Raw genomic sequence first — 72,089 nt, forward strand, 5'->3', positions numbered from 1 at the left:
CAAACCGTTGAATAGTAAGTTCTGAGGGTGTTTGCGCTTTCTGCTGTAAAAATAGTGGGATTTAGGCTTGTTTTTGGAGCCAATGACCTGTGCTCAATGAAACTGTATGTATATGTCTTGTTAATGATTGACCAGCATACATATTGACCAGCTGCTTCAATGCGTTGTTTCAATAAGTTTTTGAATGCGTTGCTTGAATAAGTTATTGAATGAGTTTTTGGTATGGTAACTGACAAATAACATCTGGCACCGTATAGTAACAAAACTGTGTTTGGTAGTTCAAATGGTATCAAAGCATTTGCAGTATTACATGATATTGATATATTGAAGTGATATATTAATACATTGAAGTATTGAAGTGATCCCTTGCAAAACATAGTAGTATTGCAGTGATATGTACAATGAAATACTAATGTTTTTTAGCAAATATCAGAAGGATTTGAAGGCTGTAACGTAAGGATTTTTTTTATCAGCAGAAGTAATTTTTACAGAATGCATTCAATCATCTCTATGGTTGGAATAGTTCTCACTGGCAAGGAGAACTATTCTGAATGGTCTCGGATGGTAAAACACACCCTCATCTACAATGAGTTGTGGAAAGGAGTGTGTGTCGGAGAAGAAGACAAAGACCCTGTGCAGCCTACATCAGATAAAGAACTTGTTATTTGGGAAAACAAGAACAGCAAAGCCTATGCATTGATCGCAGCATCTGTAAATGAAGAAGTAAGTCGTCATATTTCATCCTATTCCACTGCCTTTGAAGCTTTACAAAAGCTGAAAGAACTCTATGATTCACATTCTGCACTTGAAGTTGTTCAACTGATGATTAAACTCTTCACTCTTGAACTGAAAAATAATGATCCTCTTGCTCTTGCATCTAAAATAAAGTCTATAATGCATGATATTAAATCCACTAAGGTTGAGCTGGATATCTCTCTTATTGCCTTTCTCAAAGCACTCTATCCTACCTACTCCAACTATCTTGAGTCTTTACAAGCAAATGGAAATCTTAAAGACATAACCTTTGAGTCTCTTGTGAAAAAGTTTGCTGAAAGAGAGAAAGCCTTTGGAAAGAAGACAGTCCCTGAATCTTCTGAAGAGATTGTTTTCCTTGCTCATAAAGAAAAGCATCCTGCTCAAGATTCTACAAGAGGAAGAGGAGGACGAAGAGGAAGAGGAAGATACTTCAGAGGCAGGGGGGGTAGACATTCTCAAGCAGAAAAGGCAGATCTGCATTGCATTCGCTGCAAACGAAATGGATCACATGATGCCTCTACATGCAAGCTACCATGGGACAAAATTGAGCAGAGAAGAAACCAGCAGAAAGGTAAAATTGATGACACAGACAAAGGTAAAGCACCTGAATCCGCTCACTATATTGAGGCACAATGTAACATTGGAGTAAATGAAGATTTGTTTAATGCTTCACTTGCTTCTTCGAAAAATGACTGGTTGCTTGATTCAGGAGCAACCTGTCATATGACTCATAGGAAAGATTTTTTTGAAGATTTCACTGACAATGTTGATGGCGCAGTATACTTTGCAGATCAGTCAAAAATCAAGCCATCAGGGCTTGGCACAATCAGGCTTAAACTGCCTGGTCTTCGAGACTTTCTTCTGGACCATGTTCTATATCTCCCACAGCTCAAGAGAAACTTGTTGTCCCTGGTCCACATCCGCCAGCAAGGTCACTCCATTCATATGTTTGATGGCAAGCTTGAGGTAAGAAAGGCATCTGACCACTCACTTGTCATGAGGGGTATAGAAGAAGAAAGACTCCTTAAACTGCAAGGAACCTCTGCTCATGCACAACATTTCTCATATATTTCTCATCATGAAGAAGGTACACTTCCATCAAGTTTATTATGGCATGCTAGATTTGGACATTTAAACTATGACAGTCTCCGCTTATTAAAGAAAAATGGTGTTGCTGGTTTGCCTACAATTCCTAGAAAACATAAGCAATGTGATGCTTGCATTCTAGGAAAGCATAGCAAACAGTCTTTTCATGATTCACATTCAAGAGCACATAGGAAGCTTGAACTCATTCATTCAGATTTATGTGGTCCAATGTCTGTTCCTTCTGCAAATGGAAATAAATATATCATGACATTTATTGATGATTACACCAGAATGTGTTGGGTTTATTTATTGAAGAACAAATCTGATGCTTTTCAAACATTCAAGAATTTTCATAAATGGATTGAAAATGATGCACAATCTCATATTGGGTCTATTCGCACTGATAATGGAAAAGAATATACATCAAATGAATTTGAACACTATCTTCGCCAACATGGGATCAAACATCAAACAACTGTGCCTTATAATCCTCAATAGAATGGTGTAGCTGAAAGAATGAACAGAACAATTTTGAATATGGTCCGATCCATGCTTTTCTTCAAAAATGTAAAGATAATGTTTTGGGCTGATGCTGTTCTATGTGCTGCATATATAAAGAATAGATGTCCATCTAGTACTATAAGAAACAAGACTCCTTATGAATTGTGGTATGGACATGTTCCTTCGGTAAAACATCTCAGGATTTTTGGTTCCACCTGTTATGCTTTAATACCAAAGGTACATAGAAACAAACTTGGTGCTAGAAGTTGTAAGTGTATCTTCCTGGGGTATTCAAACACATCTAAAGCATACCGCCTCTATGATTAAGTAAATAAAAAGTTTGTTTTATCTAGAGATGTCATTTTTCTCGAATCATCCAAATCTGACAATGTTGTTGAGCGGCAACTTGATCGCTTGGATAGATTCACAAAACCGAAATCATTTCAAGAGTTTGATAATCAGATTCCACATCTTGAAGGGGGGATTCCTATACTAGATCAACATGTGGAATCTTCTTCTGAAGAACAATCTCCCCTGCATGACACTCCAACAACGGATGATGCTTTAAGTGATGTAATTGATAGAATTGGGAGACTCAATCTTGATTCAGACCCAACTCAATCAACAGAGAAGCCTGGACCATCTCAGAAAGGTCCCCCAAAGTGGCTGACAAAGACACTTGAAAGTGTTCATCCTGATGAAATCGGAAAAACAGGAACCAGAAATACAAACCGACAAGATGGAGGTGATGTAGATAACTCTAATTCACCTGTTGATATGGATGTTACTTATGATTGTGAATTGAACTTGTCTACAGATTTTGAACCAACTTCCTTCAAAGAAGCTGCTTCTCATGATGAATGGAAAGAAGCGATGCAGAAGGAGTATGATGCCCTCATAAAGAATGGCACTTGGAAGCTGGTTGATCCTCCATTTGGAACCAAACCAATTGGCTGCAAGTGGGTCTACAAGAACAAATACAAAGCTGATGGCTCACTTGACAAGCACAAAGCTAGGCTTGTGGCAAAAGGTTTTGCACAGAAGGAAGGGGTCGATTATGAGGAAACTTTTGCCCCCACAGCAAAATGGGCCACCATCCGGACACTCTTTGCACTAGCTGCTCAGAACGGTTGGAAAGTCCATCAAATGGATGTAAAAACTGCATTCTTGAATGGAGATCTAAAAGAGAATGTTTTTATGTCCCAGCCTAAAGGATTTGTTGTGAAAGGACATGAACATAAAGTATGCAAACTTGTAAAGTCCATGTATGGCCTCAAACAAGCACCACGAGCCTGGTATGAAAAACTAACTGAGCATCTTCTGAAACTCAACTTCAATCATTTTGATCTTGATGATGCAACTTTATTTGTCAAGAAAGTTGGCAAAAAAGTTGTATATCTTGTGGTATATGTAGATGATCTTTTAATGACAGGGAACAATGAAAGCTATATTGCATCCATAAATAAAGAATTAGGAAAAAATTTTGAAATGACTGATTTGGGCTATGTTCATTACTATCTTGGCATTGAAGTAACCCAACATCCAAAGTCCATATTTCTACTCCAATGGAACAAAACTTGAAGCTCACATCTATTGAAGGAAAGGAATTTGAGGATGCAACAAAGTATAGACAGCTTGTAGGAAGTCTCATCTACCTCACTACTACCAGACCAGACATTTCATTTGTTGTTGGAATCCTCTCCAGGTTTATGCAAAAGCCTTGTGAGGGACATTGGTCTGCTACAAAAAGAGTTCTAAGTTACTTGAAGGGAACTCAAGACCTTGGAATCAAGTATACACAGGTGGACGACTTCAGCTTGATTGGATACTCTGATTCAGACTTCGATGGAGACAAAGAAACTGGGGTATCTACTTCAGGATATGCTATGAGTCTTGGATCAGGAGCTGTCTCCTGGAGATCACGCAAACAATCAGTACCAGCAAATTCCACAATAGAAGCAGAATACATGGCAGCAGCTGAAGCAACGAAAGAAATTGTGTGGCTCAGGAAAATTCTTGAAGATTTGCAGGTAAAACAAATACAATCAACTCCACTCATGATTAATAACACCTCTGCAATAAAGTTGGCCAAGAACCCAAAGTTCCATGATCGTACTAAGCACATCAATACTAAATATCATCTTATCCGACATCATGTTGAGGCCAAAACAATCCATCTCCGTCATTGTTCCACAAACGAGCAAATTGCAGACATCTTCACCAAAGCGCTTGGAAGAGAAAAGCTTGAAAGATTCAGAACGATGCTTGGACTCACCAACATCCCTTCAGATTAAGGGGGGGAATGTTGACACCTAATCCTCAACGGATGGGTGAACTGGAACGTGAACAGTCATCAAGAAGATGAACTGTTCCGTCTCCTTCTTGTATATAATCAATAGCTCTCTAATGAAATTAGATATCAGTTTTTCTTCCGCTCATTCTGGAGTTACCCTGGCCTGACATAATCCATACTAAGATGTGCCTCTGAGGTATCTCAATACATGCTTTGCCACCTTCCAAAACATCTTGGTAGGCTGAACCATTGCTTAACTCAGCTGGTTCACCGCATAGCACAAATTTGGTCATGTGTTCACTAAGTACATCAGTGAACCCACAAGATTCCTGTACACAATAGCCTCTACCACTTCTTTGAAGTAGCAACCTCCGTCCTCTAGTTACCTGCTATGGGAGTCTGCATGGGCTTGCATTTCTCCATGTGGAATCTCCCGAGTATCTCGTTGGCATACTTTCCCTGAGACACAAACAACTCCCCTTCCTTCTATCACACTTCCATGCCAAGGAAGTAATGCATGAGACCCATGTCTTTCATCTCGAATTATCTTGCAAGATCCTCCTTGAAAGACATGATCAACTGATCATCACCAGTCAATATGATATCATCAACATAAAGTACGATGATCAACATCTTACCTTTCACCACGATGTGGTACAAGTTCACATCTGCTTCACTCTTTGTGAAGCCCAACCCGGTGAAGTAGTTGTATATCCTGGTGTACCAAACACGAGGTGCTTGCTTTAACCCATACAATGCTCTCTTGAGTCGGAACACATGCAACTCACAATCGAAGGTCTCAAAATCTTCTGGCTGCTCTATGTACACCTCTTCCTCAATCTGGCCATTGAGGAAGGCAGTCTTCACATCCATCTAATGGATCTTCCAACCCATATGTGCTAATAGTGCCAACATAAATATGATAGATGAGTACCTTGCGACAAGAGCAAAAGTCTCATCATATTCAATCCCCTCGACCTGTAAAAAGCCATGGGCAACCAATCTTGCATTATGCTTCTCCACACTACCATCAACATCTTGCTTTACCTAGTAAAGCCAACTGGAACTCACAACTGACGTGTTCTCTGGTCTCGGAACCACGTCCCAAACACTATTACGAACTATGCAGTCATACTTCTCCACCATAGCATCAGCCCAAATCGGCTGCTGCATTTCTTCCTCAAAGGAAGATGGCTCAGTCTCAACACATTCCCCAGTAAGGACCATGTATCCAGTGTACCTCTCAAGTGACCTCCTCTGTCTGTGCTAAGAAGATGGTGCTCCCACATTCTCTCTCCCATCCACCAACAATCTGTCAGTTTCTCTTGTGTGCTTCCGTCCATCTTTGGAAGACTCTGCTTGAGTGGATGTCTCCACTCCTGGAACCTCTGCATGCAACTGCTCCGCATCAATCTAAGGCTCCTCCTCCTTATGAACCAACAATTCTTCCACAGCCTGTAGTTGGAGCTCCCTCTCAAGGGAAACTCGCATGGCCTTCTGCTCATCAAACTTTAGATCTCTGAGAACCACTGTCCTCTGAGGAGTAAGCAAGTACACCCGATAGTTGTGAAGTGTATCAGTGTACCCCACAAATATCCCCAACTGTGTTTTCGACTCAAGCTTCTTCAGTGCATCCTTTGTCACATGGCAATATGCCAATGAGCCAAAGATCCCGAAGTGACCCACATCTAGTCTCTTACCGGAGAAAGCTTCCTCTAGTGTATTCATCCCAAGTATGCGATGTGGGCTTCTATTCTGCAAATAGATCGTTGTGTTGCATGCCTCAGCCCACAAGTGAAGAGGTAGGTCTTGGTCATGCAGCATTGCCCGTGCTGCCCCTACAATAGTTATATTCTTCCTCTCAGCCACCCCATTCTGTTGTGGGTTATGAGGTGTCGTCAACTCTCGTTTAATTCCTTCCGCTACACAGAAGTCCTTAAACTCTTGAGATACATATTCTCCACCGTTGTTGCTTGTCAAGGCCTTGATCTTCTTCCCTGACTCTTTCTTGACCAAAGCTTTGAGCTCACAAAACTTTGTGAAAGTTTGGTCCTTCGTCTACATGAAATAAATCCAACATTTATGAGAATAGTCATCAATGAAAATCACATAATACCTTTGCTTAATTGTGGATTTCGTCGAGAATGGTCCACACAAATCAGTATAAACTCGCTCTAAGATAGCCTCTGCTCGACTGTCTCGATCATGAAAGGAAGACTTCGTGTACTTTCCCAAGGTACAACCTTTGCATGTGTCAACTTGCTCAAGTTTACCTTTGGGAAGTCCTCTAGATATCTGTTGCATTATCTTCAAATCCCCATGATTCAAATGGCCCAACCACCTGTGCCACAACTCGCCAATGTCTTGGCTTTGAACCAATTATGCTTTCATACTCAATGTTGCACAATCATCTACCTCTAGTTTATAGAGATTCTTCACTCGAATCCCTATCCTCTTGGTCTGACCTGTGGCTATGTGTCTTAGGAATGCATTTCCCTTACTGAATACAAAAGCATAGCCTTTGTCCTCCAACATCATGACCGATACCAAGTTCTTCTGCAGTCCAGGCACATACATCACATTTGTCAAGGTGAGAGGAGATCCATGCTCCCTCTGAAAGGCAACCGTGCCCACTCTTGAAACATTATACCTTCCGTTGTCACCCATCTCTATGCACATCTTGAGGTCTTTCTCCTCCAAAGCACTGAATAAATTTTTATCACCGGTCATGTGGAATGAGGCTCCACTGTCAAGATACCAGACACAACCCACCATCGATGACACCATGCATGCGATGAGGGTAACTTCCATTTTGAACTCAGAGGCTAATGCCTCACCTTCCGATCCTTCTGAGGATCCCTTCTTGGACTTCTTCGATGGGAAATTAGTTGCATAATGTCCCATCTTGTGACAATTAAAGCATCTTACTTTAGACATGTCACCCTTCTTCCCTCCATGAGAAGAATTCGATTTGAAATGGGAAGCCTTCCCCTTCCCTTTCCTTGGCTTAATTGCTAAGGCCTTATTTTCTTCATCATCATTCTTGGATAAAGAACCATCTCTTGTGCTCCTAATAATCTCCCCCTACATAAGATCCAACCACAGTCGTTCCCAATCTGGCAATTTCTCCCTTCCATTCATAGAGTCCTGGTAGCTATTCCAACTCTTTGGAAGGCCAAGGAGAGCGAGGCTCCCCATATCATCATCAACAGTAGTTATTCCCACAGTGCCAAGCTCATCTCTGCAGGTGGTGAGCTTGTTCAGATATGTGGAAATAGTATCGCCCTTCTCCATCTTGATTCTTCGAAGCTTATCCTTGAGCGCCAATTTCCTCTGGTCGCTACTGTTTTGGTAGAGGTCCTTCAATGTCTTCCACATTGAAAATGGAGTATCCTTCCCATGGAGACTCGAGACAATATGGTCTCGAACTCCCTCAAGGATGATCCATCTCGCCTTCGCCGCACACTTCTTCCACTCAGCCAACTCTTGTGCATTAGTTGACGCTGGCTTTGGGATTTCTCGATCAATGAATTTCTTCAAGCCATTGTCTTCCAATACAGCCTCCATTCTATCTTTCCATGCTATGTAATTTGAGCTGCCTTCCAAGGCATACTCAAGTCTCAATCCATAGAACGTCATTGGCCAACCTTGAAGTATGATATGAATTCGATTTGCATCTGCAACCCCGAACTTCAAACTTCGAATTATCTTCTCAGTATACTATTCATAGCTCTGATACCATGTAGAAAATCTCTACAATTCCAGCTCTATACCATGTAGAATAATTTCTACAAATCCAGCTCTGATACCATGTAGAAAATCTGTGTAGGTTAACCCGATAATGCAATATAAATCAAAGCAGAATACTATAACCTACTTCTACTATCAATTTTCGGAAGCTTAAAGATTGAGCTGAACAATATAACCAGAAGAAGAAGAATCAATGCACAATACACATGAAAATACTTTGGGGAAAGCCTCACCTAAAAACCCCACACTATTGAATTATCATACATGGTGGAAATACATAGGAATTATACAAAACCTTAGCTCTCACAGCTAGCCAGCTCTTAGTACAATCCTCACAGATGCTCACAGGAAATCTTGGCTTCTCTCGAGCCTTCCTCTCTGCCCTCCAAGCTCCTATTTCCTTGTGTTGTTCCTTGTGGACGATTCCCTTTTACCAAGTGGAAAACCCATCCTCCAAAACTGCGCAATCCTCAAGGATAGGTCCTTGACTACATGCATGAGTTTTCTCCATGAGAAAACACATGCAACTGATAGTACATTGTCCTTGAACTTTAATCTCAAATGGGTCTTTCTCAAAATAGACATGCATGAGTTTCTGATGAGGGAATATTCAGTTAACTGGAGTAGCACTAGTTGAGTGCATTAATGCATCAACTGATTCTTAACTCACTATTAGTTCCTCAAATAGTTTGGAACTAATTTAACTGGACTTAACTCAATAAACTGAGTTAACTAATTACAACTCAAATATAACTCAATCTTATCTCCTTAATTTGAGGGATAACTCTTGCATGACTTCAGAAAGACTTCTAACTTGAATTTCTCCAACTAATTAATTTAAAATAAATTAATTAATTATTTCCAAGTAGTTGTTAAGACTAAATTCGATTTTAATTCACAATTTAATTCAAGAAAAAATTAAATTGGAATATTCTTGTTGCCATATTTCAACATTAAAACTATAATGTCAATACATTGACTAAAGTCAAAGGACTATTATAATTTCAGGGGAAATTACTCAAACCCAACATTACTCTCGAAATTCAAAATAATAACAGAGTTTGATGTATAATTTATCACATGGATGAGAATATATATGTTTAGAAAGGCTTGAAATATTTAATAGATGAATCATTAAACCTAAAATATGATTATGCAATGGAATCCCATAACTGATTTTCACAAGAATAAAAGGGGTTGTTGAAGATGAAACAAGGAATTCTTGGAGTCTGATATGGAAACAAAATACTCAAATCTTAGGGCCAAGAGGTCATTGTAACACAACAGAGTAGCATGTTGTGAAGAGCACTCCATTATCTCTTTTATTTATTGACATTTCTTCTTCTTTTTTATTGTAAGCCTATGTAATGGAGTTTATTTCTGTAATAATAAAACTGCGAACTTGATCTCATTTTACTATTATTGTTTGAATTGTTAGCCGAGTAATTATTTAGTGAGGCATTTGTTATCTATTGGGTTTTCTTGATTGGATGTTCATAATTTTGAGTGATAATTTATTTTATAGATCTTAAATAGTTCTAACATTTATTTCTGCATGTTTGTATGAATGTTTAATTTTCCCAAACTATTTTAAATTCGAGCATGTTTTATTTGTCATTGTAGTTATTGGGATGTAGACAAGGTTTAATAGTTTCTTACATATGTTGAAATTTGTTTACATATTTTTAATATTCTTTCGTCTATCATAGAAAGGTTAAAGACTACCACCCTTTTTAACCCTCTTGGCAACTCCTCCTCATTATTGAAGAATACTTATGATATTCTTCCAATACTTGAGACTTTGTTCTCATAATCACTTCTATGGGATGGGAAAACGGTTCCCATCAAAGGGTGTTTGGTCTACTAATATAGTTTGAGTTTAATAGTATCTCTAACCATCATATTGCCCCAACATTTATTTATCATAATCTTTTTAAAATTGAAAATAGAAGGTGAAACAAGTTTATTCCAAGGATAGATAGAGCAGATATCAATTTGGTAGTTTGGGGGATTACCCCTGTTGGAAAATGTAACTAGTTTCAGTCTTCATAATTGTCATTGTAATCGTGTCAATATGTATATCTTATGTAACAATAAAAAGAAAAATATGAGTTTTAAAGCATGGGTTTCATGTTTATTTTGATTGATCTTCTAGGGAAATCATGTTCTTCATGCTTCAAGAGTTTTTCATGTCATAATATTTATTGTTGTGAGTCAAGAGAGTCAATGTCATGTATATAAGACCCATCTGGGCAAGATGCATCATGAAAAATAATTTATTTTGAGGCAAGAAAGTCAAAATAAGCATCCTAGCACAAGTCAGCCCTATTAAAGACAAGTCATCCTAGAGAAGCCTATTCGACCTCCACAGATGATTATAAATAGAATTTTCTCGACCTCATTTGGAAACCAATTCGATCTGTAATTAAGAAGTTCAATCTGAAGTGTGAAATTCAAGGAAGAAATCGAGAAAATCAAGGAGAAAAGAATATGGAGCTAGACGGAAGAAAAATCAAGTCTTTGGTTAAGGTTTTTCCATAATTTCTCTCACACGTGCGAAGATATTGAGTTGTTGCAGGGGGAAAGTTGCAGATTGACTATAGGCCGTAGGAAGAGTTTGGTGCAGCGCTCGAAGGGTTTGACTCTTATTGACTTGGTTTGATGTCGACATAATTGGAAGGGTTTCTCGGAGGGCTGACTTGATCCTTGAAGGAGGTCTTGGTCTTGAGGTTTTGGTCTTGGTTTTCTCATTTGAAGTAGATTATATAAGAAGAGGGTATTTTCTCGGTTTTCCCCTTGGATGGGTTTTGCACTAGCTTGGAGCCTAATTTCTATGTCCATTGTCTTTACTGTTTTTTTTCTTGATAATTGTTTGATGATAACATCTAATAAAGAAACATAAGAAAATAAAGTAAAGTTCACAAGCAATTATTAAGGTTAATGTTATCGAGAAAACTAGTGTCCATTCAGAGCTGCTAGTCCCACTAAGTCGGGTAGCTATCTTAGAAACAAACAAACCAAAGTTACTTGTGTTTTCCTTTATGAGAGATAGATGAGAGAGAAGCAGAGAGTACCAACCTCAGTCTTTCGCTTGGCTCCTTGCTTGTTTCCTCTCTCCTTTGATAGAGCTTTCGCCACTCCTTTCTCACTTGTCCCACTTCAAAGAACACCTGTAGAGTCAAAGCAGTAGAATACCATCAAAGCATAGAGATCTATAACCATAAACAATATAAGATCAGATGTATACTAACCATACAAATGCATACACAAATACAAGATTCAGAAATATATACAAATGCATACACAAATACAAGATTCAGAAATATACAAGTATATGGAGGAAAAATCAAATAGCTTTATTGATAGAAGTAGTAGAAGAGAGGATTACAACCCAGCTGCCTGATCCAGCTCCATCCTCCCAGGATGAAAGCCCTCTTCACTTCATGAAAATCTAGATCACCCAACAATACAATGCTTCACCGAGAAACCAACAGCACTTCCTTACAAAATACAAAATTCCAGCCTCTGGATCTCTAGGATGAGGGATCCATATATAGATATTTGCAGGTGGGTGAGTTAGCTTCTGGGATTTTGATTAGTGTCATTTCACTAATATTTCTTGGTTCCACTTGGAGATTTCATGATCTCTTACTCATCCCTGGGCGAATTCAGAGAGGCAAGTGCCAAATGAGCAGTTTCTAGAAGATTCTCTGCGTTTCCACCTACCAAACTGCCTCTACCATTTGTCTGCTCTCACTCATCGCACCCTACAAAAGGGTTTTTCAGTATGCATCGCACCCTTTGCATGTGACAGGTGAGATTCATCGCACCCTCAGTATGGAGCAGTCTCTATGGTCCAATTTTGACCAGTTCTGAGCAGTTTTTCAGGGAGAACTTTTGGGATAATCAGTTGACCTTGTTCCTTTAGGGTATGAAACAACACTTTTAGGGGTTTAGAAGCCTTTGGTTTATGGACATATGTGATTGGGGTTGCAGTGCCCAAATATGTCTATAACAGTTGCCCCCTAAAGCATGAGGTCGTAAATCTTCTGATGTCGAGTGAAATGCTTTATCATGAGGATCCGAGGTTTTTCGAACTGGAAGGTGACCTGTAATAAGATACAATACAATACATTATCTTCATAATATTTTCATGATCTAGTTGAGGCGGGCATTCCCATGCTCAGCTTTATAAATTCATTTTCATGTACATAGGACAGACAACTGTCTGTGTGGCAGACTGATGATTCTAGTAGAGCCATCATCCCTTGGCTTGGATGATTATTTGTGCAGCTATGATGTACATTTGATGTCTTTATTTTCTTGAATATATCATATCCTAGATGGATGAAACTAGATCCAGGGTCTTCAAACTCGTTCAATCTTCGCTCGGAGTACAAGTCCATCCATGTGAAAAGATGTTCTGGTGTCGAACATGGAAAGACATCGCCTAATTACCAACCAATGATGTAAGTTGTTAACAGGCGTGAGAGGAATCACTGATAATGATAATGACCCTCAAGGTACTGTAGTACAATTCACGTGGTGTGAATACATGAGTCAATGTCAAACACCACGCAAAATCTTTCAGTTGAAGGCCATTGATGTAAACCTGTCGCCGGAAGTGAGAAACTTGCCATGAGGCATGCAAGCTTCAAAGTACTGAAAGGGTTGTTCCTAAGTCGACTTCTTGGATAATGAGCTGATGTCGACATGAAGTGACCTGTCGTAGGAGGCCCTTAATGAATCCCACATCTACGACACAGAACAGAGCAAATGATTTTGTGGAGGTGAAAACGATCTGATGATAAAAGGTTCAGGGTGGCGGCCATGAAAGAATGGAGCGTGAAGGTATTGTAGCGGATGAGGTGTTAGCTGGGTCAGTGAATTCTCTGAGCGACTTCTCTTGAACATATAGGCAACACTAAAATGGATTGGTAGCGTTAACCCCATGCGCATTATAATAAGGATGTCTCTCATTAGTAGGTTCATTTTTTAGGGAGCTTGCCCCATGCGCAACTTTTCTCCGGATCCTTTTGTATGCAAGCTAGGAACGACCAACTACTGTCCTAGGGGTTAAATAACTACTGAGGTTAGGTAGGATAGCTTCTCGACGGGAAAACTTTCCTTTACTTTGTCGGTGCCATTTGGCCCCTGCAAAGGTGAATGGTTGACCAGACCAATCACCTAACTTAAGCAGTTGAAGTTAGTAAAAACTACGGGGTTAGAGTTACGCTGGTCACTTTTCACTTGCGTACAAAAGGTTTGCATGCCCCTAGGTAGAAAGAGAAGTAGAGTTTCCAGGTTACCATATGGAAGTTCTTGCATTAAAGCAAGGTTGCTTCGTCCGCATTTGTAAACAAAACACTTCCTTGGCTCTGTCCATCGAAATAGACAAAGGTGAATGGTGGGAGCTTCCACTCACATAACGTTTGACAAGGGAATCCTTTTCCAGTCTAATCCCATTTTCCTAAATGGACGGGTGTGTCAGACTAGTCATATATCTTATGCGAAAACTCCTACCTTATACCTGGGGTTTTCCTACCGAAGCAGACCAAGGCGCATGCCCCCTGGGTTTAGTCACATTCACCAAATCACTCGCGCTCATCAGGTGGACGGACTAGAGGTTGATGAGACATTCCTTGTGCAAAAAGACCAGTTAGGGATGGCATTTGACTAGTAGCCGTGTTTGAACCGGGAAATGAAAGTTGGTCAACGAGTTGGACCATTCTACCTTCATATAGGAAACACATCACTCAAAAGAGTGAGGAAACAATAGCTCCCATGCTGTAAATGTAGTCACGCCCAAGGAGTAGATTGTAATCTAGAGGCCCTTGGACTACCATCACGTTTAGATGAACGATTTTCCTTCTCAAAGTTATAGGAAAATTTGGAAGTATCCCTAACAGTCGACTGGTTCCTTTGTTGAAGCCTAACATATTTCGAATCTCAAGCAGAAGCGATGGCGAACCAAGCGCTTTCCAAGCAGTTGAGGAAAGGATACTCACGGAAGCCCCTTCATCTATGATAGTACCAGCCATGATCATTCTGTAAGCTTGTACTATGATTCGGAATGGTACATTAGATGGTAGGTGGGGTCTCCCTAGTAGATTCCAATCGAAGGAAACGACTAGATTGCTTGGAGGAGGGACCGAATAAACGACCGGATGAATCTCTGACGAACTTCCTTCCTGCGGTAAAGGAACGGGTAGATTGCCCCCATGTTCATTGGATTCTGTGTTAACAAAAAGAATTTGAACAGTGTCGTTCTCATTCTCTTTGGTGACTGTATCATCTGAAGGTGGACCTTCTGAAGACAAGACTGGGTCGACTGCCATCTCGACCTGTTGACTTTGGTCCAGTGTGGACTCAAAGGGTTTATCTTCAATGATAGGTGCTTCGACTGACAACAAAGGTGTGTCAGTCGGATTTTCAACTAGCGATGGACTCGGCAAGAGTTTCTTATATCCAGGAGGAAGTCGTTGCGGTGAAGTAGGACGGTTATCCAATACTCTTTTAGCTTCATCCAGGAAAGGACAACGGTGGAGGGCATGATCGCCTTCACACAATCTACAAGGAAATTTATATCTTCCCTTCTGTCCACTGACTTCATTTTCACTAGTTGATGGTGTGCTCTCAACATGATCGTTAGAGGTTGAAGACATGGATTGTGCAAGCGGGGAGACCAATCCCTTAAGATCTGCGGGATGCAAGGACAATCTCAATGATAGTGGTCTCCTTTAAAAATGACACATGGAGATTTAGGTTTGGATGGTGCAGTGTGTGGATTTTCACCAGACGATGCATGGTTGCCCCCTTTCACCGTTGGCTTCTTCTTCTTCTTTTCCTTTCCTTTCTTCTTCTTCTAAGTTACTTGATTTTTAGCGTTACTAGCTTCACCAAGCGAAGAGGAAGAAGGAGAGGGAGAAACAAACAAAGTAGAAGGTGGGGGAGTGACTTTAGTATCATCTGGTTGCTGATTTGATTGCTAAGGAATTACGGTGTTTTGAATGACAGAGGTCGAGAAAAGCCATACTGGCAGGCCAATTGTGAGTCCTGGAAGGGACAATGTAGCCATGTGTGGAGCACCAACATCTCCCCAAGAAGAGAAAGGACTAGGATTCCCCCCAAGGGGAAATCCTTGATTGGTGGACTCCATTTTCTCAACCTAAGACCAATGAGGGAACAGTGATGTTATTCCAATTAAAATAAATTTTATGATGCTTTGACACAACTTGCTTTTTCAATTTTTAAGAGTCGAGAAAAAGCTAAAGATGACTCTAGTCGCCTTGAAATTTTAATAAGCCTGAAGTGACAAGTGCTCAGATGGACCTTTTCTTTTAAGGAGTCTGAAAAGGAACGAAAGTGACTACTCTGGAAATCTAGACAGAGGGATTACCAAACCAATCGCAAAATTGCAGAATACTTTTTACGTACGGCAGTCAATCTTCGTGAATGTTGTGTTCAGTGCATTGCGATCGATAGGGCAGCAGACACGGCTTCCTAAGGATAAAGGATATAGCCTATTGTGGTCTCCCAATATATACTCGACGATACATGGGAGCACAAGTCCGTACTGGCACTTGTCATATCAAAGAGGAGGAATCACCCAACCTATGATGAAAATGATAGTTACCAGGCTTTACGACGCCGGAATATGTCTCTAGCCTAGACTTCTAGATGTTGTGCGTTAGGTTCCAAAGCGTTTTTATGTTCATTAAGGTTTATTTTACAGTTGATCTTTCTTAAGAAGTTTTCCTTTAAGGTTCATCGCGTGATGTAGATATAAAATTCCTAAATATGCAATCTAAGATGATAAACAGTTGTTTACTTTCTTTTAGCAATGAAAATCCTAGCTACTAAGGAAAGAGAAGTAAAATTATTTCAACATAGAGCAGAGAGTACACACTAAGATGCACTGTCCTAAATCAATTTCCACATGCAGTCTAAATGAAAATGCACATGCATGTATTTGTTTTTCAGTTTCCTTAATGTGAGAATGACAAAAAGAAAACTAAGTACAGATCTGAACTATATTTCCTCAAAGCGACACTTTAGCAATTTCTTTTCAAAAAATGAAAGGAAGATTTAGACGACACTTTCAATTTCGACTTTAAAACTACTTTCGATACTTCAAAGAATTGATGATTCAAATCAAATACAATGGCAAAAGTGTAATCGACTATCTAAAAGAGGAAAACTTTATGACACTCTTTTCTTTGACTGAAAACGACACTTGCGACACTTTCAAATCAAAAGACGAAAATTTGATTAAGCTACTATTTGCAAAGGAGAACTGTAAATGATGAATAATACATTAAAAAAAAAAATTCACAATTCTTTATCAATGGAGGCTGAATAATGCAAAGGAAGAAGGTTTCAACAATGATATACTGATCATAGACAGCAAAACTACTGAATAGAGCTGAAAACAATGAAGAAAAAACCAAAATCTGGAGGCAGAAACAGTCTCATTCAATCATCGCACCTGTAACACAAGGAAACAGGGATGCATCTCACCTGCAACACACGGGAGGTGCGATGCATCCAGGTTGCCAATGAGAGACAGTGCGATGGTCCAGGGACGAGATTGAGCTTGGTTTTCACTCACAGTTTGCAGCTAATTTCAAGGATTTAGGTTGAGCTAATGATAGACAGTAAACACAAAGTATAGGGGCTGATCTAATGAGGTTATTTGAGCTACCACCAAGGCACTTAGGATGTTTGCAAGTCAGATGTTTAGTTCATAAACTAACCCGGAGATTGACTGAAGCAGCGTTGATCTACTTTGCAGTTGCATAGCAAAATCAGTTCGAAGGCTAGCTGGCTTAACTTCAAGCTCTGTCTGTAGTTTATAAAGCAAACAATAGTAACTAACAATCAAACTATTCGCTCCCCAGTGGAGTCACCATTTTGTTATCGGGAAAACTAGTGTCCATTCAAAGCTGCTAGTCCCACTAAGACGGGTAGCTATCTTAGAAACAAACAAACCAAAGTTACTTGTGTTTTCCTTTATGAGAGATAGATGAGAGAGAAGCAGAGAGTACCAACCTCAGTCTTTCACTTGGCTCCTTGCTTGTTTCCTCTCTCCTTTGATAGAGCTTTCGCCACTCCTTTCTCACTTGTCCCGCTTCAAAGAACACTTGTAGAGTCAAAGCAGCAAAATACCATCAAAGCATAATGATCTATAACCATAAACAATATAGGATCAGATGTATACTAACCATACAAATGCATACACAAATACAAGATTCAGAAATATACAAGTATATGGAGGAAAACTCAAATAGCTTTATTGATAGAAGTAGTAGAAGAGAGGATTACAACCCATTTGTCTGATCCAGCGCCATCCTCCTAGCATGAAAGCCCTCTTCACCTCATGAAAAGCTAGATCACCCAACAATACAATGCTTCACCGAGAAACCAACAGCACTTCCTTACAAAATACAAAATTCCAGCCTCTGGATCTCTAGGATGAGGGATCCATATATAGGTATTTGCAGGTGGGTTGAGTCAGCTTCTGGGATTTTGATTAGTGTCATTTCACTAATAGTTCTTGGTTCCACTTGGAGATTTCATGATCTCTCACTCATCCCTGGGCGAATTCAAAGAGGCAAGTGTCAAATGTGCAGTTTCTAGAAGATTCTATGGGTTTCCACCTAGCAAACTACCTCTGCCATTTGTTTGCTCTCGCTCATCACACCCTACAGAAGGGATTTTCAGTATGCATCACACCCTTTGCATGTGACAGGTGAGATGCATCGCACCCTCAGCATGGAGCAGTCTATATGGTCTAGTTTTGACCAGTTCTGAGCAGTTTTTCAGGGAGAACTTCTGGGAAATTATGTAATTAGTTGACCTTGTTCCTTTAGGGTATGAAACAACACTTTTAGGGGTTTAGAAGCCCTTGGTTTATGGACATATGTGATTGGGGTTGCAGTGCCCAAATATGTCTATAACAGTTAAGGAGAAAACAAATTAATAGTTACCCTATTGTATTCTCCAACATGGTATGAGAGCAAAGGTGAACAAGAAAAGGCAACTGAAGGATCATCTTGAAGGGTTTTTTTGTCAAAAGGAATCATTTGCAGAAGGACACAAGGAAAGAAGAAAAATACCCATTGATCTAGAAGGAGGGTTACTATATCAAGCTTTCAGTGAAGAAGACCTCATCATCAAAATCTCATTGTAGGAAGGAAGGATGCGTATTTATTGAAGACTCTCTAGTGCATCATCTTGAAGAATAAGGAAGCAGCAAGGAGTCTTGGGATTATCATTATCAAAGGCATCATAGAAGTCATCATTCTAGGGCATCTCTTGAAGTCTCCTTATAGGTCTTGAAAACATCAAGATAGTTCGATACGTCATCAAAAAGGCGGAATATTGGTTAGAAAAGTAAGAATTATATTGTCTTTTATGTCTCAATCTACATATCATATGGCTAAATTATGTAAGGAAATCAACAATATTGTTGGATTAGCAAACTTCCTAACATGGAAAAAGAGGATTGACTTAGCACGCACTGAAAATGAAGTCATGGAGTACAAGAAGGGAGAAGTAAGGGCATAATGGATCCTTGTAGAATCCAATAAAGTTCATATTGTTCCCTTTATTTTTTATTTGAATACATCTAAGGCTATGTATGATAAGCTGGTAAAGTTGTAATATATAAGTACATCACGTCAAAAAATTTCCTTGAGGAATCAACTATATAGAAAAAGGAAATCAAAAGATGAGGACATGGCCACCTATATGATGAAGGTCTCACAAACAAGAGACTAACTACAAGGGCTTGGAGAGACTATTTCTAACTATGTAATGACTATTTGTGTGCTAAATGTTTTTCCACCTGATTGGAGTAGTTTTACAACCAGCATCTACTCAAAGAAAGATACAACACATTTTGATGAGTTATGGGCTCAATGTATCTTGGAAGAATCTAGTATCAAGGTAAAGGATGACACTGAATCAAATGAAAGGTCTCAAGCCTTTATTGCTAGGACCAAGAAGCTGAAGAAAGGGAAGTTTGGAAAGTCCAAGAAGAAGCCATATATGTCCAAGATTCAATGCTATGGATGCAATGAGTATGGACACTTTAAGAGGGATTGTCCAAACAAGAAAGATAACAAAAGAAAGGAAAGAAGTGAAGCTCACATAGTTGAAGAAAAGGGAGAACCTGAGAAGAAGCCGAAAGGAGAAGATCCTAAGGATATTTACTATTGAAGGAAGCTTCATCACTATCAGGTTCCTTATGAAATTTGTCTTTCTTTTATTAAGTAGAAAGTAGAATAGCATGCATAGTTGCATTCTCTAGTAAAAGTCTTGATTTTTGTAAAAGCATGGCATCATAGATAGAAGCACATGATAGTAGAAAAATTAGAATCTACTTGTTTAATTTGATTTGGGAAAGATCATCTAGTTTAAAAAGAATGAGAAGATTGGAACCATATTGCATATTATTGTTCATCCAAGCATTTTCTAACATCATGTTAGAGGAAGTCATTTTGCAAAGAGGGATCATCAAGATCCTATAAGAATCATCATTTTGTAAGATTCTTGGAAGCAGCATTATGATTGGTATATATACCATCTAGTGTAGAAACAATACTCTTAAAGGATGAAGGAATGCAAATGGACAAAATTATAGTATGAAAGGCATAATGAAAGTATTTCTTGGAGAAGAAACTTATCTTCATCAAGTAAAAGAAGAAAGCTCATTCAAGAAGGGATGGCTAGATGATTATATGAAAAGAAAAGGTATGCATATTTTTAAAGTAACTCTCTTCTAGGGTAAGGTTCATATCTACAAGAATCTTGTAGAAAGAGTTGAATATAAAAGTGTGCTTGATAAGTCTACCATATGATTGTATGATGATCGAAAGAAGAATTTTACATGCTTTGGAATGGATGGTATAAATACAACAATATTGATCAACATCAAGCATAGTCTCCGGAAGAAAGAAAAGGGAGTTAACAATGACAACTCCAAGGAAGATATTGTAGCTTGGTAATCAAGCTCAGTCCATGGGCACTCTGATTCTTGTACAATATGGAGAAGGATCATGTGAAAGGATGTTGATCTCAAAGAATAAAATACCTTGATGAAAGGGGCCATCATGATAAGGTAAGTCTAATATTAATATTTTGATATTGGTTATCTGATTAACATATTGTTTTGCTACCTGAAAGGATATTGCAGGAATGCATGATAACAGTTGAGGCAAGTTCAACTGTTGGTAGTAAACTCAATTCAAAGAACATATGGATTGAGTGTTTGGTTTTGGTAATCCTTAAAAGATTATGAAATCAAGATGTCTATATCATCATCTTGAGATTGAAAGGTAGCAGTATAAGAAGATAACCTGATAATCATCAACAAAGATAAATCTCATATTTAGAGGGAGCAATGATAAGCTCAATAAAATTCCTTAATTGATGATGACTAAAGGAAAGTGATGTGAAAGGTTGATGGCATTATGTTCTTGTATAAGAAATAGCTTGTCAAGTTAATGTCTTACTATGTTGACAACGTTGATCATGATTTTGATGCTTTAAGATGGCTTACCAATATGACTCTTCTTATGAGAACTCTTTGTTTTGAGAATAACCTTATACTGGTTGTACAATTATGAATACCTCCCTAGTTAAGAGGGAACATTGGAAAATGTAACTAGTTTTAGTCTTCATAATTTCAGTGTACTCATGTCAATATTTATATCTTATGTAACAAGAAAAAGAAGAAAGAAAAATATTATTTTTAAAGCATGGGTTCCATGCTTCTTTTGATTTGGCTTCTAGGTAAAGCATGTTATTCATGCTCCTAGGGATTTTCATATCATAATAATTATTTTCATGAGTTAAGAGAGTCAATGCCATGTATATAAGACCCATTTGGGCAAGATGTATCAAGAAAAAAAATTATTTTGAGTCAAGAAAGTCAAAATAAGCCTCCTAACACAAGTTGGCCCTACCAGAGATAAGTAAGCCCAGAGAGGGTTATTCAACCTCCAAAGATGAGTATAAATAGAATTTTCTTAACCTCATTTAGAAACCAATTCGATCTGCAATCAAGAATTTTGATCTGAAGTGCAAAATTCAAGGAAGAAGTCGAGAAAGGCAAGGAGAAAAGAAGTTGGAGCTAGAAGTAAGAACAATTGAGTTTTTGGTCAAGGTTTTGCCCTAATTTATCTCACATGTGCGAAGATACTGAGTTGTTGCAGGGGTTAAAGTTGCAGACCTATTGTGGGTCCGGAATATAGTAGTTGGGGCCGAAATTCTAAGTTTGGTGTAGCTCTAGAAGGGTTTGACTCTTATTGACTTAGTTTTCGACCTAATTGGAAGGGTTTCTTAGAGGGATGACTTGGTGCTAGGAGGAGGTCTTGGTCTTGGAGTTTAGGTCTTGGTTTTCTCATTTGAAGCAGATTATATAAGGAGAGAAGATATTTTTTTGGGTTTTCCCATTGGAGAGGTTTTTCCTTGGCTTGGAGCCTAATTTGTGTCCATTATCTTTATTGTTTTTGTTCTTGATAATTGTTTGGTGAGAAGATCTAATAAAGAAACATAAGAAGATAAAGTAAAGTTCACAATAAATTATTAATATTAAGGAGAAATTGAATTAATAGTTTCCCTATTGTATTCTCCAACACCCCCCTGGCCCAAGAGCTAGCTTACGGCCTAAGGTGATAAGGATATTTTTTCCTCTAGAGATGCCTCAGCATCATTCTCTTCCATAGAATGGTTTCAAGGCTCATAATGGAACCTAGTTATGATTTTATTCAATAGATCAGTATTTATCTACTAGGAAATAATGTTAAGTGCTAGGTTCAAGAGTTAACAAATTGTTTCTGAATGGTCTACTTGATGTTCACCAATATGTTCAATTCTTTTGATCTACTATTCTAGTTTTCATCCTTTTTTATCTCACCATTTACATCTATATTTATAGAAGAAAATTCATGTATGGTTTCCAGGAATCTTCTAATTTGTTGATGATCTTCAAAAACTTTCTAATGTTAATAAGGAAAAAATGATTAGATCAAACCTTGTTGATATAGCTAAAGCATAAACTTTTTTATTACAAGTTCTTGGAATTGCTATAAAATTCATTTTACTTACCACATCAAGCCCTAATATTAAAACTTCATATTAAAAAAATGTCTTTGTAGTTTCAAATTCAAGTTTCAATGATAACACATAATTTTCACTTAAAGAGAAAATAAGACAACGCCTGATCCTGAGCCAATCCTTCACAAAGAACTTTTTGGATCTCTTGAGACAATTCCCAAGATGTAGAGGAATCAGTGCCAAGGACATAAAATTTTATGAACCATTTTAAAATATTTGTGATTGGGAAAATTGTGTTCATTCCCTCTTGCTATGAACATCTCTCCTTCAACCATTCACCAAGGCCAAGTCATCAACATTGGCAGGTTCAAAAATTAATAAGAATGACAACAAATAAAGGAAGACAAAGTTCAGCTATCTAAGCACTTTAATAAATGAATTCACCGTCATAACTTTGAGATGAAGATGCCCTTAGCAATTAATAATCCATGGGTCACCAATATAAATCCCTCTCAATGTTCAAACTTATACTACATCAATTTCAGTAAAAAGAAGTGTGTTCAAAACAAGTTGTTTTTACACAATTTTTTTCATCTTAAATTAACCGAGATTATTCCTTTATTAGGGATGGATTGTACATTTTCCTGATTGTGCTAATTTAATTCAAACAATAGATAGATATAAGATTAAAATATTTTGGAATGTAGAAAAATCACACCAGAAAGAACATACTACAATTTATTGAAAATTATAATCTTTAGATAAAGGTCTCAAGAGCTTTATTATTTTCACCTTCTAGACTGATTAAAAAAATATTTCCAATCTCTCACCTTTTAAGATCCTCCTTCATTCCTTTTTATTTCTACATGAATAACTTCCAGTGTTATGTTGAATAATTGGAGCGCTTTAGGTTAAATTAATTAACATTTTTTTAAGAAAAATTAATATTATATAGTTAGTACAATCACATTAAAAATATTAATGTGGTTGATATAGCTGAAGGCTTCATAAATATAGCAAAAAAAAAACTATTGCAACACAAAGAATGCCTTACTAATGCACACATTTACCTGATTAACCATGTATAAAAAGGTTATGGGTCAACTTTAACTTGAGAAAAAAAAGAATTACACATCTTATTGTAAAATGGACCATTTTTCTAAATAAAATTTTCTTATATATAAATGAATGTTATAAATAATAATGAGGAACTTATCATGGAGGAACTTATTAGAATTGGAATAATCTCAAATCCCTAGGAAATTGGTGGGCGGGGAGCCACTTGGCACAAATCTAATTTTTTAAATTTATTAAAAGTCAATGAAACCTAACAAACTCTGTAACACACTACAGTCCTTGATAAGCATTCAGACTAAACATATGTTGATCATATTCCCTTCTCTAATAAATATAGGTCGTCAATTGAAAAAATAAAATAAAAAGTCAACAGATCCTCATCCACCTTAAGTTGAAATAAGAAGCCTTCAGCAACAATATAGAATAGAACTTTAATTTTATATTACACTTTATAATAATACAATGCAAATAGGAGTATGCCCTAAAAGTTCTTATGCTTGGTTAAGATCTCGTCTTTCTCAGAAGGAAGGAAATAGGTTAACGGCCTAAGACACAAAGGCATCTAGCAAGAGTGAAAGCCTTCCCCTTGTAAACCACTAGCCGGTAATTACATGTGGTGTGGTTTTCCCTAAATAACAGTTATGAGTCGACCTCCATTAGCAAATTGCAACCAGTGATGGTTTCCCCACTATTGATTTGACAATTAAATTATGATAGGTTTTCCCATTAATTGAAAAAAAAAAAAGCAAAAATGCAATATACTTTTTAAACCTAAAAATTAAATCAATTTTAAAACTTGTTTGAAACAGCGTAATGTAGGACGCCCTTCTTAGCGATTTTGAAAGGAGAAAGATGGCGGTGTAATGCGATACCCCCTCTCAACGATTTGGAAAGGAGAAAGGTGGCGGGTGGGCGGAGTTGCGCATTTCATCCCCACCATCAATCTTGAAGGGGCGGTTTCATAGCGGATCTCAGACCGACCTCCTCCCCTCTCTCCCCATTAAACGTCGAACAACTGGGGGGTCCGCATTTTATATGGACCATCATATTATTTGACAGTTTGTTCACACTGTTAGAAAACTGCTATTAGAAACAGCAAAAGGCTCATTGCTTTTTAACGTTAAAGCAGTTTCTAATCTTAATGTGACCCAATCTAAAGCATTAAAGCATTAAAGCATCAGATCTTAAGCGTTGAATTGGTATATGATGGACGTACCAGATTAAGAGTAAAATATATATAAAGGATTGGGTCCTCTCTCTCCCACACACAAGAGTTGCATTCTTCTCCATCAAGAAGCACATAAAGGAAGTGTGGGCAAGAGGAGAGAAACCGAATTCTGAAGAAGAGGAACAGTCAGGAGTCAGATCAGAGAGATGGCAGCCATTACATCTTCCGCTGTTAATCAAGGTATGTCATCTATCATATTAAGTTCTGAATGTGAAATATTCGATATTGATGATCTTTGGGCTGTTAGTAGCTATATTTTTACATTTGGTATCAGAGCCACAATCAGTAACTGAATATTTCCTATGATTGCAATTGATCTGTTCTGTGCTTTACTCATGTGAGCCTTCGGGAAACTGTGGGGGTGAGGATGCTTTCTCTATGTTCTTCACATACTTGAACACTTAAAAATTAATCTAACCCCGAGTTTAGCTCGAAACAATTCTCTGCATTTTAACTTGCTTCGCTCAAGGTAATCGTGGGGGTTTCGGTAACCTGTAAGGAGATCATAAACTGAATACGTCATCCAATTTTGTTTCATAACCTGCGCTGCCATAATTTGATCTGAACCGATCATTTTAGAAGATTATTCTATTGTGGAGAAGCCCTGTGATCTTTAAAAGTTACAGGGCTCTTGGTGCGCAAAGATCTACCAATTTTTATAATTTATAAAGTCGTGTGTGTGTGAAGACTCGCCTTTCGGGAAACCTGAATTTATAGTGGGCATTACGCCATAATACCTTTGAATGGATGCTTTGTTAATAGATTTAATTGAATTGGAGACTGAAAGTGGTTACAGCCCCATTAAGTTGACCTCGTCCTCGCCCCTGTTCATCAAATATTTTGGGTTGCATCCGCAAACGACAAATAGATGTCAAAGTGTACACGGGTTTGCTGGGTGGCTGGACTTTGTCCGATACACGCTCTTGACATTTCTTGCAGAGCTTTTAAATTTATGGAGTCCATCAAATTATATATAAAGTCTACGCAGGCTCGATTCCGTTCTATTTACGCGTTTGACATTTTGTGCACCCATGAATCTGTACCGGAAAGTTACAGTTTCGATTGATGTTTGAAATTTCTGGCTCAAACATTTTAGCAGATGATTTGGTTAGCCTACTCTATGCTTCCACGTTTTCCATATGTAAACCCGGCTTCGTGATTTCTTGTTGCATTTATATGAAAAGCTTCAAAGCCTCCGTGTAACATTAAACCAAGCAATTCTCTTAGGCATTTTGTCAAACAATTTGCTAAGTTGTTAATGATTTCACCTCTGTGCTCTGAATGTGGTCCATGCAAATCGTATTTCATGACCTTTGAAGCAATCAGCGTAGTCCATGACACTACATTTCGTTGCGGAACTTTGTCAAACACATTGCATGCATCATCTATGCTTCCGCTTTGCAATACATGTTTAAAAGGATGTTTAGGACAGAAATGTTTAGGACAGAGATATCTGGTTTGAATTCCTTGTTACTATTCATATGGGCGTCTTCCCTTCAATCCAGATTGAAATTATTGACACATTTATTTTGATCATGAAGGATTAAATATTTGAAGAGTTTTGATGATGAAACGTTGACTTTACACGAAAGTGTATGCTTGCATTATAGTTTTGCAGTGTTTACAAATTAATGAAGGGAAAAATAATGTGACGCGTAGCAGGGACAAATATCTGAAAGTGTGCATTCTTTAATTGTCTGTGCATGAATGGTTTCAATGCCAAAAAGAATTAATGGTAAGCGTAAGTTTTTAGAAATGCATGATCTGAATATTTGAAGTATGAAATAAAGGGGTTTCAATTGGGTTAAGTTTCGTGCATCATTTACTGTTTTGGCTTTGCACGGTTAAAGTTTATTGGTACAAAATAATCGTTTGAAATTTGGGCATAAAAGTAATTGCTCTATGACTGATTGTTTTGCATAAGGTATGTGTTATAAATTATTTATGCACATGAGATTTATGATTTTGTTAATCACCAAAGTGGTCAAAATCAGAATGTTGTTTTGCTTTATGCACATAAGATTTATGATTTTGTTAATCACCAAAGTGGTCAAAATCAGAATGTTGTTTTGCTTTATGCACATAAGATTTATGATTTTGTTAATCACCAAAGTGGTCAAAATCAGAATAATCATTTAGTGCATAAGTGACATAATGATTATTGATAGAAATTGCCAGTTATAATAATACCAATTAAGAACTGGCGTCACTAATGATAGAACCTGAGAACTTACCCAAAGGAAAGTCTTGTTCTATAACTAGTTGACATGATGAGGTTTGATAGATATTTTGATTAAATAAATTGATCATCCAAAGATGTCAATTCTATTTAATTGAATATATTTATTACCTACTTATGGTTTGGTATTTAATTATGTTAAGTATAAGATAGTATCTACCCAAAGGAGTGCTATATTATACTATTATGTCTACATCTGAATCGCGTTAGTTATGAGCTTATAGATATTTCAATTTTTATTTTGCAGAAGTTACCATGAATACACATGCTTCATCTGTTACATTGTTCACTGGTGTTAATTTTTCTGAATGGAAAGAACAAGTCAATTTCCATTTAGGTATACAGGATCTTGACTTGGCACTCCTTGTGGAGATAAGCCTGCTGCTCTTACAAGAGATAGTACTGAGGCAGAAAAATCACACCATAAAGCATGGGAACGCAGTAACAGATTGAGCCTTATGTTTATTAAGATGACTATTGCTAACAACATCAAGTCAACAATTCCACAAACAGAAAGTGCTAAGGAATATATGCAGTCTGTGGAAGAGCGTTTTCGTTCAGCTGATAAGTCACTCGCTGATACTCTTATGGCAGAACTCACGACCATGAAGTTTGATGGGTCGCGAGCTATGCAAGAGCACATTATAGAGATGACTAATCTTGCAGCAAGGTTAAACTCCCTGGGACTTACAGTAGAGGATTCTTTTCTTGTCCAGTTCATCCTGAACTCGCTACCTTCTGAATATGGACCTTTTCAGATTAACTATAACACGATAAAGGATAAGTGGAATGTTAATGAATTGGCCAGTAGACTTGTTCAGGAAGAAGGACGTTTGAAAAATCAAGTGAATCACTCAGTAAGTGTTGTGAGTAATAAAGCTGGTAAACAAACCAAACATAATAACCAAACATACCAAAGGTAAACAAACCAAACATTAAAGGATTGTATTAAAGGTAAACAAACCAAACATAATAACATAATAAGAAAGGAGCCACTAGAAGCAGCCAGCTTCTTGAACTAATACACACTGATATTTGCGGACCTATGGACACTCCAGCCTTTAATGGAGAAAAGCATTTCATCACTTTTATTGACGATTTTCCCGTTATGGTTATGTCTATTTGCTTCATGAAAAATCTCAATCTGTGAATGTCCTTGAGACGTTTGTAAATGAAGATGTAGAAACTGGTAATGCAAGATTCATTGAGAATGGTGAAGTCAGTGGGAGTACTAGAAGAGAAATAGTAGAAATAAAGAAACAAGGGTAAATGTTACATTACCTAGAATAGTTCCTCCATCTACTATTACTCCAAATGTTGTTCCAGCTATTGTATAACAGCATGATGATAATGAACAACATATAAAATGAAGCAGTACTTCCTGAAGGAAATGACTTACATAATGCTGATATGCATGAACCACAACAAGTAGCATTAAGAAGACCTCAAAGAAATCGTAGGTCAGCTATTTCTAATGATTATGTGGTTTATATGCAAGAATCAGATTATGATATTGGAATCAATAAGGATCCAGTTTCGTTTTCACATGCTGTAGAAAGTAAAGAACAATTGGTGTGTAAACTTAAGAAGTCAATATATGGGCTTAAACAAGCATCCCGGCAGTGGTATATTAAGTTCAATACCATTATTACATCTTTTGGTTTTAAGGAAAATACGGTTGATCACTGTATATACCGAAAGATCAGTGGGAGCAAGTTTATTTATCTGGTCCTTTATGTTGATGACGTCTTGCTTGCTGCAAATAATTTAAGTATATTGCATGAGACTAAGGAATTTCTCTCAACGAAAGATTACATGCTCATCCAATGAATCGGAAGTGATTGGATATAGCGATTCAGATTTTGCTGGATGCATCGATACTAGAAAATCGACTTTTGGCTACCTGTTTATGTTTGCTCAAGGTGCCATATCATGAAAAAGTGCGAAACAGACTATCGTTGCTTCATCATCCACTATGGAGGCAGAATTTGTGGCATGTTTTGAAGCCACAATTCATGCATTATGGTTGCGGAACTTTATTTCAGGACTTGCGGTTGTCGACACCATTAGCAAGCCGCTGAAAATTTATTGTGATAACTCTGCAGCAGTATCAGAAACAAAGAATGTCAATCATGCACATCAGGACAGAACTTATGATTACAGACCCTTTGACGAAAGGGTTACAACCAAGACAATTTAAGGAACATGTTCAAAGAATGGGTCTTGGCTGTATTAATGATAATTGATGTGTGACATTCTGAGCTCTTTTATGTGTTTCTGATATACAATTATGTGTCTCTTGTTTTAATGAAGTAGTACGTATTTTATGTAATTTTAAAACAAGAAAGAGTCTTATAAAGATATTATGTTTAATCATTATGATATAAGACATTATGTGGACCATTATGTTGTTTTATATAAATTATGAGTATGAATTGATGGATTGCTGGTATTGTAGTATATGGAAGGGAATGCATTGAATTAATAGTGCACAACCGCCATAACTCTCAGCAATTTATCATAGTATGATGTTCAACACTTAATATTATGAATAGTCGGGTCAAGTGGGAGAATGTTAGAAAACTGCTATTAGAAACAGCAAAAGGCTCATTGCTTTTTAACGTTAAAGCAGTTTCTAATCTTAATGTGACCCGATCTAAAGCATTAAAGCATTAAAGCATCAGATCTTAAGCGTTGAATTGGTATATGATGGACGTACCAGATTAAGAGTAAAATATATATAAAGGATTGGGTCCTCTCTCTCCCACACACAAGAGTTGCATTCTTCTCCATCAAGAAGCACATAAAGGAAGTGTGGGCAAGAGGAGAGAAACCGAATTCTGAAGAAGAGGAACAGTCAGGAGTCAGATCAGAGAGATGGCAGCCATTACATCTTCCGCTGTTAATCAAGGTATGTCATCTATCATATTAAGTTCTGAATGTGAAATATTCGGTATTGATGATCTTTGGGCTGTTAGTAGCTATATTTTTACACACACTTCCTCTTAAACTATTTCAGTGGAGCGCGTGGGCACCAATTTTCGCAGCGAGTTTTCATTTTTACACATTTGTCTCTGTCATCCATGGTTGAACAAATTTTCAATCCTCTAAGCCTGCCTAAAGCAATGCACTCCCTCTCCAATTCACTCTGTAAGTTACTTTAATTGTTGCAGGAGACGGTCTATTGTCAACAAGAATTATGTTGTAGAGTTTGCTAAATATTTTATTGAATTCTAAAGTAGACTCACTACCCCATTTTCAATAACTAAATTATCTTAACAATCTTGGAAAAAAAACAATGATCTTGATTTTCTAGTTTACTCTCCTTGTTAAATTTTGGAAGTACTTTTAGATAATTCTGAAGTATATCATGTATGTTTTGTAGGAATACAATCGATCCAAACCTAGCATTTATCTAAGGATTTCCTATATAAAGTGGAATCGATGGATGCTAAGCTCCTCCCCCTCGTCTTCTCCTTGCTACTCCAACCATAATATATTTTAGAACTAAATTTTTGGCGGAAGGGGAATTGGTTTTTGAGTATGAAATTTTGAAATAAAGAATGGAGATGCTTTAGTATCACTAGACAAATTATTTTCTTCTTTTACAAGAATTTCAAAGGGGTTTTTTACAAGCATTTCAACTTTAGGAAATTTTTCATAATATTTAGTTTTAGGAATTGAAATATTTTCATTTTTAGAAATATTTAATGATGAACAACCAACTCAATCACATATATTTTCTTCAAGAAATAACATTTCAAAATTGAATTATACTAGACTTTTAGTTGGACCAAGATCAAACCTAGTATGTCTTCTTTTTACTCTAACTTACCCTGCATAGTCATCTACTGAATAGCGCAGGGTTTCCAAGGGCTTTTGGTTCTGCATATAGTCAAATAGTGTACCCCCCTTTTTGTTAACTTTCAAGCACCCAAGTCTTGTGTTTTAATCACAGACACCCATTCATATAATGAACATCACATCCACGCAAACTTTGGCGCAGTTCGAAGAAGGAATGAGGTTTAAATTCCACTGCACCACAAATAGCAGACCCGCCCCTAACTTGTTAACCTTCAAGCACCCAGGGGGGGTCCGCATTTTAATCTACGTCATCCATTCATCCTTTGAACAAACGATCAACAGCCACATGTATGTCGCCCCAACCTCTTCCCATCATCGCATTATGCCACGGTTACCAAGAGATACAGTTTTTCAGATCAAAGGCATTTAAAATACAAATCTAGTCGTGGGCATTTTCAATTTAACAAATGGAATGGGTGAAAAACACAAGTCCCAGGACCCTTTTCTTCCGTATTGATGACAGGGCATAGCTACAAGTGAATGACACATGGTGAAAGATCATTGGCTGACAAAAATGATGTGGCACATAGGTGACCAAAAGCTAAAGGAAGAGATCCATGTAGATGACTCAGAAGCATAAACCATTGATGAAGCACGTTTCACTATATCCAGTTGGTTCATATCCTCCCAGACCAATGGAATTTACAAAGAAAGCTAGTTCATTCCTTCCTTCTGTAACCAAATTCTTTTCCTTCAAAAGAGGAAAAAGGGAATAATTGTGTTTTACTTTCTTTTGATTCAAGAATCTCGAGCGGCTGATCTTGCCAAGCAACCCAAAATATGGGGAAGTATGTTATCTAGCATTTTCTTGTTCATACAGCAATATCCACAACTCGTTTACGAGACCCATAACAAGAAATAACATATTTCATTAAAGAGAGCCCTTCGCCGCAAATTCCTTCGAATGGGTAGATCGATGATTTGTCTTTGGATCTGACATCAATCCTCTCATACCTACTAATTGATGAAGTTGAGATGTACTTCCCCCAACTTATGAGAAGGACATCACATGTACTGGATTTAAGGGATTAATCATGCTTTTTTTTTACAAATAACAAATGACTTAGATACACTTCTTGCTAATAAATTTGTAAGAGAGTTATTTGGATTGATAACTCTTCAATAAAGTTCACTTAGATATGAAAAGGTAATAATTCCATCTTTTGTGTGTAAATTTCACCTAACCTATCATATATCTATATAATTATGATATAATAATAGCTACAGGATTTAAGAAAGAAAGAAAAAGGAGGGACGTGGCATGATGAAGTCCGCATGACACGTGATAATCCATAACAATGACACATGGCATGCAGATTCAACATTATCAGGTGGCCAAGTGGGTCAAATATGGAAAACACATGGACCACTCACAAAGTGACACGTGGTAGCCAAGTGACGTAGGGATGACATCATCTCACTCAGAAATCTTGGAAGTGGAAAACGATAAAAGGGTCGAGACCGAGAGATGAAGGTTGAGACAAAAACTTCTTTGTCAGCAAACCTAAAGTTTCATGTGTCACTTCAAAGGTCCAATGGAAGGTGTATATGTAAAGGGTCGAGGTTTGTAGCAGGCCAAGACTGAGGTTGACAGGAGAGAGAAACAAAGATATCATTATCAACCAACGATCCATCAAGACATCAAGAAGAGCGTCAGGACCATGTTTGGTAACATTTTTATGTGTTATTGATAAAGGGCTTATGACTAGGACTTTGGGCCTTTGAACCATTTAAACAACGCTTCGGGATGATTACAGTGTTGAAGCATATCTTAAAGGGCATGAACACTAAGCACTGATCTATTGTCTTGATTATAATAATACTCATCTGTGATAGAAAATCCCCTAGTGACGCATGACTAAGCTTATAGACACGCTGCTCTGCAATCTTAATTTTGGCACCATGCTAAAATGTGGTTGATTCTGATTCTAATTAGCAACACTATTCAATTGGCTACAGTTATTGGGCCTTGGAGAGAATTCGAAACGAACAAGCGGACTACGAGAAGCATGAAAGACAAACCATACCGATTTAATCATGTTGCATGGGAATACAATCATACTGAGCAAAAATTATATAAAATGAATCTGAAAGTCGTTTCAGTGGATTTTCTATAAGGCGTGTTGAATTGATTTTTGAGAGGCCTTCTCTGATTATTTAAAATTGCCTGGTTAGAGAGACACAAAAAGAAAGAGGAAGAGCTATTGAACTGTTAAACTAAATCCACCAAATTCAAAAAGCTTGAATTGGAGTTGATTAAGAAAGAAGAGAAGAAAAGATAAACAACTAAAGATTAAATAGGAGCGGTGAGATTAAAGAGGAGCAGTGTTAAAGACAAGAAAAAGTAATCATTTAAAAACCTAGAAATCCAATGAAACAAACATTTGCTTTTTCAAATTATCAAGGGATTTGTGTCTCATTCAAGCAGAGACTTAAAAAAGGACAAGAAGTTGGACCCTGTGTGAAGAGGTAGTTGGTGCTTCCAATGAGTTGTAGCTTGCGAAAAAGAGAGGTTGGAGCCTCTTGTAGGTTGATGCCTACAAATGTTAATGTAAAGATGAATGGGTGCTTGTATTTATATCAAAACAAAAACATGTGGTTCTCCCTTTAGGGGTTTCCACTTATATATGATGTCTACATGCATTGCTTTTGTGCTTGCTTTTGATTTCATGATAAATTGTTGAACACCTATATAGCTTTGGTCATTGTTAAAGAAGAAATTATAATATTGTTAAATTTGTTAAATATTGATTCACCCCCTAGTATTTGGGTAGTTTCCAACAATTGTTATCAAAATAGGTTCCTTTTGCATCAGCCTAATAGCTGGAAGGAAGATAATCCATAGATATGGCTAGTGACAAAGGGTGTTCTATGAACAAATCTCCTTTGTTTAATGGAACTAAATATACCTTTTGGAAAGTCAAAATGGGGACATATTTAATGTCCCTTAGAGTAGATGTTTGGGGTGCAATAGAGCATGGTTATGAAAAAACATTTGTCGTTGTTGGTAAAGATGATAAACTTGAATTTTCCTTCAATGTGAAAGCTATGAATGATATCCTTAGTGGGTTAGAATCAAAATTTGTAAAAGTAATGCATTGTAAGACTGCAAAGGAAATGTGGGATAAATTAAGAAACATTCATGAAGGTGATGGTAAAGTGAAATTTGTTAAATTACAAGTTTACATAATGTAGTTTGAGTCTTTGAGAATGAGTGATGATGAAGATATAGCAAAATTCTTTCTTCGAGCTATGTAAATGTTATGAAGGGTCTTGATGAAACCATTAAGGAATCCACCACAATCCAAAAAGTGTTGAGGTCTCTTCCTGTCAAGTTTAATCCTAAAGTATCAGCGATTGAAGAAATGTCTAATATTGTAACTCTAGCAATGGATAAATTGCTTGGATCACCAACATCATATGAAATGAAAACCACAGAGGGAAAGTCTACATCAAGAGAAGCAGATTTTAAGGTAGATAGGAAATCTACAGAATACCAAGAATGTTCAAGTTCATGCTCAAATGAAGAAGAGGATAAATTTTTAAGAAGACTAGAGAAAGGAACTAGTAAGTACAAAGGAAAACTTCCTTTTAATGCTTTAATTTTGGAAGAGTAGGCCATTATGCTTCAAAATGTCCATTCAAAAAGGAAGAGAAAAAGTAAAAAGGTAAAAAAAAAAAAGAATTATAACAAACTAAAAAATGAGAGAAGGTTTAAAAAGAAAATCTTTTATACCCAAGAAGATAGTAGCTCCTCTAAATACACAAATGAATCTTCTAATGAAGAAGGAATTAGTGAATTTATGCTTATGGCCCTAGAATCTCAAAATGAAGATCATAATGAGTGTGAACTAAGTGAAGAAGAATAGGGTGAAGTTGATCTAGAAGGAGAACTAATCAGTGCTCTAGAATAAATTGACAGGCTTAAGCAAAAGAACAAGAAACAAAAGGAAATATTGATTAAGTATGTTAAAGAAGAACCTAAGTTAGAAGAACTTCTCATATTAAAGGTTGAATTGGAAGAGGCTAAAAAGGTTGAAGATATCCTATTACAACAATTAAAAGAGAAAAACAAATAATGTGAAAAATTGGAATAAGAGGTAGTTTCTCTTAGAAAGAAGTTAGAAAAAACGTTGGTTGAATTAAATATGAATCTTAAGAACATTAAAGGATCTGAGAAGTTGGATGAAATTATGAATGCTCAAAGATATCCTCTCATGAAAATTGGCCTGGGTTATGAAGGAGAAACTAGTAAGAATAAATTTGAAGATAAAAAACCCATCAATTTCATCAAAGCACTTACAGAAGGTAATGACTACATAATTCAATGTAATTACAGCAATCAACATTTGAGGACAAGCAAAGTGACAGCAACACTAAGCAACAACAAGGTAAAAATACATCTCAATAACCACATAGTAACAACACAGAGCAATAGACAAAAAAGTTTGATAATAAGGCAATAAATTATCAAAGGTCCTATTTTTTCAAAAGACAAAATTATCAAATGTCCAAGAGATGATACTCACAAGCACCAACTCTTCCCAAGTATAGAGATTTATTCTATGGATTTTTAAGCATATGTTGGAAGAAACCAAATAAGAAATCAAAGAAGAAATGAAAGCAACAACAAACTTGTAAATGCAAATAGAAACACAAGCAGGAATAGCAATCCATTTGCCCCCCTTTTTGATGTCATTGAATGTGTCTATTGTCATAACTATGGACATAAAGCATATGAATGTAAACTCATAAATTTTATACCACTAGCTCAGGAAAAGCAAGGGAAAAAGTAACCCAAATCGTGGAAAATGAAAAACATGGAAGAGGAGGACAAATGTGACCTTGTCCTATATGCTCAAAACTAAAACAACCAATGGTGTGTAGACAATGATTGCTCCATATATATTACCGGTGATAAGACTAAGTTCTTGTCTCTAAACAAAAACAAATCTGGAAACCTTTGGCAATGATGCACCAGGGAAGATAATGGGCAAAGGCATAATAAGCTTGAATAATGGTAGAGGCAAAGCACAAGACATTATGTTTTTAGATGCACTGAAACATAACTTGTTGAGCATGAGCCAAATATGAGATAAAGGGTACGATGTCATTTTTAGGGCTCAAGATTGTGAAATGAAATTAGCTGCAATAGGAAAGGTAATGGCTAAGGGAGTTTGAAACTAAGGGAGTCTGAAACTCAAACAGTGTATATGTTCTTAAAGAAGAAAATGAGGAATGTCATTTAGGCAAACAAGACAAGTGATTGTTGTGGCATATAAGGCTTGGGCACCTGAACTTTGACCATATCACCAGCATAGATCCATCTTAAATACGGATCTAACATGAGCCAAGAGGGATCCAATTTCTTCACATGCAAAATTTTTTATGAGCCCACATTATTTAAATGTTTTGTATCCCTATTTAATTTTTTTTCATTTTTAGATTTTTTGGAGATCCAATTTCTTCACGTGTGAGATTTTTTATGAGCCCACATTATTTAAATGTTTTGTATAGTTATTTAATTTTTTTTATTATTTTTATATTTTTTTTAAAATTTATTTTGGCCCACATGAGCAAAATTTCAACTTTAATGACAGACGAACAGCGTGACACATCATACTGGGTTGTAGAATGAGCCTCTCGAATCAATAAAACTCAACAAAAAAGGAGGCATAAGAGAATTTCCCAAAATCACAAAGCCATAAAATCCTATCTACAAGTCGTGTCAAATGGGGAAACAAGCTCAAATTTCTTTCAAGACTAAAGACCAATTATCAACCAGCAAGTCCCTTCAAATAGTACATATGGATTTGTGCAGACCTTCTAGAACAGAGGCACCTGGAGGTGAGCATTATTTCATGCTAATTATTGATGATTTTTCTAGGCCAACGTGGGTAGCCTTCTTGAGAGAGAAATCAAATACATTTGAGAAATTCGAAGTCTTCAAAGCACTAGTAGAGAATTAGAGAAGTTATGAAATAAAATGTGTTCACTCATACTAAGGTGGAGAATTTACCTAAAACAAGTTCAAGGAATTTTATGATTAAAATGGAATAAAGAGATAGTATACCATTGCAAAATCCCCACAACATAATGAAGTAATTGAAAGGCAGAACATATCAGTGCAACAAATGGCTAGGGCTATCATGCATGAGAGAAATATACTATAGATCTATTGGGCAGAAGCTATACACACAACCATCCACATTCTGAACAAAGCACACCTTAGGCCTACTATGACAAAACAGCCTATGAATTATGGCATGGAAAACCTACATGAATAAAACATTTTGAAGTGTTTAGCAGCAAATGTTACATTAAAAATAATGATGAAAATTTGGGTAAGTTTGATGCTAGGGAAGATGAAGGAATTTTATTAGAATATTCAATGAAAAGCAAAGGGTACATATGCTATAATAAAACACGGCATAGAATAATTGATTGTATAGATGTCAAAGTTGACGAATAATTACCTTCCAAGAGCAAGAAGATAGGGTTTATCAATCCATCTCATCAAACAATCAACGAAGAAGAGGAAGAGCATCTTGAAAACTTTGTAACTGGAGAAGATTTGGAGACAACAAACACTCATTCAAAGCCACCTTCAAGGTATGTACAAAAGAACCATCTTGAAAGTTAATTCATTGGTAACAAGGATGTAGGGGTCCAAACAAGAAGAAAACTTGTTGACACTTCAAGTCAAGGACAAATATCCATGTTGTCCATGATTGCACACATGAATTTTTCTGAAGCAAACAAAGATGAGCATTGGATAGATGCCAAGAATGAAGAATTAGACCAAATAGAAAAGAATGAGACTTGAGAATTGACCCAAAGACCATCAAATAAAATTATCATAGGTGCAAAGTGGGTTTTCAAGAACAAATTAAATGAACAAGGAAAAATTATCATAAATAAACCAAGGTTGGTATGCAAAGGTTTTGTGCAGGTAGAGGGATTAGACTTTGAAGAAACTTTTGCTCCATTGGCAACACTATAAGTAATTAGGATGTTTGTTGCATTTTCCATTCATAAATACTTAAAAGTATATCAGATGAATGTCAAATCTTCTTTCCTTAATGGTGAACTTGAAGAAGAGGAATATATCGATCAACTTGAAGGCTTCCAATTATCATATAATCCTGATGAAGTATGCAAAATAACGAAGGTGCTCTATGGTCTCAAACAACCATCATGAGCATGGTACTCTCGATTGTGGTTATGTATGTTTATGGTATAATTTTTGGAAGTAATAAAGATTCTCTAGTCCAATGGTTTGTTGATGAAATGAAATATGAGTTTGAAATGTTTATGATTGGAGAACTTCACACAAGTATTATGGATGAAGTTGATTGTTCAAGACATGAAGGTAACGTCCAATGAAGCAATTCCTATTAAATGTGATAACACAAGTACAATAAGCATCTCAAAGAATCTTGTTCTTCATTCTAAGACCAATCATATTCCCATAAAGTATCACTTCCTTAAAGATAAAGTAAGTGACCAAATTGTAAAGCTAGAATACATATCAACTAAAGAACAAATAACTGATATATTCACCAAGCCTATGGCAAGAGAGCTCTTTCAATATCTACAATAAAAATTGGGAGTAGTAACTTATTTTTCTCTTCATTAATTTCATGCAAAAAGAGCATCTAAATATAGGTAGGTACAATCACAAGGGAAGCATGAAAAAGCCAAGGATAATCATAGGGGAGCAATGTATAATAGTCAAATGAATAAGCAAACAATGATACGGATTGAGGTGTTTCTCAAGAACAAAGGGGGAGAATGAACAAATCACCAAAGTGTTGTTAATAGTGTTTCCATGTTTCCATGTACCATGATTGGTAGCAATGATTAGTGTTGTCATTAATGCCAAAGGGGGAGATTATTAGAAGGCACAGCGCTCTACAATCTTAATTTTTGCACCATGCTAAAATGTCATCAATTTTCCTTTTCATTAGCAGCATTATTTCAATTGGCTAAAATTATTTGGTCTTTGAGAGAATTTGAAACAAATGGTTGGACCATGAAAAGCATGAAAGGTAGACCAAAGCAATTCAATCCTGTTGTGTGGGAATACAAATAGGTTGAGCAAAAATTATATAACATGAAGTTTGAAAGTTGTGTTGGTTGATTTTCTAGAAGACCCACTGAATTGATTTTAGAGAGCCCTAGTCTGATTATTTAAAATTGTGTGGTGAGAGAGACACAAAAAGAAAGAGGAAGAATGGTTGAATTGTTAAACTAAATCTACCAAATCCAAAAGGCCTAAAACATAGTTGATTAAGAAAGAGGAGCGGAAAAGATAAACCACTGAAAAGAAAAAGAGGAGCAATGTCAAGACAAGAAAATGTCCATCATTTAAAAACCAAGAAAGCCCGTGAAACAAATATTTGTTTTCTCAATCTATCAGGGGATTGGTTTCTCCTTCGTGTAGAGACCTGGAAAAGAACCATAGGTTGGAGCTTGTGTGAAGAGGAAATTAGTGCTTACAACAGGTTGGAGCTTGAGAAAAAAAGAGGTTGGGGCCTCTTGTAGGTTGTTGCCTACAAACATTGATGTAAAGAGGAGTGGGTGCTTACATTAATGTCAAAAAAAATTCATGGTTTTCTCCCATTATGGGTTTCCACTTAAATTCACTTAAATTTGGTGTCTACATGTGTTTGCTTTTGTGCTTGCTTTTGATTTCATCGTTAATTGTTGCACCTATATAGTTATGCTCATCATTGTTAAGGAAAAGAAAAAAACACAAACACTAATCCAAGTTTCGCCCCCCACCACCTTCTCCCCTCCCAGTGTTTGTTTAGTTTCCAACAAAACTTATAAAGATATCTAAGACATGTATTTATATTTCCATAGGGCACCATATTCTCATTCAATAACATAAATCAATAATAAGATATCTAAGACATGTATTTATATTTCCATATGGCACCATATTCTCATTCAATAACATAAATCAATAATACAAAGTCCATGTTAAAGATAGTAAAAATCTAAAAGAGAAACCAACATTATAGCTAAACAAGTGTGGCAGGGCAGCTTATTCCCTGCCAGTCAAGTTATAAATTATGCTCTAGAAAATTGCATTAAAAAATATAATCCACATTGGTCAATACTAAAATAATATTGGTTGATAATTGAATAATTGTTTAGTTAGGCACAAGGGCTTCCATAAATTCTGGTGGGTAGTAACCACTAGTAAGTCTACACATTTACTTTTTTACTCCGACATAACTCTTGGAAAGTATATTTATTTACATTTTATTCCTATCCCCTTTTGTGAGAATTCAAGTGAACAGGACCCTTGATCCACTTTGCTACTTTTTTACTCCTACATAACTCTTGGTAAGTATATTTATTTACATTTTATTCCTATCCTTTTGTGAGAATTCAAGTGAACAGGACCCTTGATCCACTTTGCTACTGACTGTGATCTGGCTTTATAGATTTATACACTATCATATAGACAACCGAAGTTGCCGGCAGATGGTGGCCGCTAAATGTTTTGAAAATGCCAAAACACAACATTCTGAACCGTTGTACCTAAATCCCATAAGGAGGAAAAGGTAAAAAAATATAAAATAAATGACATTAAAGAAAAAACCCAACTGGAACTTCAAAGAACAGAGCTATATATTTTACATCTTTGAAACCACTATTAAATGCCCTATAAATAAGAAATTTTCCTCTATATAAGATCTAGAAAAATAAAATAGCATTCAAATTAGAACGAAAGGTGCTACACAAATTTTCACATGCATTGTACATTGCTATTCAGAACATGTGTACTTATATATACAAACACCAAGAGAAACCACAAATCAATGGCCAAAACTTATCACATAAAATAGCATTCAAATTAGAACGAAAGGTGCCACACAAATTTTCACATGCAGTGTACATTGCCATTCAGAACATGTGTACTTACATATAAAAAACACCAAGAGAAACCACAAATCAATGGCCAAAACTTATCACATAACTTACAAATTTTGATCATTTAATTTTAAAATGAGTTTACCTATAATTTGATAAGTTTAGCCAGGACTTTAAGCCCTGTTCAATTTACATCTGCACCTTCAACATTTTAAGATTTTATCCCAGGACACCCTATCTCGGATTTCAATTTTCAACAGCTAAAACCCTTACATTGAAAAATGTTGCGACATTGAAAATTCACCCAAAAAATTAGGTACATGTTTTTGGAATGCCTAGGGGTTCCATAGAGTCACAAGGAGATAAAAATTTCCTCAATCAGTCATCTAAACTGGTTACCCTTTTCATATGAAATGTCACCCTGTCAAATAATCAGGCAAGGTAGTATATAACCAGCGCTGTCTTCACATGAAAAGCTGAATCAGTCTAAAGAGAAAAGGAACAAAAACGAAGCCAAACCTATCAATATCATCTAAAAAACAAACTTTCTGGTGCCAACTTCTTTCAGAGAAGTTTACCTCTCTCCAATTCAAAAAGGTATTGTTGGCAAACCTTCTGTGTCATCTTCAACTGCTCACCATCCTTACATGTAAACCATTCATTGAAGAAATCCATTCGAGAAAAGTGATTTGATAATTATAAAAGTGGAACAAAACAAAAAATATGTGCTTCAGATGGACTAGTTCTGGATTCCGCTGACAGAGGGTTCCAATTTTTCTTGCATGCTACTCATGTCATTGGCAGAGAGCTTTTCCTCGATCTGTAGTATCATTCCAGATAAGATAATTGAAAGAGATGACAAAGACAATAGCAAAAGTAGAAGTAGAAATTTTGCAGAGCGTTATAGATAAACAAGTGCAAGCAGACTTAAGAAATTCAATAACACACCTTATATTTTCCAGAATTGTCAAGAACTTGGCCTGAATGAAAATTACTATCATTATGGCAGGCAGACAGTTTTCTGCGATCAATCGGTGACTCATTGCACAAATTAAGCCCTTCAGACTTGACTTTCTTTTTGGGAGTTGGCTGAAAACAGGGTCATCACCGAATTGTAAGTAAGAACCATGACAAGTTTTCACAATATGTGGCTTCAAAAGCATTGTTATCATCCCAATCATACCTGGACAGGACGCTCATCCTCTAGCTTTCCCTCAGGAATCAAACCACTTGAGGCCACAGGAGCTAAAGGAGCAGCAATTTTTTTTTTCATAACCCTGCAATTCAAGAGTATGCAGACTAAAAAATTAAAATCATGTTGAAAACAGAATTTGTAGATCCACAACACTCTACACAAATTGATATTTTTGCTGTACAGTCCAGTATCTAATCTAAGATAGGGCCTATGTTATGGGTAATGTGTGTATGACTACATAGGATTGGTATACACGTAATCACTAAGTCATTTGCAACCTGCTAATAACTACTGCAAAATTATATCTATCAGCTATTATATCCAGTCCACCTGCACCTTCAACATAAAACCACACTTGAGTAAATATACTGTACCTTTGTGTCTGCGGCTTACTACGCAAAGCTACACGTTCATTGCTAATGCAGTTTGGAAGCATTTCTTCCAAATAACCATTCCGTTTTCTCTGTTGCCAGTAAAAAAGCTAGTTCCATTAAATACATGCTAACCCTACCAGAAAGAAAGATTGTATTGAAAATGTATCTTTGATTAAGGCATAGAAAAAGAGCATACATCAAGATTGGCCATTGAAGATACTTGCAAGGCTTTTTCTAAGCGACGCTGTACTACTCTTTCACGTATTTCAGCTTCAGTGGCTCGCTTCTCTGCCAATTCCCTTTTATCATGAGCCTCTACGATTTGCTCTTCAAATGCATCTCTCTCACGCCGAAATCGGTCACATTCATTTCTTAACTCTTCACATATTGCTATATGTTTCTTCAATACAAATGCATTCCGTGTAGCCTCATCCTACCATCATCTCCAAACAACCAAAATGATCATCACAATGACCAAAAATTGATGCTGGAAACATTTTATGCAAGAAATTTTCAAACAGGGCAGTAGAATGTTGTAGCACCTTCCATCTATTACAGAGAACTATAATTTTGTAGCAACCTTAAAGTGCCCATTTCACTCAAATGCAAAAAAAAATGAGAGGACCAACAATAAAAGGAATCACTGTATTGGAAAAGCCAAACACACTAATCCCAAATACATTAGCAAACATTCCTACATAGAATTCAAACTAAATGAAAAGTATCAATATTAAAAACATTCCGAGTTAGGAGAGATGGTGGAAGTTGGTCTAGTGGACTATGGCAAGGATCCTTCACATATGATTAAAGGTTCTAATTTTTGCTCTCACAAGCAAATCATCAGGTCTAGGCAAAAGTAATCTTCCACTTTCATCTTCTGACCTGGTTGATTTTCAGAACCCAAAATCAGTTCTCCGATAGCATTCCAGGTGGTTATGATTTTCCAAAGAAAAATCTACCTTGGGATTTTGTCAACCCTATCAATGGTATCCAACTTTCTTTTGTTTGGGAGCTGACAACCTTAGGATATGGATACCCCAAGCCTTTTAGTACTGCCCGTGTCAGAGTTGGCAGAGAAAAGGAGGATCAGGTCCTCTGGGTACAACAGGCATGAATGAAGCATGGTAAGGAAAGCGCAATCCCTGGTGTATCCCTCAGTCAGATCTTTTCCCTCCCTTGTCCAGGCAATGTTGGCCTGGTATTCATTGATGGTGAGACAAAGTGTGGTGGTGGAAACAAATTTATTCTTTCAACAAGGGACAGGGGTTCCAGTTGATCATCTCTCTGCTGAAGGAATGCAGGTGGAAGACCCTGTTGGTGAGGGTGTAAGGAAGGTTGTGTGTGTTGAGGAGCTTGTGGGTTATTCAAAACCCTATAGTATGAGAAGCTTGTCAATGTATGAGTCAATTTAATGGTCCTAGGGATATTTAACCTCTTTTCATATTATGTCCCAGGGATGGCTGGCTTTTGTCATAAGGAATAGATGAGATGCAGAGAAAACTAGGAAGGGATGATGGTTTTGAGGGTCATCAATGCTAGATCTCAAAAAATGGATCCTTTGTTTCAAACCAAAAACTAAAAGGGTCAATGGACATCCATTTTGGATTACACTGCCTGCATAACCTCTGGAGATTTAGAATGAAACTATGTTATAATACATTGGAAATAGTATTAGGATTTTATTGGGCTTGATCAGAATTCTGGTATCTCGATGGTTTCAATGGCTTAAATTCTAGTTGAGATAGATCTAGGATTAGGGCTGGCATACCAAGGGGAAATTGAGGCAAACAATTGGTAATTATCACAGATATTGGACTACGTGAGTGTTCCCTTTCAATGCAGCTCTTGCCATTCAGAAAGCCCAACCTGCACTATAGCAAGAAGAGGGCTTCATCACCAGAAAATAAGAATAGCTTACAGGAGTCAGCCCCTGAAGGCTCTGGTAAAGATGGTGGTTTCAAGGATGTGGCTATATGCTATTGGAAAGGAAGATTCAATTCCATCCATGATCTCCTCCAAAAGGGATCTCTCTCAATCTGTTTATATCCATGCCTCCAAGGCCAATTCTCTGGAAGCAAATTTTTGAGATGAGGATGAATTGTAAGTTGCAAGCTTCCACCAGGCTTTTCTCCTGAATTCAAGGTGAAAAGGGCATTGTTCCCCCCTCCCTTGCCATTTCCTGTTCTGCCCATTAATGTGAATCGTGGGCAAAATTTGTTGAGGTGTATTTGGGAACCCCTGTTTCTTTAGATGAATACAGGGTTCAGAACCGAGCCTCTCAGTTAAATTCCTCTTCCCTGGGAGCTACACGACTCCTGAGGGTTTCTGGCCAAAGGCAGATGTGAAGATCAACTCTAAAGAAGGGCTTATAGAAGACAAAGTTCTGCAAACCCTTGTTGTTCCTCCAGTAACATTGCTCCCTTTTCCTTCTATCCCTTTATGGAATTGAAGACCATACCTCCCTAACCTCGAAGCAGGTAGAGGCCAAATCCAAGTCCAAAAAATCTTCCAGGTATCATTTAAAATCTTCAAAATCCTGGGCAGAAGAATCATGCATTGGACAGGTGGCAGGTGATCTGGGTTAAACTCTTCCAGGTATCATTTAAAAATTAGAGCAGTAAAGACCAATCAACTTTGGTGGTCCTCAGAGTAAGGAAGGCCATGGCATGGGGTAAGTAATGTTAATTCTCTCCGCAAAATTAAAGGGAGGGCTGCTCTCAAAAAAGTTAGCACTGAAGCATCTATACAAGCTTCACAAACCATACCTTGTTTTTTTTTAAATGGCAGTTTGTAGGTGTAGATTAAATTGGTAAGTCCAAGGGCATTATAACAGGGTGGAACTCTTTCCTACAGTTGCTAGATGACTCTGATTCCCACAGGCACCATGATAGTGGATTATGGGTTGTGTCATATGGAGCCTATAAATCTTGTACCAACTTGGAGAAATCTAAGGATGAGCAGTGAAGGGATCTCAAAAACACCAGATATATCATTGGTATATGAAAAGCTATTAGCTGATTTTTCAAACCATTCTCCGATCTTTCTTCAAGGATGAAAATAACTACATGGACCATTCAAATTCAATCCCATTTGGTGTGAAGGTGATGAATTTGTAAAAACTGTGAAGGAAGAATGGAAACTTATTTCTCCTACTGTAAAGCAGTCAGCAATGTTCTGTTTGTAGAATTAAAAGAGTCAAAAGAGAAACTTTATCATGAGCTAAATACAGGTCCTCGAAGGAAAACTTAATTGTTAAAAAGTGAAAATTACTCCATTGTATGGACAAAATGACAGAGGGGTATTCTCTAATGAAGAAAAGGTGCAACTCAAGCAATCTGAGGACAATAAAAGGGAACTGCAATGGGAAAGCACAGTTTTTCCATAGTTAAAACATCAATACCATATGGGAAATGGAGGAAGATGGGAGAACAATTAGAAGATGAAGGTTGATTGCAGACCTAGGGATCTCCCATTTCAAAAACATTTATCAAAAGCTTCAAAAAGAAAATAGAGATTGTTAATTTTAAACTAGCCTCTTACTTCCTAAGGTTCATAGGTGAAGACACCAATGAGTTAATGTCTGCAATAACCAAGACTAAGTGATAGAGTCCTTCGAAAAGGACAAGAGCCTTGGCCCTAATGGTTGGTGTATTGATTTTTACTTGGGCTTCTATAATGCCCTCTTTATAATCATCTCAAAGATCATCATCAAAAGATTGACATAGTCATCTCTAACACTATTTCAGAGAAGCAGTTTTGTTTTCTAAGAAATGAACAAAAATCCATGACACCATCTCTAACACTATTTCAGAGAAGCAGTTTCATTTCCTAAGAAATGAACAAAAATTCACGACACCATTGGGATAGCCCAAGAAGCCATTCACTCAGTCAGTTTAATAATCTACAAGCTATGGTGATTAAGCTCAACCTTTCAAAAGCTTGTAATAGGGTAAGCTGGTTGTATATTCATTTAATTTGCATCCACAATGGATGCAGTGTGCCCTTTGTAAACTGGAGAATGGGATGTCTCAATTTGACTTCCTTGTTGGCCATGCTCATTGGATCTGCCTCTAGATTTTTTCCAGCCTACTAGGAAATTTATGGAGCTAGCAGAAACCTCGAGTAAGTTGGTAAATGTTATAAGAATGGAATTATTAAAGGTATCAAGATTGGGAGGCTCTTAGCTTGGCTCATTTTATTTGTATATATGATGTTTTTCTATTTGGGAATGGAAACCCTGAGAAAAACCTTAAAATTTAAGAAATATTGGATATGTACTATAAAGATACCAAGATGAAAATCGATGCTCCAAATCTTCAATCTCCTTTGATAGGGTACAATAAAGTCAAGAAGATAGATAAGTCAGAATTTTTCTATCCAAAGTTCTGAGTTTAATAAAGGCTTCAAATACCTTGGTTTTATGCTCCAGTTGAATGTTCTGATTTCCATGATTATCTAGTTAGACCAGAAGGTTGTAAAAAGGGTAACCATATGCTGCATATGAGGCCGTCCATTAGTGGGAGGCCAATACTTGTCAAGTATGTTCTCAAAGCTATCACTGTGTATTGGCATTCAATGGTGACATACATTCAGGTAGATAGCTCAAAAAAATAAAAAAGGTGTTTGAATTTCTTAGGGAAAGGCAGAAAGGAAAAATATGGAATGGCACTGGTTAAATGGAAGAGAATAACCAAGCCAAAGGCAGCAGGTGGCTGGGGTTGAAATAATATACACAATGTTATCTCTGGATGCTTATAAATAGCAAGGGATTTTAGCACAATGTTACCTCTCAAAAATATTTGGACCCATTGCGCTTTGAAGAATGAATCAGGCTTCAGTTAAATCAATCTCATATGCCCCAATAACACAGAAAGATTTAGTTGATTCCAAGCCCTTATATTTTGACCATAATCTTCAGGTGGTTATCCATAGCAAAGAAACCATTGACCTGGGATGTTCTTCAGAAAAGGGCCAGGCAAGAGGTTGGTGTTTGTAGCTTGTGTAAAATGAATGGTGGAGACATAGAGTATTTACTGGTTCATTGTGCATTTACTAAATAGGTTTAGTATTCTATTCTGACTGGGGGGCAGGGCATGTGGAATGAGAAATCTCTGTTGGGATATATAAAGAAATCATTTAGTGATCAAGCTCTCAAAGAATATAATCTTTAAAGCCATACCCCTTAATGGTATCCTGAGCAATCTGGATGGCAAGGGATGCAAGCATTTTTTAAGATAAGTAGACTGCTCCTTTTCAAATCTGTTATCAAATTTTTATGTGAAGGAATTAAACTTTCTCCAAAGATTAAAAAAAAAAAAAAGTCAAGATGTGTCGGTAACCTGGAGATGGACAAATCCCAGCCATGGGCTCTATTTGATGGTGCATGTGAGGCAGTCCTAGACGATGCAGTGCTGGAAGAGTGATTTACTTCTCTGATTCTCGCAAATCTCCTTTCATGCCAGACAAGGGTAGGGCACCAATAATCTGGCAGAAGAGAAAGCCCTGACAATCTCCTTTCATGCCAGACAAGGGGAGGGCACCAATAATCTGGCAGAAGGGAAAGCCCTGACAATTTTATTAAGACGGGGTGTTGAACATGGTATCACTCAAATTCAGGCAATGGGGGGATCAGAATTGGACATGGATTTGACAACTGGATTGATAGGTAAGCAGAATTCCATTTTGAGACCTTTCTTCAACCAAGTCAAGTCTCTAGAATACACTTTTTTGGCCATCTCTTATGCACATATTTTTGGTAGCTCAACATGGAAGCAAATATTCTGTCTAAAAGAGCACTGGATGTAACAGAGGGTAGGTGGGAGATTGATGAAAAAGAAGCTGGAGCACTGGTTGTCCTCTATGTTATTTCCTCAGTACTGTTGTTTTATTTAGTTTCTGAGCTGATCCATGGGATACAAGTTCTTTGGTGATGTATTGTAGGTTTAAAATCCCTTTTTGTAATTATTATAGCAGAATATAAACAAAGGGCATAATGTCCTTGCTTAAGTTTTGGGGTAAGAATATTCATTCAAGTTTTCTTCAATGAGCTGAACATCAGAAAATTAGAATTAGAATTTTTTTCCTAGAAAATAATCAAAATTAAAACCATCTTGTAAGTTGTGCCATGTTCTTCTGTGAATAAAATGAGTATAATTACATTCCATATACCAGTAGCTAGAACACATAGGTCATAGTAAACAATTTCAGCCAAACCGAAGAAACAAAAAATTAAAATCAGAAAATATTTGGTTTGGCCAAATAATTCAGCTCACTTCAGTTTGGATGGTACTGTCAACAAATTTTGACCGAACTGAATCCAAATTTCAAGAATTCACCTAATTTTTGTCTTCTTCAGCAACCTAAAAACTAAAGTAAAGAGTTTGAAGCCACCAAAAGGAAAATCTCCAATTTGAAGTGAACACTGAAGACTGAAGGAGACTAATCATTGCAATTTGGAGTTTGAAGTTGAACTATGCTGGTCACAACTTAAAGCTAAAATACCTGTCTAGCACTGCAAAAGCCCATGTCATTGGATTGGAGGAAAGTTTCACAAAACCACTTTTTGAACTCTGAGACCTAGAACTCATTTCTTTCATTTAAAATGGAAATGGCATTATATGTTTCAGCCAGGCTTTATGAGAAATTGCTTTAGTTAGGGTTTCTGAATGCTTTATTGTCAGCATCAGAGTAATGCCAATCGTGTTTGGTACGGTCAGTAAATTAAAATACATTCAGTTAGGATTTTGAAAATTCTGCATTACATTCTAGAAAGACTTTACTCTTGAGGTTTTGGGCGAACATGTAAGAGAAGTGTTCTAGGTTGAGTAATTTTCAGCTACGATTAGGGTTACTTTTAATCAGAATGAAGTGGAACGGAGTCGCAGAAGTTAGCCCTGTTTTCGTTTGAAAACACTAATATCTGGTGTATTTTTCAGTTATTATTTCCATCAATATGGTTAGTTTAGCGCAAAAGTTATTTGGTACATGCATACTTCCGAATCTTGCCCATATTCGTTTTTTCCACTACAATTGTTTTGCCCTGTATAGTACCACATCCATATTCAAATTCGAACTCAAACTTGATAACTACGGTGCATGTGCATGGTAAAGTGCATGCAAGAATGGGTGAGCAACTGAGTCTGTTTTGAAATCTGGGTGTACAGAGTGCATGAAGTGCGTCATATATATATAGAGAGAGAGAGAATTAGTGAGCGCGGGTCTCCCAGTTCAGGAGACCACTTAGATACATGCTAATTCTCATTCATTATTCATTTGAAAGCAGGGTAGGTGAGTGCGGGTGCAGGCCTCCCAGGTCAAGAAACTACTTAGCCATACGCTAATTCTCACGTATTACTCATGTGAATCCAGTTCCATCTAGGTTAGGCAAACACCAGTAAACCCCTTTGAACTGGGGCTTAAAACCTTTGGAGCCACATTCCTACGCCGAAAAAGCAAACTATTCAGCCCCAACAATACCGCCAATCAAGAGGCTCAGAATACTCATGCAGCCTTGTCTTAAACTAATGGAAAGCCAAAAAAATTTAACACTTTACTGAAAACCCTTACCACTCGTTGAACTCGAATGAAAATGGGAAAAAGCATGCAGAATGAGAAATCGCCTCATTAATGGAAAACTATAAATATTGGCGAACAACCAAGTTTTGACATTCTGTGAGTGCCCTAAATATATAAACAATTGCATTCCATAACAAAAAGAGCCGCAGACTTTAAAACCATGAGAAACTCACCCTGGCTTTTGCGTGCTTTTCGGTGGTGAGCTTCAGCTGATCATCTTTCTCACTTAGTTGTTGCTGCAAACTGTAAACCTGTTCCTCCAATTTTCTGATGGATCGGTGCGCTAATTCCAGCTGGAATGTAAGCACAGAGACTTCGGAAGGCGACGGTCCAATCATGGAATAGATTTGCGCATTGCAATGGTTGTTGAGCTCGCTGGACAGTTCACCATTCATGTCAGCTCCCCTCTCAGTTCCCATCTTCATTCTGGTGTTTCTGTTATAATTATGATCTTCTGGTCCTCCCCGCTCCTCCGCTCCTCTGCAATGTTGTGTTTTTGAATTCAATTGAGTGGGGCAGAGAGAAGAATCGGGAATTCAAAGAGTTGATATTGACAATAGAGAGTAGTATACTCTCTCTATATATAGACTCTGGCTTTGTAGGGTAGAACTCAATCCGGCAAATGCGATGTCCATGTATGGGCGTGAGACAAGAATTATTTCATATCCGTTGACAAGGGTTCGTTATACCCATATGGCGAGGCCAATAGTGAATTGAAAAAAAGAGGAATTAATCAAAGAGTAAAAATATTTATTTTATTGTTTTTTTAAATGTAAGCGTATAGTGTGGTGAGAAGGGATTACTATAGAAGAGATGTTGCAGCGGGTGTTACTTAAAACTTTAAATATATTAAATTTTATTTAAGTTATATTATTTATAAAAAATAAAAATAAAATAAATAATTATAAATAATAATCAAATAGAATGTTGATTTAATTTTAAAAATAAAATAAATAAGTTTTTTCAATTGAATGGCTTATATTATAATTTTATTTTATTTTTTAAATATAATATGTATAAAAAAATTAAATGATAATAGTTATGCTGATAGATGTAGTCTATTTTAGAATTGGTCTTTTAGAATTTTAAATTTATTTTAAAAAATAAGTGAAGGGTTGAAATTTATTGTTGTCTAAAATGGAGGGTTGAAATTTATTTGAAATCGTGATATTGTATGTTTCTATTACAAGAAAAATTAATAGACAATATAGAAAATCTAAATGACACATTTGTGAGGGCACATCCATGTGTTTTATTTCAATTCGTGCATGTCCATTCAATTCATATGTTTCATTTCTCCATTCAAATCGTGTGTTTGAGTCCATTCAATTCATCTCTTCCTCTATCCATTCTCTCTATCTGCTCATCTTATTGGCAAAAGTAAATTTTAAAGCAAAGCCTGATGCAAACGAAAACTACTCACACCCTAATGAGGGTGAATGATTAGAGCAACAATGGGGTTGAAGGGGGTGTCAACCTTCCCGTCGAATTCTGAGGCCCATAAAGGTGAGGGGTGGTGTGGCATGCAACCCCACATGCATCAAATGCGTGGTCATCAACCTTAAGTTATTATGGTACCGATTCAATGTCTCACAATTGTTCTTTGTGTTAGTTTGTCGATGTTGGTGGTGGTTTGGTGTGATGAGGGATGGAAGGGTTCGCTGCCAGGAGGCCTTATAAGCTTGATCTTGAAACTTTAAGCTAGATATTTCCTGGCAAATTGGTAGCCTTTCATGCAAATTAAAATTAATAGCTGGCAAGGGTGCTCTAGTATAATTTGGGATCCAAGAGTTGGACAAATCTTAGAGCCTTGGGAGTTGTTGAGCGCAAAGGGAAAGGGGCACAAGATCCTTCAACTAGTAAAGGGTTTTGCAGCAGGATTTTTGTTGTAGCAACCAACTTATTGAGGAGGTAAATCAAACTCAATGGCTAGCTTAGTTCTTAATTTTAGTTATTGTGGTGCAATGGTTTATCTTTGGGTCCTGGCCCCTTAGGTGCGTTACTTCAGTTGTTAATTGTTGTGGTCTATTTGGTTTACTGTATTTTGTTTTGCGAGTTAGTTGGTGGTTTATGTTTAAGGGTTTTAGCCATGAACCTAATCCACGAGCCCCTGGCAATTCCTGCCCTTAGCACCCCCTCCAACAACTAAGTATTTGCTTGGGAGGAGCGAGGTTGTCATTTTCGCTTTAGTTGCACAAGGGAACCAGGGGTCTGCAACAATGTTCACCTCATTGGGCTTTTCATCTATTGCCTTGTTTGTGGATGAGGAAAACTCCTTTTCTCGAAGCTATCTGGTGATTTAGTAATTATAATTATCATTGGTTGGTGGGTAACAACAACATGTCACAATAATGTGGTCGCGCCCATAGAGGCACTAGAGAAATAGGGAAGTCTAGTTGGCATCCCCCTAAGGCCTCAGCTCAAACGGGGCCAACCATTGGCCAAGAACCAATTTCATCTACCGTGTGGGAAAGGAATCTTAGCCTAGAGGGCCTAACACACCAAGACACACACTTTGTATCAGACTCTAAATTATTAAGAGAAATGCTTACCCTCTACAAACAACAAAAGGTGATACTGGAGCAACTCCTTATGGCAAGGCATGATGATTGAAACGCACTTATTTCCTTCATGAATGACCTCCAAGGGTGTTGGAAAATGTAACTAAGTTCGGTCTTCATTAATGTATTTGAGTCATCATGTAATGTACTTGTCAAAAGAATAAAGAAAATATTTTTTTATTATTGTACCAATGACTTATTAAAGCATGGGTTTCATGCTTGGGTCATCATTATATTAGTCAAAGTCTCGATTGTGGACTCCTAGGATTAATGTTGAGTCAATAGAGTCATTGTATATTTAAAGAGACCCTTCTTGGGCTTTTGAATCATGTAAAAAGGTTTATTATTTAGTCAAATATGATTTATGTAACCTCCACACCAAGTCGGCCTAAAGGAGATCAAGTCGACCTAAGGGACACCAAGTCGGCCTCACATGAAGCCTATAAATAGAAGGAGAATGAATTCATTTGGAGCATCTCATCTCAAGCAAGTTCGATGTCTCTACTGAAGTTGGAAAAGTGTGAAGTGGGTAAAATAAGTCTAAAGGAAGTGTGAGTTGGGTCAAGTCTAAGGAGAAGGAATAAATCAAATTTTTGGTGCTACTCTCTCTCTCTTTCATGCCCTAGTTTGGGAGATTGAAGTCTTCCAAGTGTTGTTGCTTCTAGTTGTTATCTGATGTAGTATGTTGCTGCATAGTCGAAGTTGCTGGGTTGGAAGTGTTGCTGCAAAGGGGTCAAAGATTTGGAAGGGATGATTTGGTGTGGAGGGAAGGTCTGGTCTATGTATAGGTTGAAGAGTCTCAAAGAATACTATTAAAGGAAGAGAATATTTTGACTGGGTTTTCCCCTCGAGAGGGGTTTTGCCCTGGCATAATGCCTACATCTTGTGTCTTGTGTTTTTGTGATCTTCATACACACACAATATGGTCATTGTTTAATGAAAGATAAGATAATAAAGAAGTAAAAGAAGCCAACATAACTCACAAGTAATTATCAAGGAAGAGCAATCAAAACCCTAATCTACTTGCATTGATTTCTCAACATGGTATCAGAGCTAAGGTCAGGAAAAGCTGAAGATCACTTTTTTGGCATGGATTCTCCCTCTTTGATAAACTACATGAGAATGGGTATCAACATTGCTGGAAGCTGGGTCAAGAAGGTCATCTACTACTTATTCAACAAGGTCAAAAGTCAAGGGTTCTTGGTTGCTCTTATAGGTTCACTTAGTGATGACAATGCATGGATCATTGATAGTGGATCATAAAGGCACATGACAAGAGAAGTTAAACAACTTCATACACTATCAAAGGAGTCATCTTCTCATGCAGTGGAATTGGGTGACAATAAAAGCTATGATGTCAGAGGCCTAGGATCAACATCATTGAAGCTAGAAAATGGATCAAATTTGTACCTCAACAACATACTATATGTTCCAGGTTTGAAGAAGAATTTTCTTTCTATTTCTTGTTTAGAAGATAAAGGGGATAGAGTTTCTTTTGTTAATGGAAAAGTATTGGTTTGGGAAAAGACTCTAACATTGATAAAGCTAGGGTTATTGGAGTTTGTGAAGGAAGCTTTTATAGAGTTACTACACCACCTCCTCAAGCTTTGGTTCATATGGAGATCAATCCCATTGAGCTATGGAATAGGGGGTATGGTCATCTACATTATAAGTTCATCTCTACTCTTAGTCAATTGATTCATGGAATCCCCAATATGAAGTTAGATTATTAAGGTGTGTGCAAGGGATGCTCTTTGGGAAAACATACAAGAAAGCCATTTTTGAATAGTGAAACTAGGTATAAAGAGATATTAGACCTCATCCATTCTGATGTGTGTGGGCCCATGTCTAACAAATCACTTGGAGGCCATCTATGTAACATTCATTGATGATCATTCTAGAAAGACTGAAAATTTCAAAGAGTTTAGGTCCGAAGTGGAAACCCTAACCGAAAGAAAGATAAAATTTGTAAGGTCTGATAATGGTGGGGAATACACTTCTAAGGAATTAATTGCATATTGTAAGGAAGAAGGAATTAAGAGGGGGCTCATTGTTCCCTATTATATCAAACAAAATGGAGTGGCCGAAAGAAATAATAGGTCAATTGAAGAAGGCATTCAAACAATGCTCCTTGATCAAGACCTACCAAAATTCTTATGGGGAGAAGCAACAATGACAGTCGTGTACATTCAAAATAGAAATCCTCATAGAAGTCTTAATAATATAACACACGAAGAAGTATTCACAGGAAAGAAGCCAAGTTTAGATCACCTCTGGATCTTTAGAAGTCCAGCATACATCCATGTTCCAAAGGACAAGTGAAAGAAGTTGGATTCTACAAGTATCAAGGGAACATTCGTTGGATACAATCTCTCCTCAAAAGCATATAGAATCTACATTAAGGAAGGAAGACATATTGAAGTAAGCAGGGATGTCATATTTGACGAAAATCAAGCCTACAAGAAATCAAATGATATTCCTATTGACTCTGATGATGAAGAAGTTCCAATATTTGAAGAAGAAGAAGATCATCATGGAAACCCTACTACAAATCACGAAGTAAAAGAAGGACCAAGTGAGCCTATTCAAACTGTGGCCATCCCAAACACAAGGAAAAAGGCCAAATTAGTTAAAAGCTACATCAGAAGATACAGAAGGACATGAAGCTACGAAAGGAACCTTCAGGGAAAGTAAAAGACCGAAGAGATACTCTGGTTATGTTGCAGATATGATGAAGTTAATTGAAGCTGAACCATTTACATTCAAGGAAGTTTCTCATCAAGAGGTTTCGAAGAAAGTGATGCAAGAATAATATCAATCCATCATGAGAATGGTGTTTGGGAAATCATTCCTAGACCTAGTGACAAATTGGTTGTCACCCCCAAATGGATCAGTAGGATCAAACATGTTGTTGATGGAAGTATAGACAAGTACAAAGTTAGATTCATTGCAAGGGGTTTCTCTCAAAAGGAAGGCATTGATTATGAAGAAACCTTTACACACACAGCAAGGTACACTATCATTAGATCTTTGGTTTCATTGGTTGCTACAATGGTTTGGAATATCCATCAAATGGATGTGAAGATTGCATTTCTGAATGGGACCATTGATGAGGAAGTGAATATTGAACAACCTAAAGGCTTTGAAGTTAATAGCGAGGACTCTCATGTTTGCAGACTCAAGAAGGGCCTATATGGTTTCAAGCAAGCACCTAGGGCATGGTATGCAAGAATGGATGCATATCTACTTAGAATTGGGTTTGTAAAAAAATTTGTTGATCCAAATCTCTACATCAAGGTCGTGAATAATGAGCCCGTCATTATTCTACTATATGTGGATGATCTATTCATGACAAGTGTGGAGCAAAGACTTCAAGAATGTATGAAGATGTTGGCAGCTGAATTTGAAATGAAGGATCTAGGATTGATGCACTATTACTTGGGTCTATAAGTATGGTAGAGACTTGGGGAGATATATATGGGGTAAGGAAAGTACATCATCAAGTTGTTGCAGAAATTCAAGATGATGGATTCCAAGCCTATGACTACTCCTATGATCACCAATCTCAAAAAGTTGAGGGGCTCTGACTCTAGTCTCGTGGATCTTACCTCCTATCATCAGTTGGTGGGTTCCCTAATGTATCTGGTAAATACTAGGCAAGATATATGTTTTGCAGTAAACATTCTTAGCCAGTTTCAGTTGGAGCCTCGTCGTGGTCATTGGATAGCTGTCAAACACATATTGAGGTATATTCATGGCACTATACATCACCGCCTAAAGTCTGATAGTAAGGAAGTCAAGCTAATTGGCTTCACAGATTCTGACTGGGGTGGCAGTGAGACCGATGGAATGAGCACTAATGGAGGATGTTTTAGTCTAAGAGTTGTTATGATCTCATGGATAAGTAGCTGCTTTAAGTAGTGTTGAGTGTTATCACAAAAAAATTGATCATCTAGCCTAATTTACTAGATGGATCAAACTACACCATGTAAAGTCAATTTTACCATAGTAAAATTTCTTTCACTGTGAAAAATTACCTAATAAACCACCTTTGTTAAGTAATTTATAGTTAAACCCATAAAGAATAATTAAATAAATCATTATTTATTTGATTTTCTTCTAGGAATAATTAATTAAACCATTGTTTTATTATTATTCCTTGTCAAATTTGACCCAATCATGAAAAATAAACATATAAATCATTATTTTTCTTATTTTCCTATAAGAATAATCTAGTAATCACTAATTAATTATTATTCTTTGTTAAATTTGACTAAATCCCTTAGGAATAATTAAATAAATCCTTATTTATTTATTATTCCTTAACTAATTCCTTGAGATGATAAATAAATCATTTATTTATTTATTATTTCTAAATAAAAGTTTAAATACTTTTTCCCTCCTAAACAAATATAATAAATTATTCCAAGTGGTTATTCCAAGAATAAGATCAATATTATTTTATTATTGTTCATTATTCGAGGATAACTCAATATTTTGTTGTAAATAGAAGGGTCTTCCATTCATTATTCACTTTTAATTATTTTCATTGTTGCATTCACTATTGTAACTCTGATTATTTTCATTATTGCACACCATATTTTTGTTGGGTTTATGCATTATAGAGGAGAGAGACTCTACACAAGCTGAAGACGTTTGAGGATAACCAAGAATCCATCCCATAGAGGGGGACTGATAACATTTATCTGTTCCCTTCATAGGTGTTATAATAAATTTTTCTTTACATCTCTGGTTTCCATTGGATGATTGGAGTTATTACCCTTTCTTTTTGTTGTTTAACTATGATTGTGGTATAGATCCGGACTTTGACAGGTTTTGTTTCTATCAGTTGTTGCAGATCTACAATGTTTAGTAGTCATTTATATTGTTGAGATTGTTTGTCATCCACAATCTTAAGTGGGTTCTTTTCGTACATCTTTGAGAAGAAAACACTACAACAAAATTGGCGACTCCACTGGTTTTATACTTTAGATCTAGAAACCTAGGTGACCTTCGGTTTTCAGCTTAGGGTTTCTTATTTTTTCAATTCTCTTAATGTTTCCTAGTTTTTTAACCTTAGATCTGTTAAATTTCTGACTTCTGCAAGCTTTCTGGTCGTTTTCGTAGGTCAGAGGAACCAGTCGTGACAAAGGCGACACTTTTTTTCCGTCATTTGCCAACTGAGATCCACGGCGCAGAAATCGCACTTTTTGGCCCAAAAAGTGTGATATGGAGGCCAGAGCGCACTTATCAACCCAAAAAGTGTGATCCCTACTGGAAAACAGGTCAGTACCTATGATTTCTGGGTTTTAGGGTTTTTCTCAGATCTATTTCTGGGTTTTGCAGAGAGTTGTCTGCTGGGTTGTCTAACCTCTATCTCATCCCGCTTAGGCCTTGATCCATTCTGATTTACTCATCGAAGTCGAATTTAGCCTCCCCTAGGGCTTCTAGTATGCTTCCACCTTTCTAGGAGGAGTTTAGCTGAGTGAGTAGTTTGAGTTTCTGCAGCACTTTCAGCCACATTTTCCAGATTTGTACCCTTCTATTTCAGATCTGTTAAGATAGGTTGTTACCATCCATAGTTTCACGTTTAAACTTGTTTGGTCATTTTCCTTGGGGTCCCATCGGTTGCCCTAGGTGTTCCAACCATCTCCCTATCTTTTTGCAACGATCTTCCCCTCTGGTTTTTTGTTGTTGCTACACCACTTTCCAACAACTTAGTGTCACTTGATCCCAGTCACACCGACATTTAGATCTCTTGACCGTTTCAGTGTATTTTCCATCGATTTAGCCACCAACCAGCACAGTGTTTGCAAACCCAGTTTGGGTGGGGTTTAGTTAATTGTTTTGTTGTTCATTTTATGTTATTAATTTCAGTTCATTTTCAGCAAGCTTTTTTCTTTTTTACAAACATGATATGGGCTTAATCAATTAATACACTTGCACACACAAGCACACCTTAAGCGAAGGGCACTTGGTTTACACTGCCAAGCCAAGACTTAACATAATAAATTTATCTCCCCTCATTGAGACAAAGGCATATTGTTGATCTCCCTTCACCATTTCTGTGTCATGTGTGTCCTACCACCATTGCGCCACCAAGGCGTTTGTCGCGGAGACTATTAGGCCTTCACCCACAGTTTCTGCTTGGGCATATTACCCCTCCTTATCGAGTTCGATTTCATAGCCCTCCGAGTCCCCATACCAACTCTTCTCCTAGTTCTTTTGATTCCACATATGATTCTAAGCCTCCTTCATTGCATATCATCACCATGTCTGGACCCACAGCTAGTGCAGGAACCCAACCTGGTGTTGGCTCTAGTTCTATCCCGATGGTCACATCAAGTAGAACAGTCTCAGGAACCATTCCAACAACCCCCATTCTCCCCTTTATGGCTGGGTTAAGTCTACCAGATTTTAACCAGTTGATAAACGACCCCATACACCATGATATTGATTGGACCTCTATGCCGACTAAGCTTCCCTCAAACATCCCAAAGTTTGAGGGTAACGCTAGAGAGGATCCTACCAACCATGTTCAATCTTTCCACATGTGATGTTCATCCAACTCCATAACCGATGACTCCATTTGTCTTCAGTTATTCCAATGCATGTTCACTAGAGACGCTGCAAAATGTTATGTAGACCAGCCCTCCACATCTCATTCCATTTTCGCAACGCTTGCTAAAACATTCCTTTCATATTTCCAGTTATCTCTCTGGTACGACACTGGTATGGAGCTATTGACCACATTCTGTCAGTCCTCCGCCACTAGCCTTTTCGACCATGTTCAAGAGTGGCATTGAAGGAGGAGCACATGTCGTGCCCCGCCTTTCGAAGACCGTGTCTATCTAGATTGGTTTCTTAGGAGCCTTTTATCTCCCATTGGAAAAGATGTCGCATCCAATTTTCCTCAGACCGAGGAAGAAGCTCTCCAAACCACTCTGAGATATGATTTGATTTATGCACAATCTGGTTATATCTATATTGTCATTCCAAACCTCCCTCGTCCTGGATGTGCCAATCCGCTTGGGGCATCTCATGTCGCCGACAATATCGTTGGATCCCTTTCACACTCTTCGCCATATACTCAACAAATTTATGGCCACCCGTAGGGGGACACCAGTTCCTCTAACACTTATGCCCCTCCTACTAGCAACATGTTTCCAATACCCCACCCATCTACCAAACTATTTCTCCTCCTTATGCACAGCCTAGTGCTTCAGCCCCTCAAGCATTAGCGTCATAGTCTCCCATGCATCCTCAACCCCAGCAGCCACCGCCCTCTTAGGGTCAAGTGTTTGTGCAGAATAGTGCGACCAATCCCCAAAATTCAAAGAAAAAGAATAAGGGGAAGGGTAACAAGGGTAACCAGGGTAACCAAGGTAACCAACCTAGTGAACCCCAGGGGAACCAGCCTAACACCAACAACCAGCAACAGGGCGACCAACCCAAGTAGAACAAGGTTATTCGTACGAATAAGCCTTGTGCATGTTGTGGTGTACATGGCCATTATACACATGAGTGTCCTCTCTTACCCCAGATGCACCAAATGTGGGAAGCTCAAGCAGCTTCTAGAGGTCAACAATTGCCTCAGAATCCTGCGCCATCTCAATCGGCAATGCTCACAAATCTTTCCCTCAACAAGGATTTGTTGCTGCTCAACCTCAGCCAAGTCAAGCAACCCATCCCCCCCAACCTTCTGGTCCTGGTGACTACCAGATCCTTATGATGAACTCTAATGAGGTTAACCCCTCCAATATCAACCTACAAACTCGGTCGTGTCAATATGACAAGCCCTCAACTTCGTCTGCCACTGAGTCCAAAACCAAAGTATCTATTGAGCCTCTTACGACACCAAATGGTCCTTTACAGATCCCTCAACCTAAAGTTGAGGCCATTCCTAAGATCCCAAAGGGACCATTACACCATAATGCGGCTTCTAACAGAGCAGTCCATACATACAGTATAGTAGATGACTTAGTGAAACCACATGTTTCCATGTCGATGCTGGAAGTCCTCCAGTCATGTCCATCTCAAAAGAAATCTCTACTAACTGCCTTGGGTGCATTGGATCCTTCTGACGATCACTTGATTGTCTTTTCGGTTGATACATCAAAGCATCTCCCATTGCCTTCATCTGTTGCCCTCCAGATACCAGTTCGAGTCCGTAATGCCATCATCTCCCTACACATTATTGATGAAGGTCAATCCACCTGTATGATGTTCGTTGCTGTTTGGAAACAACTTAAGTCACCTGGGTTGTCCCCCTCCATCATCACTTTGCATGCTTGGGATGGACACTCCTCCAAGCCCCTTGGCATGTACCGCAACTGTCTAGTGACCCTTGAGGGCAAGACTGATGCCCCTTTAGATTACAACATTCTCTTAGGTCGTAGTTACACATATGCCATGTCAGCTATCGTGTCTGCGGTGTTTCGCAAGATGTGCTTCCCCCATGAAGGGAAGATCATTACCATCGATCAGTTGACTTACTACGAGCCAGCATCCGTGACCTCCCTCGAGTCCATTATCTCATCAATGTCTGACAAACAGTCTTCAACTCCTCCCACCAGTGTTTCACCTAGAGTCTATAAAGATTCCTCATTGTTGGGTGCTTTCCCTGGTCCTCCCCCTCCCATCTCAGAGCCTAACTCTATGAGTGTTTGCATGTTACAAGCATCATGGGCTGCCCTTAAGCAGTCTGGTACACCTGATCAACAACCAACTCCTCAACACCCTGTTGTTGCCCTTCCAACTAAGCCCTTTAGATCCACCCCCCAGGACCTCCTCCATTTGTAGGTGCCTCTCCTATGTTTCCATCAGGAATTGTTCCTCCAGGTCTCAACCATCCAGGAGCTATTATGTCGAGACATTACCCTTTAGGCCAGATACCTTTCGTATTCCCCCCTTTGTAAGTATTTTTTGTCCCTGTGATGGCTTCGTTGGTCCTGCCTAACATGACTTTAGGGATCCTAGTGTGGTACACTAATCCCCCTGCAAGAATTCTGCATGGTATCATGCTTTGACCCTAGTTCAACCGATCCCTATGACCCCTATCTCTACTTCAATTCCATCACAACCTCAACAAGAACCAGCTTTTGTTGCGAAAGCATCTAGATAGGGGGGGAAAGCTAAGAGGAAAGAACCGAAGTACAAGGCTCCCCAAGCTCCTCCAGCCCCTAAGGCCCCAAAGCCAACACCCTCGTGTGCTTTGTGTAAAGTTGTTGGGAACGGCACCAAAAATTGTCTTGAACTTACTCAACTTAAACCTTTGGTTCATGAAGCGTTCCATGAGTCAAATATCCCAGAAGTCCATGTTAACTTACTAGTCCCACCTAAGAAACTCAAACACTACGCATAAATCACCCTTGTGCCCTGTGTGATCATCATGGTCATTATTCCCATTGTTTCCCTCATCTTGATGAATTTCGCGATTGCCTTGGGGCGATTCGCGAATACGAGGCCACTCGTAGTGGATCATCTACTCCTCTACCCGTGGATTCTGGTACCACTAGTCAACTAGAACAAGAAGACTCTGGCCCCACTACTGTGATCCCTCCCCCCGATGTCGAGATGACGGACACCACAGGACACATCCTTTACTTGTTGTCATCCTTGAGTTCCTCATAGACAAACCTTTCTGAGGTTTCTGTGCATGCTTCTATCGAACCTATTTTGATAGAATCCTAGGTCTCAACATCTGTAGATCCTCCATCTGCTAGCTCATCATCTACCATTCCAAATGATGTGTATGTGAACCTTCTTTCTCAGGTTGATGCACTAGGTAATGTTGCCGCATCATGTAGTCAGTTTTCCTCTTGTCCGCCCATCTCCATGCATGATGAGGACACCATGGAAGCTATGTCTACCCGTAATTACCCCTGCACTTAAAAAAGGGGGCATTTCTGTGGAGGATTTTGAAGGCCATTTCCTTCCTAATTCTCCCCGTGCACTCTACCTCAAGAAATTTCGCTCATAGCACATCCCTTTGATTTGTGTGTCTTTATTTATGTCATGAAGTTAGGTAGATTGCATCATCTCATCCAGTGTCTTTTGCACCTTTTAGATGGATCCATCATCCACACCGTATATCGGTCATGCCGACAGTGTGAGTCGCTTCTCCTGGAATCTAGCCTCGGCAACCTAGGCCATTTTCACCCCCTTGCATACGTTATTCCTTTAAAACGACGTGTGCATTGGCTTTGCCACTAATAATTAGGCTGAATATGATGTAGTGATAGGTTTGTTAGTCGATGTCCTCGCTCATCACATCCTTCATATTCATGTTCGTTTAGATTCCTTGCTACTTGTCATGCAATTTAATGGTGTGTATCATGTGCATAACCAAGTCTTATTTAGAAAATATCTACGAGTTAAGCTATTGGTATGTGAATTTGAAACCATTACGTTCAGTCATGTGCCTAGAGCCCAAAATCACTATGTAGATACCATCGCAAACAACATTCTAGATTGGCATTTATCACATGTATAGCACAGAAGATAACCATAAGCAAAACAAATGGCGAACCATCATCGTCTCATAAAAATGCATAATCATATTATGTATCATATAAGTGTTTTGAGCCCGTAGCTCTAAATACATCTAGTACACCCATATCATACTGGGGGGCACATAAGCCCCTACATCTCATTATCATCCTTTGGAGGATCTTGTGCCAAGTTGGGTCGAGATGCTTGAATCCCTTTTTCGAGCACTCGGAACACAATGGCGCTCCACAAACTCCTCCTACTAGGGGGCATCATTCCCACCTTTGCATACCAGATCAGCATCCCATGCTTGGGGGCATGATGGTTTTCCCTGGCCATCTTCTCAATTGATTAACAAAAGTCTTGGCCTATATCACACTGGATCTAGGTATGGTCGATTATCCTCCCATTCCTTGGATAGTTTGTCCTACCGACCTCTCCAGCAAGCCATATGCACATCATATATCGTAAATATTTGATACCATATTTTCAATATTCTACTCTATGTACACATAGTCCCCATGTTTTACTTTGTGGGTGAGAATGATTCTATACCTCCTCTAGTAGTTCATTGTTGTTTTCCTCTTCCCTTAATCCTTCACCAGGAACCATTGTTCCAAGAAGCAATAAGGCCATCTTTAGAGAAGTAAGGCCACTTGCTTGAAAGTCACAGATCCCAATTCCAGTGGTCTTTTTGTCCGCTACGATCTCCACAAGATTTAGGGCCTTTTCCTCCTCTCAAAGTCACCACAAATGAATACAAATTGGAGGGAAAACATCCTTTCATAGACAAGTCCCCAATTTTTATGTCGCAAATTACGACCAGACCGTAGCTTAGTTTGAAAAATCGTCAGCACCGTTGGAAAGCTCTCATTGAGCTCTATAATGGGTCTTCCTTAGTTTTTGGTGTTTTGATACTTCACTAGGAAGTCATTTTTTCAAGAAAGGTCACTTTGTCGCCTCTCAAAATTGAATTTCGTCATAAAGTAACACTTGTACCTTGAGGTCCACCTCCTCTTAATAATTTTCGTACCATATGTCGATTTTCGTCATGAGTAACCATCATTTACTCATGTTTTCATGGTCCCCACTGGGCCTAGTTTGTGTGGCAGTGTCATCGAGTCACCCTTGCATTCTTGGAGTCTATTTCATGTCCGATCATATCATGTCACATAATTCCATCCATATTTTCATATTGTTCATCCTATGTTACCCATTTTTGTTATGAACCAACTCACAAAAGATAGAAAAGAGAGATGGACACCTTCAAAATAAGCCTCTTCGAGGGGGCAACCTCCTTTACATTACACAAATGAACAATTCTTGGATGATACAAATGACAAGACCTCCTTTCTATATATATATGAGTCTAAGGGGTCATAATGTAATCAGAGCCGACATAACAATAATAATGTAAGGGCACAACAATAACAATAAGGGGTTACACTAGTAGTATAGGGACCTAACATGCCCCTCTCCTTCAAAAATTGTTGTCCTCAATGCTTGAGTAGTTCTTGATGCTTCTGTATAAAATTCTCGTCCTCGCATGTGGAATCTTTAGCGGGTAAGTTCTTCCACTTGATGAGATACTCTTAAATTTATCGATTTCATAGCTGTCGGGTTCTTGTTTCCGTGACTGCTTTCGGTTTCAATATGATTTTTCCTTCCTTGTCAAGTTTCGACAATATTGTTTGAACTGGGAGCTTGTCACTTATAAACTTCTTTAAGCATGAAACATGGAAAACTGGGGGCACTTGGGAAGATGTAGGAAACTCCAATTTGTATGCCATAGTATCAATCTTTTGAAGCACCTTGTAAGGACCATAGTACTTTGGTGATAATTTATCATCCTTCTTAGCTTGCTTGAGGGACATTTGTTTGTATGGTTGTATTTGTAAAAATACCCAGTCGCCTATATCAAAACTTCTTTCGCTACAATGTTGATCTGCTTGTTGTTTCATTCGATTATGTGCCAAAGTGAGGTTATCCTTTAAGAGTTTGAAAACTTGTTGTTGTTAAGGGTCTACCTTAACACCTTCATGAGATATAATATGACCCAAGTATTCCACCCCTTGTACTCCAAAGAAACATTTGGAGGTTTTTGCATATAATTGTTTCGCATCCAATAGTCTGAGCACTCTATCAACATGTTGAACATGATCCTTCCAAGACTCATTGTAGATTAGTATATCATCAAAAAATACTAATACCAATTTTCTAAGGAAGGGTTTGAAAACGGAATACATCAAACCTTGGGATGTAGAAGGTGCATTGGTAAGGCCAAAAGGCATCAACAAAAATTCATAATGACCCTCATGAGTTCTAAATGTTGTTTTCAAAATGTCTTCAATCTTCATTCTGATTTGATGATATACTACATGAAGCTCCAACTTGCTGAAGTAAATTTCTCCATGAAATTCATCCAATAATTCATCAATGAGAGGAATGGGAAATTTATCTTTAATAGTGAACTTATTGAGCTCTCTATAATCCAGACACATGCGCCACGATCCATCCTTTTTGTGCACCAATACTACTGGAGTAGAGAAATAACTTTGACTAGGTTGAATTATACCAGCCTCTAGCATTTTTGCAACCATACATTCAGTTTCATTCTTTTGTGCAAAGGGATATCTGTAAGGCTTGATGTTTGGAGAAACACTTCCTGGAAAATGAATAGCATGATCATGATCACAAATAGGTGGGAAGCCTTTGGGAGTCTCAAATGCCTTGGAATGATTATCTAAGATTTTTTGGAGATCTGGAGAAATAGATGATTTCAACGTGGGAACCTCTAGCGAACATAATTGTGCAATTACACCATGTTGTTCTTCATTTAGAAGCTTTTTCATGTCGTTAGAGCTGATTATCTTTCCCGATTTCCCTGCGATACCCCTTAATTCAAATTCCTTTCCTTCTGCAAAATAATAATAATAATAATAATAAATAAATTTAAGAAGAGTTCTTGAAAATTAAAACTTATCATACCCAAAGATTGTAGCCATTGGACTCCTAGTACAACATCAGCACCACCTATTGGAATGGAAAGCATTGGACTATTCAAAACATATTCTCCCATGGATAGCTTGATATTGTGGCACTTTCCAGAGCAATTTATGGTTCTTCTATTTGCAACCATCACTTGACACTCTGGTGCTGGATATAGGAAGCAACTCAATTCCTTCGTTATCTTACAATGAATAAAATTATGGGTACTACCCGAATAAATCAACATTATTACATTTTTCTTCCTGATATGTCCTTCTATCTTGATAGCTCGAGGAGTGGTAATTCCTCCCAATGCATAACAATATATGGTCGGATTCATTTCTTGATGCTCGATGTGATCTTTCACTTCTTGAACCTTTTTCTTCTTGATATGTCCTTCTATCTTGAGAGTTTGAGGAGTGGTAATTCTTGCCAATGCTTTACAAGATATGCTTAGATTCATTTCTTCTTTCTCTGGGGTTGCTTCCTGGTGTATATCCTCTTCTTTTGATGTTTCTTGGTCCTTTTATTCCTCCTCTTCACAATCTATGTAAAATAATTTATTCTCAACACAATTATGACCTTTTGTGTATTTGCTATCACAAATGTAACAAAGCCCTTTTTCTCTTTTTTTTTTCCAACTTTTGTGGTGTAAACCTTGTAGGTTGTGGAATGCTAGGAGAAAAAACACTTCCATATTTATAGTTTTGAGTGGTAGGATTCCTTGTTTCCATAATTCCACTTTCAATTTTCCTTGCCAACCTGAATGCCTTCTCCAATGAATCAGGTTCCCAAAGACAAACCTCATGTTGAATGTTATCCTTTAAAGTCCCTATCAAGACATCAATCATTTGCTTCTCTGGAATATCATTTACCCTTATATTCAATTTTTGGAAGTCATCAATGTGCTCTGCCATTGAACCCTTTTGTCTGAGATTTATCAATTGGCTAAAGAAGGTGTTGAGCTTTGTATCCTCATAATGTGTTATCATTTCCTCCGTGAAAATTGACGAAGTGACAAGTGGTTTACGAGAAAAAAGCCCCTTATACCATAAAATTGATTCGATTCTAAATATAGAGATGCAATACATACCTTTTGTAACAGTTGTACATCATGTAGATCAAAATATTGTTCCATCTGTAGTATCCAATTTACCAGATCCTTGCCATCAAACTTCCTCATATCGCATTTTCTTGATTTTAGGATTTTGATCTTGAAATGACTCTAAATCTATAATTTTAGATCTCCAAGGTCTGAAATTGCAACTTACGGTAGCCCTATGCGTCCTTTTTCCAATACCACTAGTCTGATCGAAATTAGATTCTCCAAGAAAGAGTTATGCCCAATCTCCCAAGATGACCTTCTTATATACTTTTTCAGTAGATCAAACTTCTACGAAGTGCCACGTGTTACTGTTTCAACCTTCGGACCTAAAAATAATACACATAAAAGTACAGTCTGTCCTCTTTCTGTAGTTTCTTATGAAATTTCAATCTGATTCTCAGAGAGAAAGTTATGACGATTTCCCCAGGTCACCTATTTGGTATGTAATTCGAGAGCCTGTAGAAACCCTAAATGTCTTGGATTGTATCTCCGAAAGATAGCAAAACAAGATCTGAAATTCAGGCCTGAGCTTCACCAAGATTTCGTCTCAAATGGGTTTTAATTTCAGAGTCTAAACCTTCATAGAAAAAAAGTATAGCGAAAATGCCACGATTACGTGTTTGAGATGGAATTATGGATCTTTCAAAAACCCTAACTTCCTCAGATCATATCTCCGAAAATATAGCGAGACAAGATCTGAAATTTGGACCCGAGGTTCAGAATGATTTCGGCTCAAATGGTTTTTTTTAGCTTCTGAAACTTTGTAGCGAAAAAGTTATAGCAAAAGTGCTACAATGACATGTTTGGAGCAGCGAAACCCTAGAATCCAAAGCTCTGATACCAAATGTTATGAAACCATTTCACAAAAAGATAGAAGAGAGAGATCAACACCTTCAAAATAAGCCTCTTGGAGGGGGGAACCTCCTTTACATTACACAAATGAACAATTCTTGGATGATACAAATGACAATACCTCCTTTTTATATATGGGAGTCTAAGGGGTCATAATGTAATCAGAGCCAACATAACAATAATAATGTAAGGGCACAAAAATAACAATATTAGGCTTCTATGGGGCACAATAATAACAATAAGGGGACTACATGGGCACAACGATATAATAAAGGGGTTGCACTAATAACAATAAGGGGTTACACTAGTAGTATAAGGACCTAACAATTTTGGCCTCCAGTCATACTGTCCCCATCCCCTCCAGGGTTGAGTGAGTTGCTGCCAGGTCCACCATGCACTATATGCTCTGACAAGGGAAGACGTCTGTTTGTCCCTCAGTCCCACTTTTTCCCATTATCCTTGGTATCAGTCCATCAGTCACATTATTATTTTCCCTCGTGCTTTAGTTGAGGATCCTCATTGCCTCATCTATCGCAGGCCCTATTATGTCGACATCAACTCATTTATTCCAGAAGAACGGCCTAGAGAGCGGTGTATCTCAGTTCCAGCTTCCATTCTTGTTCAGCGCCTTGGATCGAGTAGAGGGTATCATTATTTCCCTTTGACTTGGTCATTTCATGTTCGTGATCCATACACTTGATGGTCCAGTGATGCAACAGATTGTACCAGTGATTCCCGAGTGTGTGTGAGATGTTTCAGACCTCATGAGGGGGTGGCCCTTCAGGTAGCCCCCCACAAGACCTGATGCATACCTATTATACTGCAACCTCAGATGCAGTTTCGCAGAGTTGATGGGTTCGGTTCCTACCGATCGCAGTGTTCATAGCATGCACATCTTCTCCAGTAGGGCTTCTCTGGTTGTTCTACCCTCCCTCCCGCCCAGTTATGAGGGAAGGGTCTTTATATCTCATGTACTTAGATATTATTGTATTCAGTCCTGGCTCATGTTTTTTCCAGGTGCATTATGTATATGGGACACATTGTATTATTTTCTGGCTCTGTTATGCCAGCATGTACTTCATTGCTCAGTTTTATATTTATGGGCAAACCATTATTTTTGTACTAAGTTATCTCGGTAGGTATGGGTATGCCTCCCCCACCTCATTGAGGTCTAGTACCATAACATAAAAGGAGGTTTGCATTAGTCTCATCCCCTTTGTCCCTATCCTCTTTCAAATTCAATTCCATTGGTCTCTCTCTCCCTCTCTGACTCCCCTGTGTTGTCTAGTGATTGTGTCTTTACAACATACTTTGGTCATACATCTTTCTCCTAACACTCGTACGTTGGGGGCAATCTGTTATCACCAAAAAAAATTGATCATCTAGCCTAATTTACTAGATGGATCGAAGTACACCATGTAAAACCAATTTTACCATAGTAAAATTGCTTTCACTGTAAGAAATTACCTAATAAACCACCTTGGTTAAGTAATTTATAGCTAAACCAATGAAGAATAATTAAATAAATCACTATTTATCTGATTTTCTTCTAGGAATAATTAATTAAACCATTGTTTTATTATTATTCGTTGTCAATTTTGACCCAATCATGAAAAATAAACAGATAAATCATTATTTTTCTTATTTTTCTCTAAGAATAATTAGTTAATCACTAATTAATTATTATTCTTTGTTAAATTTGACTAAATCCCTTAGGAATAATTAAATAAATCCTTATTTGTTTATTATTTCTTAACTAATTCCTTGAGATGATAAATAAATCATTTATTTATTTATTATTTCTAAATAAAAGTTTAAATACTTTTTCCCTCCTAAACAAGTATAATAAAATATTCCAAGAATGGGATCAATAGTATTTTATTATTGCTCATTATTCGAGGATAACTCAATATTTTGTTATAAATAAAAGGGTTTTCCATTCATTATTTTCATTTTTGAACTCACTGTTGTAACTCTGATTATTTTCATTGTCACACACCATATTTCTATTGGGTTTATGCATTATAGAGGAGAGAGACTCTACACAAGCTGAAGACATTTGGGGATAGCCAAGAACCCATCCCATAGAGGGGGATTGGTAACATTTATATGTTCTCTTCATAGGTGTTATAATAAAATTATTCTTTACATCTCTGGTTTCCATTGGATGGTTGGAGTTATTACCCTTTCTTTTTGTTGTTTAACTATGATTGAGGCATAGATCCAGACTTTTGCAGGTTTTGTTTCTATCAGTTGTTGCAGATCTACAATGTTTAGCAGCCATTTATATTATTGAGATTGTTTGTCATCCACAATCTTAAGTGGGTTCTTTTCATACATCTTTGAGAAGAAAACACTACAACACTGAGGCAGAATATTTGGTTGCATGTGAAGTAGGAAAGGAGGTTGTTTGGTTAAGGAAGCTTCTGACATATTTGTTCGAGAAGTATTTGGGTCATATTGTAATTAATTATGACAATCAAATTTGTATCAAGGTGTCTAGAGATCTCGTGTTTCATGCTAGAATGAAGCATATAAAAAATAACTTCCACTTTATTAGGAACCTGGTGCAAGATGGGATTATGAAGTTGGAGTATGTCTCGACAGATGAATAGGTAGCAGACATTCTAACAAAGGCTCTTCCTAATAAGAAGTTTGAATATCTAAGGAGCATGCTTGGTATAGTAGATATTTCTGATTGTATTGATGATAAGAGATTGGAATATATTTGTTGAGGCTTTGTGAGTGAAACATTGCCTAGGAAGACATCTAGTCGACACTTTGTGTTGATATCTAGGTCCCAAAGTAGGGAGGGTGGCGTGGCTCATAGAGCTCTGACCGTGGATACGCACCTAGGTCCCTGGGTTGGTGGTTAGCAAGTAAGCCTGATGGTACCTAGAGAGGTTGAAAGCTTGAGTCCACCTTATTCCAACTTGGATAGATTTCCCTAGTTAGAAATCTAGTCTGTGGCATTGCGGTGCTTAAATTGTTGAGAGACCAATGTATAGATGGCCTTGGTCAGGAATCTAGTCCATGGCATTGCTGTGCCTAAACTCTTAATTGTTCATATAGTTTGAGATCTTCCATTATATTTGTATATTATGAATACATCCCTAGTTAAGAGGGAGTGTTGGAAAATGTAACTTGTGTTGAGTGCAATATTTAAGGATATTTCAAGCATCATTTTCCCCATTTTTGGCCATTTTTCCTGATTTGAACCTACAATCTCCCTAGTCTAATGTCACTCCCTCTGATAAAGAAGAAATATTTTCTTTGACGTATTATTATGTTGTTTTCTGCCAAATATTGAATGAAATGATGCTTTCTTTGGGATGACTAACTAGGGTGTCTTTGGAAGAGTTCTTCAGAATGTTTTTCTTTCAAGTACTGTCATAGCTACTGATGGCCATGGATGAACGGATGATGTTATTCCTTACTTATACACAGTTCAAGTTGTTGTTACACCTCGGATTGTCATCTTTTGTTATTATGCTGTGAAGATGCTATTACACCGCGCATTGTCAAGATCGTAGTTGTTACTTTCAAAGACAGCTATCAAAAATCTGTATAAAGTAATGAAAATCTGGGCGGTTATAACTGTGTGTCTAGACAGGAGTGGTGTAACCACAATGATCTTTATTTAAACAACTTGTAACAATTTATATCTTTTTAAATTACTTTTGTTAGCGTAATCAGCATGAGAATCACAGATTCTCATGACTGATTTGTTTTTCCAATTTCGAGACTCTGTAAAAGGCTTTATAAAGAGAGCTTAGTCTCATGTAAGGAGATAGAGACAGATAGCATGACAAAGATATCGATATTCTGATTTTTTGTACTCTTCAACCATTCTTAATACAAAGTATATCTGGTGATGTTACAAAAAATTTTGTGTTGAGTTTTTAACTAAGTTTCCATTTTCTTCCTGCACTCTACTAGGGAGGAAGGGCCCTCCTCTTTAGTAGGGATCACATTGTTGGTAGAATAGTTATTTATTTTATGTGTTAAGTGTGGATTTCTTATTATCTGATTAGGAGCTTAGGACAAAGTGTCGTAAAATGGTCAAAAATGAAAGTGCTCAGAACTAATTGGAACCTAAACAACTATATAGAGCTCGTCTTCCTAATTCCGACGCCGTAAACGGTTCGAAAAATGGTCATCGTATGAGAAAGTTATGCCAAAAACAAAATCGCCCAATAACC

At 37.5% G+C, this 72,089-nt stretch overlaps 1 protein-coding gene across 5 annotated transcripts; it reads right to left on the reverse strand.

Moving 5' to 3' along the window:
• Nucleotides 1-40,983: 40,983 nt before the first annotated feature.
• Nucleotides 40,984-50,540, reverse strand: LOC149186719 (uncharacterized). 5 transcript variants are annotated; one of them, XR_016255713.1, is made up of 7 exons: nt 50,064-50,540; nt 42,512-42,748; nt 42,316-42,404; nt 41,930-42,023; nt 41,695-41,835; nt 41,359-41,566; nt 40,984-41,204 (listed from the first exon to the last, which is right to left on the reverse strand). XR_016255713.1 is itself a non-coding variant. In XM_089411097.1 (6 exons), exons 1-6 carry the CDS (start codon nt 50,313-50,315, stop codon nt 41,486-41,488), a joined length of 894 nt encoding a protein of 297 aa, XP_089267223.1. In that variant the 5' UTR covers nt 50,316-50,540; the 3' UTR covers nt 40,984-41,485. The 5 variants fall into 5 exon arrangements, 1 of the variants encoding a protein (XP_089267223.1); XR_016255712.1 differs by having other exon boundaries at nt 40,984-41,208; XR_016255711.1 differs by having other exon boundaries at nt 41,325-41,566.
• Between the last annotated feature and the right edge of the window lie 21,549 nt (nt 50,541-72,089).

This window comes from Pinus tabuliformis, chromosome 3_1 (genome assembly GCF_031772625.1).
Source record: "Pinus tabuliformis cultivar Carrire ecotype Pingquan chromosome 3_1, CPIR1, whole genome shotgun sequence".
Taxonomy (NCBI): Eukaryota; Viridiplantae; Streptophyta; class Pinopsida; order Pinales; family Pinaceae; genus Pinus; species Pinus tabuliformis.

Excerpts from the sequence above, each read along its gene's own strand:
- LOC149186719 (XM_089411097.1), bottom strand. The coding sequence starts at position 50,315 with ATGAAGATGGGAACTGAGAGGGGAGCTGACATGAATGGTGAACTGTCC. Across the intron at positions 42,405-42,511 it reads CTTCAATGGCCAATCTTGAT|AGAAAACGGAATGGTTATTT; the intron begins GTATGCTCTTTT and ends TACTGGCAACAG. Across the intron at positions 42,024-42,315 it reads AGTAAGCCGCAGACACAAAG|GGTTATGAAAAAAAAAATTG; the intron begins GTACAGTATATT and ends CTTGAATTGCAG.